General features: G+C 33.6%; 4 protein-coding genes and 1 long non-coding RNA gene across 7 annotated transcripts; 3 read left to right on the top strand and 2 right to left on the bottom strand.

Moving 5' to 3' along the window:
• Positions 1 to 29,021: 29,021 nt before the first annotated feature.
• On the top strand, positions 29,022 to 32,171 carry LOC142641486 (pirin-like protein). Its single transcript, XM_075815927.1, has 6 exons — positions 29,022 to 29,216; positions 29,328 to 29,377; positions 29,478 to 29,516; positions 29,632 to 29,660; positions 30,845 to 31,011; positions 31,596 to 32,171. The coding sequence occupies exons 1-6, from the start codon at positions 29,098 to 29,100 to the stop codon at positions 32,098 to 32,100; spliced, it is 909 nt and encodes a 302-aa protein (XP_075672042.1). The 5' UTR covers positions 29,022 to 29,097; the 3' UTR covers positions 32,101 to 32,171.
• Positions 32,172 to 41,674: 9,503 nt separating this feature from the next.
• On the top strand, positions 41,675 to 46,050 carry LOC142641388 (beta-1,2-xylosyltransferase). Of its 2 annotated transcripts, XM_075815809.1 has the most exons (3): positions 41,678 to 42,482; positions 43,906 to 44,055; positions 44,780 to 46,050. In XM_075815809.1, exons 1-3 carry the CDS (start codon positions 41,832 to 41,834, stop codon positions 45,500 to 45,502), a joined length of 1,524 nt encoding a protein of 507 aa, XP_075671924.1. In that variant the 5' UTR covers positions 41,678 to 41,831; the 3' UTR covers positions 45,503 to 46,050. The 2 variants fall into 2 exon arrangements, with proteins under 2 accessions (XP_075671925.1, XP_075671924.1); XM_075815810.1 differs by lacking the exon at positions 43,906 to 44,055 and having other exon boundaries at positions 41,675 to 42,482.
• A 1,369-nt stretch (positions 46,051 to 47,419) lies between these two features.
• LOC142639359 (putative F-box protein At5g55150) lies at positions 47,420 to 48,100 on the bottom strand. Its single transcript, XM_075813552.1, has one exon. The coding sequence runs from the start codon at positions 48,098 to 48,100 to the stop codon at positions 47,420 to 47,422; it is 681 nt and encodes a 226-aa protein (XP_075669667.1).
• A 2,867-nt stretch (positions 48,101 to 50,967) lies between these two features.
• LOC142641485 (small ribosomal subunit protein eS8-like) lies at positions 50,968 to 53,633 on the bottom strand. The gene is made up of 5 exons (XM_075815926.1): positions 53,492 to 53,633; positions 53,317 to 53,389; positions 52,101 to 52,434; positions 51,590 to 51,774; positions 50,968 to 51,319 (listed from the first exon to the last, which is right to left on the bottom strand). The coding sequence occupies exons 1-5, from the start codon at positions 53,493 to 53,495 to the stop codon at positions 51,241 to 51,243; spliced, it is 675 nt and encodes a 224-aa protein (XP_075672041.1). The 5' UTR covers positions 53,496 to 53,633; the 3' UTR covers positions 50,968 to 51,240.
• A 4,096-nt stretch (positions 53,634 to 57,729) lies between these two features.
• On the top strand, positions 57,730 to 66,450 carry LOC142641782 (uncharacterized). 2 transcript variants are annotated; one of them, XR_012845469.1, is made up of 5 exons: positions 57,730 to 58,014; positions 59,285 to 59,346; positions 60,603 to 61,886; positions 63,941 to 64,083; positions 65,655 to 66,450. It is a non-coding gene; the product is annotated as an uncharacterized LOC142641782 (long non-coding RNA). The 2 variants fall into 2 exon arrangements; XR_012845470.1 differs by lacking the exon at positions 60,603 to 61,886 and having other exon boundaries at positions 57,740 to 58,014.
• Positions 66,451 to 72,089: the final 5,639 nt, after the last annotated feature.

Below are 72,089 nucleotides of genomic sequence, written 5' to 3'. Positions count from 1 at the left end.
TCGTCCTTGTTCAGGTCGTCCTGACTGGGGGTGAACTCTGCAATGAAATCTACCAACGCCTGCGCCTTTATCGTGCTCCTCGAGAGGTACCTGACATCAAACTCGCTGAGCTCAACGGCCCACTGTACTAGCCGTCCAGCAGCTTCCAACTTGCTCATCGCCTTTTTTATGGGATGGTCTGTCAGGACGTTGATGACGTGTGCCTGAAAATAATGTCTTAGCTTCCTGGAAACCGTGATTAATGCGAAGGCTAGTTTCTCCATCATCGGGTGTCGTCCTTCTGCCCCTCTCATCGCGTGGCTTGTGTAATAGACCGGCTTCTGGACTCTCCCCTCTTCTCTGACTAACGTTGAGCTAACTGTGTGTGGGGACACTGCCAAGTACAAGTACAACTCTTCCCCAGGTACAGACGGACTCAACAGTGGTGCCGTCATTAGATACGTCTTCAAGTCTTGGAAGGCCTTCTGACACTCGCCCATCCATTCAAAAGCCTTCCTAAGGACTTTAAAGAATGGTAAACATTTGTCAGTAGCTTTCGATACAAACCTGTTGAGGGCGGCGACTCGTCCAGTAAGAGACTGGACTTCCTTGATATTTTTCGGTGGCTCCATGTTCAGTATCGCCTGGATTTTATCCGGATTCGCCTCAATTCCTCTGTGCGACACCATAAACCCCAAGAATTTACCCGATGAAACCCCGAAAGCACACTTGCTCGGATTTAATTTCATGTGGTACCGTCGCAATGTATCAAAAGTCTCTTGAAGGTCGTCAAGATGTTTATCCTCGTCCTGGCTCTTCACCAGCATGTCGTCCACATAAACCTCCACATTTCGCCCGATTTGAGGACGGAACATATGGTTAACCAGCCTTTGGTAGGTCGCCCCCGCGTTCTTCAAACCGAAGGGCATAACCTTGTAGCAATACAACCCTTGGCTCGTGACGAATGAGGTCTTCTCCTGATCCGCTTCATTCATCTGAATCTGGTTATACCCTGAGAAAGCGTCCATGAAGCTAAGTATCCTGTGACCTGCCGTCGAGTCCACTAACTGGTCAATGCGCGGCAATGGGTAGCTATCCTTGGGGCAAGCTTTGTTTAGATCAGTGAAGTCCACGCACATCCGCCACTTGCCATTGGCTTTCTTAACCAAGACTACGTTCGCCAACCAGTCTGGGTAATGAACTTCTCGGATAAACTTCGCGGCGACCAACTTCTGCACCTCTTCCTTAATGGCATTGTCTCGCTCGGGAGCAAAAACTCTTCTCTTCTGACGCACTGGTTTCGAATAGGGACACACGTTCAGGCTATGGGTAATGACGCTCGGATCGATGCCAGGCATGTCCTCATGACTCCATGCAAAGACATCGAGGTTTTTCTTCAGAAACCGAATCAAAGCGTGCTTTGCCCCCTCTTCCATGCTCACCCCAACTCTGGTAGACTTCTCGGGCTGGTTATCGTCCAAAGGGACGTCCTCTAATGCTTCAGTGGGCTCAGCCACAACCCTTCTTCCGTCTATACTCATCGCCTGCATGTGCTCATCCATGGCCAGCATAGCTAAGTAGCATTCTCTGGCAGCCAGCTGGTCTCCTTGTACCTAGCCTACTCCGTGCTCGGTCGGGAATTTGATGGACAGGTGGTAGGTAGAGGTTACCGCTTTCCAGCTGTTCAAAGTTGGCCTTCCAATAATCGCATTGTATGACGATGCACAATCAACAACAAGGAAATTCACCTCCTTGGTTATCTGCTGCGGATATGTTCCGACGACCACTGGCAACGTGATGGTGCCCACAGGTTGCACCTTCATTCCTCCGAATCCTACCAACGGCGAGTTCACTGGTCGAGGCTGATCTCGTCCTAGTCTCATTTGTTGGAATGCGGGGTAGTAGAGAATGTCTGCAGAGCTGCCATTGTCTATCAGTACCTTCCTGGTCGTGTAGTCAGAGATGAGTAGGGTGATGACTATCGCGTCATCGTGTGGGTGGTGAATTCGTCCTGCCTCCTCGTCCGTGAAAGTAACAGCCTGTTGGTCTACCTCCCTCGTCCTAGGAGGTCGTCCAGACTGTTGGATGTTCTGCACCACCTTCAGGTATGTCTTCCTTGACTTGGACGACTGCGCCGTCGAGCTTCCTCCTATAATTACCCTTATTTCTCCTAGTGGGGGGCGTGATGATTCTTCCACCTTGGCCTTCATTTTCTCATCTCTCTGGTCTCGTCCAAGGAAGTTCCTCAATTTTCCCTGTCTAATGAGATTTTCTATCTGCTGCTTCAAGTCAAAACACTCGTCCGTATCATGCCCATGGTCCCTGTGAAAACCACAGTACTTACTCCTATTACGCTTGTTGGGGTCTCCCTTCATTTTGTCCGGCCACTTCAAGGACGGATCATCCTTGATCTGCATAAGAACTTGCTCTAATGGCATAGTCAAGGGCGTGTATTGCTGATTCCTCGCGGAGGAACTGGCCTTCTTACCATCCTTATCTTTTCTCTCATCTACTCGAACTTTCTTTGGACGAGGTCCCTGGTCCCGATAGCGATGGTGGCCCACTTTCGAGCGCTCTGCCCTTTTTCTTTTCTTGGCTATGATAGCGTCTTCAGCATTCATAAAATTCTGGGCTGAATGGACAAGCTCGGCCATAGTCTGTGGTTCATGCTCGTAGAGCTTATGAATGAACAAGTCAGAATTGACCCCATTGTGGAAAGCGGTCAGCAATAGCTTGTCATCCATCTCGTCCACCGTTAAGGCTTCTCTGTTAAACCAGGTGATAAAAGACCGCAAACTTTCATTGTCCCCTTACTCTATAGCCAGCAGGCTAGAGGAGGAACGTTTGTGACGCTGTCCTCCAATGAAGTTGTTGACAAACAGCTTACTCAGTTCTTCAAATGATCCCACTGAGTTTGGGGGAATCTTACTGAACCACACTCGCGCTGGTCCCTTGAGTGTGGTGGGAAAAGCTCTGCACATGATCTCGTCTGGGACTCCCTGCAGGTGCATGGTCGTCTTGAAAGTTGCAATGTGATCGCAAGGGTCGCGATTTCCATCGTACGAGTCTAAAGAAGGCATTTTGAATTTCGGGGGTAAAGGGTGACTGTTGATGGAAGCTGTGAAAGGGGAGTCCGTTCGGTGGACCATATCATCTACTGGGTTTGCTCGCCTCATGTTTTCCCTCATTTCATCCATGGCTTTTCTCATCTAGTCCATTTCTTTTTCCAAGTGCGGCACCCTTCTTGAAGCGGTACCCCTTGTTTGATCTTCGGACTCTACATTTTCCCCTCCTCCTTCCTGACTTGGGGCCCTTCCCTCCATATGTCCTTGACGCTGCCTCTTGAGGTTGATCTCCCTATTCAACTCCTGGTTCTGACGTGTCAGTTCTGCCATAGCGGCAGCCATGAATTGTATATGCTGAATAGAAGGCTTGCAGGTGCTGATCTGCGATCGCGAAGGGGATTGCTGGAGGCATCCCTACTCTCCTGATGGCCTGGGCTGGTAGCCCTTGATCTCGTTCGAACCATTCAGCCTTTTGTCTGGGATAGAATAACTCTTTCCCACAGACGGCGCCAACTGATGATGCCAAGAAGATCAGTAGGCTGGATGTTTCGGACTTCAAAGGACCACTGGTTCTCTCTGCGGCCTGAAAAAGAAAGAAAAGCAAATCAAAGGCGACCGGGGCTGCCGGCCAAAAATCCTCCGATGGCAAAGTTAGTTTTTCTCTCTACGTTATCTGAGTTCCAACTTTTTTGGAGTGGAAAATGAACATACCTTGGCCTTGTCTGAAACAGCCTTTATATAGTGTTCTTATAGGCGGTTATCAAAATTGGAACTTCTCCTGGATCCAAGGAGAGGTAGAAATCAAACGTAACTTGCATAACCGTTTGGGAGTTATGCTCTTGTTTCACAACGGATACCTGGCGGTTATGCGTGGGATAAGGGATTATCACATCTTATTCGGAGATTTTCCTAAGTACGATACCCTCGTCCTGGAGTTCCTTAGTTGGGTGTGCTTTGGTACGCGCGCAGAGGCTGCCTTGTCTAACAGTCACTCCTTCAGGACGAGGCTGTCAGCACTCTAGACGAGTGCATCACTCTGGTGGTGCTTACCTCGTCCAGAACTCTTCTTCCTTGGATGAGGTAATTGTAGGCAAGTTTCTGAGGGTGTTTACAGTGGTAGGTGGGTCATGGACGACCTGTATGGACGAGACAAAGATAGGCTAAATCAGTTCCCTATCATGTTCCATCAACACTAAATGTGTCTGTCCAACATACTAAGGTTTTGATCGTAACTTTAGATCTTACTCCTGATATATCAAAGCAACCTACATTTCATGATCAAGTCTATTATCCTCTCAGAATTAAGAGTTCATATAAATAGAAGTCGTGAGATTTATTATTCATTTGACAGTCGTTAGGAGAATAATAAATCTCACAGTGGTCTAGTTTAATATGTCTTAACTTTAAAACATATCAACACATCAACTAGAAGTCTCCACTTCCATGATCAAGACAAATCATCTTAATCAATATGTTATAGTCTTCGAAAATGAAATGTCCAATTTCATCATCGACTACGAACTAAAATTTTGAATTTACAAAGAACTTGTGATTTATATCTTATGTGACTAAGTCACATAAATCAAATACTATGCATCTCATGGACTATATGATAATGTCTCAATATTCATGTTACCATTATTTTTAGATAATAATAAAACAATTTTATTAATCACAACATAAAGTCATACATAATGTCATACATAGCATCATACAATAGGATTTAAGGGCACACATCCTAACACCAATCCATCTCTGTTTTGTGTTTGTTAAGTTAAAAAAAATAATTAAAAAAGATGCATAGAAATTGGAAAGGCCTAAAATTACTCCATTTAAATTTATCCTTGGAGGAGAAGATAAACCGGAGCGTGAGTTGTATTTGTTTTTATATCTGCTTCAGTTCCATGGCTTTTGAGTGAACTTGTGTTGTGCCTTTGTGTTAGAACCATTTTTCCTCTCCTTTGTGTGTGTTTGTTTCTCAAAAAACAAAATATCTGCTTCAATTCCTTCATTCTCTTATTCACAAAACTCTCTTCCAACCTTATTGAGAACCCTCAGGTTCATGTTCATATATACAACTTTTGTTCCATATTATATTCTTTTTCTATTAGTAATCTCTTGCACCTCTCTTATTCATCTTTTAGCTTTCTAAAACTAACCCATCTTTTGCTTATATATCTCAATATTGGTAACACGCGTGAATCCACACAACAAGAAGAAAATATGAAATCTCATAAAAACTAGGGGACCATCAACAATATTAGATCTTCCAGATGAGATAATCTTGGACATTCTCTCCAAGTTTCCCATCAAAACCCTCTCTCAATGTAGGTATGTCTGTAAAACTTGGCGAACAAGGATTCATTTGCCCTGTTTCGCTAAGTTAGATCTTGAAAAACACTGTAGTAGAACTAGTATGTACTTAATAATGGTTGAATCTGGCAAACTTAGTTTGTTTGAACAAGAAAACCCTGTTTCTCCCCATGTTTTTCGTTACAATGAGAAGGACCTCATGGTTTTGAAAACACCATTTGATGGGTGTAAAAAGAAACTTCAACTTGTGGGGTCATGTAATGGCTTGCTTTGTTTGTCTCGGTCCAAGTATGGTGGCCATTTCTACATTTGTAACCCTGTTCTTGGAAGAGTACACAACTCTTCCTCCAGTTTTGAAGATTACTTAGTATTATGCTCCTTTTGGATTTGGATTTGGATATGACCCTTCTATTGGGAAATTTAGACCCCGGTTGATATAATTAACAAGTTTTAAACCCAAATCTTTAATTAGATTTATTATGAATAAACCTTGTTAAAACAAATAAATATCAATATCATGTCAATATCATGCACAAAGGAAAAGTAAATAAGACAAGATATGATGACCTAGAAAAACTAATAAAACAAACTAGTTTCACAGTAAAAAACCTGGGGGAGAAACCTTCCCGAAAAGCAATTCATTATAGTAAAGAGAAGTTTCAGATCTAGTACAAAACATTTATCCCCAGACTCTACAATCCCCGTAGATAAACTAACAGCAGAAACCTTCTACTGCTTCAAAACCTATGAACTCTCTAGTATATGAATGTCACCCTTTTGCATGAATCTCAGAACGTGACTAACCCATGATGCACAAATCTCAGTACATGACTAACCCCAACAACTTGAAGAAGATGTTGTTGGCTGCAAAGTTCTTCACTTCATCAATAATGAAGATCAAGAAGTACTTGGTTACAAAACCCTAAGGAGCAAAAGATGTAGTAACTTCTTACAGAGAGAATAAGGCACTCGATCACTTTTTCATATATTCTCTATGTGCATACCCACTATGACAGGCTCTAAAATAAGTCTTATATATGTTTAGGGTTGTGAAAAAAAAAACCCCCTACACATACATGTTAGCATGGGCCGAGAATCAGATCTGAAAATTCTGATTTTGTAGATCTCAATAGATAATTTGTCGAGCTTCGATAGAGAATCTTTCCAGCTTCTGTCGAGCTTTAATAAACAGTTTTTCTTCCCTTGCTTCTTGGTCCAATCTTCATGACTTTAATACTTGGCTTGAATAACATGTTTCTTGAAGTACTAAACCCATCCTAGATCTACCCAATTACAAGTAAAGTGTATATTGTCAAAGGATTAGCCAATATACATAACATATGTTCTAACAAGTTCCACATATGTCCTAATACCTTCGAATGATGAGTATAAGGTTGTGGTGTTGCATGGATCGGATATGGATATCAAATTTGAGCTGGTGGGTGAGATATACACACTTAGGTGTGAGTCTAAGGGGTGGAAGAGCATTGGGAATGTGCCACATCCAATTGATGCAGATCATCCTGCAGTTTTTTCTCAATGGAGTTCTTCAATAGATGACCAATCCTGCAATTCGACTTGAATCCACTAAAACTATTGTTTGTTTTCATGTGGGTAGTGAGCAATTTCAAGTTCTACCTAGTCCACCTGGTTATGTGCATTCTTTAAGTTGTTTTGTGCAATTAGCAGTATTGGGAGGGTGCTTATGTATACTAGATAGTTTTTCAAGTGGGCTTGGGACTAAATTTGACATATGGGTAATGAAAGACTATGGAGTTAGAGAATCTTGGACGAAAGAATATGTTGTGATGGATGGAAAGTATAGTTGTCGGATAGGGAAGGTACCTCTATTTCTTAAGGAAGGAATATATGGGCAACAAATAGGGAGGGTTCCTCTATTTCTCCATGTAATGAAGAAGGGAGAAATATTTCTTCTTGGTTGTTTCACTAATTGTTACGACTCATAAACAAATTAAATTGTGTTGGAGTATTGAGGTCAAAGGTTTTCCAAGCAAAGTTGATGCCATTAACCATGTGCCAAGCCTTGTTTCACTCAGAAATGCTGGAGTAATGACAAGCTACGCAGCAAAAAAAAAAAAGTGTTATTTAAGTTAACATAGTTGTATTACTCCAGGGAAAAAGGACTTGTATGTAGGCAATTTACTTTAGTGATCTTTAGCATTTCTATTCATCAAGTGATCTTCAATTAGTTTCAAGTAAATCTGAGGGACTAGTTCCTATGAGGATTCCCCTTTGTATAATTCCACGTCTTATGATGAAGGGGAAAGGGGGTTGGCGTCTCACAAAGTGAAGATTGAGGAAAGTAGAGCAAAATTCCCTTCTAGGGTATTCCAGAGGTGTAACCTGGGCAAGGAAAAAGGTGTCTGAAACCCAATACTTCAACTATAGGAGCAACCAATTGGTTCACCAAACCAACCTAGCGTCACGCGTCCTCCCGCTTTCATCAAGTTGTGCTCTTTAATTTAGTTCCACAAGAAGATTTAACCAAGCCTTAGTTGCTAATCATACAAGAAGATTTAACCAAGTCTTAGTTGCTACTCATACTTCGTTAGTTTTCACACTACAAAAAACGCGCTTTGGGGCCGCGTTTTTTAGCCGTGTTTTTGTAAAACGCAGCTACAGACAGGGGTTTTGAACCGCGTTTATGAAAAACGCAGCTCCAAGAAACACGTATAGCCGCGTTTAATAAACGCGGCTATAGACCCACTCTGAAGCCGCGTTCTTGGGGGGTTAGGCTGCGTTTAGCTGGTAGGTCTTAAGCTGCGTTTTTAGAAATGCGGCTCCAAGGATTTTTTTCATTATTTCTGGAGTTGCGTTTAAAAAACGTAGCTCCAGACATGTTGAAGCTGCGTTTCATTAAACGCAGCTCATACATGTCTGGAGCTGCGGTTAATTAAACGCGGCCTAACACTTAGTATAAATAACAAAAAAAAAAAATCCCTAAATCAGATCGCTAGCTCTCAACCCTAAATCATCTCCACCCGTTCCTCCATCGACTCCTTCCTGCTCGATCTCTCTCACTCACCTGACCAAACCCAAACTCTCTCTCATTTCAAAGCTCTTCTTCAGCCTCACCGACTCCTCCTCTTCCAAACCTAACCCATCCAACGGCCTCCCTCATCTTTCAATCTCCACCGTCGATCGGCTCTCCCTCGTCAAATACGTCTTCGTCTTCTCTCCGATTCCATTTCCATCAAAAGAGCGACGAAATTCAGGCTAGAGAATTGGATGGTTGTTCTCTGTGTCTCAAGCCCTTCATCGACCCCTTGTGTTGCCAAAAGGGCCATGTCTTCTGCAAAGAATTCATCCTCGAATGCCTCCTCTCTCAAAAGAAAGACATCCGAAGGTCCCCTCTCTCTCTCTCTCTCTCAATATTCTACTTTAATTTTAGTCCAACACGGAATTTTTTTTTTGCTTAATTTTTGTGCAATTCATAGTTTGTATGATTATATTATTATATTAGTTGAATCAATGGTGAACTGTTAAACTTGCTTGCATGAAATGCTAGTTTTCGTAGCGGTTTAATGTTCTGAATTTTGATTGGTTCTTTGGGCATTAGCTGATGAGTTATATTCAGTGAAAATTGATGTTTGGGTTATATTAGCTGAATTAAGCTCGTTTTGGTTGTGTACATATTGTGTGTGTTTGTGTGTGTGGTTCTTTTAATACTGAAAAGTGTGGTTTTTAATTGGTGAATTTGTTAAACTCGCGTGCCTTAAAGTTAGTCAATGAAATTCCTTTGTGTCAAATGTATGTCAATTGCATCATAGTAGTTCCCCTGCTTGGGGAAAAAAAAAGAAGCTAATTTTCTTTGCGGTTTAATGTTCTATATTTTGATGGATTCTTTGGGCATTAGTTGATTAGTTATACTAAACCTTAATTTCCACTGGGTATTGGTTGGCTAATTGGTTGTTGAGGGAAATGCATTAGCTGTAACAAGCTAATAAATTTATAAATTGAAAACTAAATTATGAATTGATATATAATTAATTTCTTATGCATACAGCATATTGTCCAAATTCTTATATAGAGAGAGAGAGAGATTGTGGTTTGCAATGTGATTGTGAACCTCAATCAGACAAGAATCAGTAAATTGTTTCCACAATGTGGACAAAAAGCAAGAAAAAATCTTCCTTCCTAGCTGAGACACCACATCCTTGGGTGGGAATTTGAAGGTTAGGTAGGAATTTAAGGATACTTGTACTTCACAGTTCACAGTATAAGGCAAGTGTAGGTAAACTAGCAAAGGGGCTTTTAACATTAGATAATGAATCTCTTGTGGTAGGAAGACAATGTAGCCCAGCTTATAGAGACATTTGTAAACAAGCTAGTACACTGCACCGACATTGAGATCTACATGGATCATCATTTCTGTGAGGGATTTCCTGTTTTAGTATTTTTAATTTTACACTGATGTTTTCCACTTTCTATAAAGATAAACAATTCTTTTAGGATCACACCGTTTACTACAATTTTTGTTACAAATTAATGATGTGGTTGATCATAAGAAGTAAATAATCACTGTCACGTAGATCTACCACTGAAAGTCAACCACCTTAAAATTGTAATAAAAGTTGTCCCTAAACTTTATTTTGAGACAAATGTACTCCATTTCTAGGTATCAAAATTCTTACCAGCCTTTCTTTCTTGGAATTCCATTGTCAATTCCATTATAAATCTCGTACTTAGTACACAAACCTCTCACTTTTGCGGAGTCCGCCTTTCCCCTATTTTGTGGGAGAGGGAGAGTCCGATATGTGTTACTAATAAAGTGAATTTTTTTCTGATATTTGTGTTATTGGTTTTATATGAGGTATGTTATAGAGATTGATCTCTCTACGGGTCATCCCAGTGAGCAATCGATCCACAGGGTGTTTGTTGATCCAGGAGGGAGTCATTGCATTGCCACTGTAGTTGGAAGTGGAGGTGTTGATACTTTTTATACTCATGCCAAGTGGATTAAGCCTTGAGTTTTAACCAAATTGAAAGGTCTTGTTGTCAATGTTGTTGCCTGGAATAGACAACTCATTACTGAAGGTAAGGTTTTATCCATGCCTTGTTTATTTGATTCATACATGTGGATATAGATAGCCAAGCGTATATGCAATTTGATTTTGTTGTTTTAAAATGCAGCTTCGACAAAGGAAGTTATTCTTGGTACGGATAATGGCCAACTTCATGAGATTTACAGGTCTCTCTTTTTCTGTGTTTTTCTTCCGAAAAAAAAAAAAAAAGGATTTTTGTTTGCTAGGTACTTTATATTTCTGACTAACTTGTGTGATCCGTTACACAAGAAGCAACTAAGAAAGTTTTTCTTTGGATAGTAACAATTTTAATGCTTTGGTGTGTCGAGTTGCATGCATTTGCTATGTATCCAGTTGATTTGGGTTGTTGGCCATGAATTTTCTGTCAGACAATGCCTAATCAACTACTTTGGATTTTCTCAAGCACTTCAAACCTTGTATGTCTTGAAGATTAAAGGATTCGTTTGCTTGTTCTGATAGATGAACTTGTGAAGTACCTGTAGGGGGTCAAAACACTGGAATGCCATCTATTTTTTTTTGGGAGGGAGGGGGGTAATTGGGTGGGGGCAATTGGGTTACTAGGTATTGGAATGGGAGCTAGATAGATTAAATCAAAGCTGTCTTGATTTTCAGAAATTGACACTACAACTTATTTGCAAAAGGAATTTATCTGTGTACAAGTCTAAGGCATTCTGTTTTGGTTTCTTTCTTTTTGATTACAGATGGAAACAGCTAGCATAATGAATGGAACTAGATACTATGTAATGGTTGTTACTCCTACACGACTTTACTCTTTTACTGGGATTGGATCCTTGGAGGTAAGATTAACTAACACCCATTTTTTACAATGAACATGTCTGATTCTATGGTGGGACAATTTGTTATCTACTTATAGCTTCTGTCTTCTTATTGTATAATTTGAATTTTATGCTTATTGATCATTTTAAATATTTAGACTGTTTTTGCAAGTTATTTAGATCGTGCTGTGCATTTCATGGAACTTCCTGGTGAAATACCGAACAGGTAAATGCATTTTTTAGAATAACTTATTTACAAAATCAGACACTAAAACTGTAGAGGCTGGAATATTCTTTTATACTTACATTGGAAGTTTGCTTCTCTTCTATAAAATCGATTATTTATGGTACTTGGCTGAAATTTTATTTCCTGCCAATTCTTTTTTAGCTTTTTGAATATGAGGTTTCCTTGTGATTTTGGTTTACTATCAGTGAACTGCGTTTCCTGCCAATTCTAGGGAATATTTTTGTTACTCCTGGTACAATTAAAAAACCAAAAGAACAACCAAACAAAACCCTTTCTAGAGTCGAATATTCCTTGGCTATTCTTTTTCTTCCTTTTTTTTCTTTTTTTTTTTTTAAAATTAATTGATTGGTAGACATGTGGATATGTTGCCCTCACCATCAAATATGTCCCAATAAACCTTATGATATGCTACGCCGTAATAATTAGGAAGCTTGAGAAAACAAAGCCATTATGAAGCTATTACATTTGGCATTTGGATTAGTAGAGGACTGACTTTCTACCCCTTCATTTCTCTCACAAACAACAAAAAGAAGAATCATTACAAAATAATCGAAATTGGGAATTTTTAAATAAGTGAGAACAAATTGAGATTAATGTAGTTGAGACAAAGACAATTTTCACTAATTTACTAAATACGTTTTGATAATGTGGTGTGGTTTTATTCTTTAAAATGATAGAGTGACAAGATTATTGTAGTGGAGAAATCTCGTAACTCCAAAATAGATTGGCACTGGGATAGGGTCAAAGGGCCTAAGCCAAGCCCAACTAGGTTTGGCTATTTGTGATGTTGTTGGCTGTGGCTGTGGCTTTTTGTGATGTTGGGAACTGGTTTATTTTGGCAATTTTTGTGTTGGGAACTTGTTTATGGAACTTGTGTTGGGAAGTTGTGATAGCAGGGAACTTGTTTATTTTGATAAGTTGTGTTGTGTTGGAAACTTGTGGTAGCAGTGAAAAATTCTTTAGTTGTGATAACAGGGAAAAGAAAGAAAAAAAAAAAGAGGGAAGGAAAAAAAAAAAAAAAAAAAGAAGCTATAGCCGCGTTTTTAAAACGCGGCTATAGTTTCTAGGCTTTGGTTGGCAAACGAAGCTAAAAGAGGGCTATAGCCGCGTTAAAAAACGCGGCTCAAGCGGGTCTGTAGCCGCGTTTTTCAAAAACGCGGCTATAGACCTGAAGCCTATAGCCGTGGTTCAAAAACGCGGCTACAGACCTGCAGGGTCTGTTGCTGTGCCGCTTAGGCCGTGGTTGTAAACGCGGCCATAGAAAACACGGCTATAGCCTATAGCCGCGTTTTCGGTGTCTATAGCCGCGTTTTTGAAACGCGGCTATAGACCCCGTTTTTTGTAGTGTCAATCCAATTTACTTTATGCTTGTTATTACTTTCATGTTTATTGCAACCTCTCTATAATAAAAAGCCTCTTAATTGTCAGTAAAAAAAAAAGTCTCTTAATTGAGGCATTGTACCAAAACCCAATCAAAGTTAGATACTTGCAAGAATAAATTTATCACACAAGAATTTATTTTTGTCAAACAAATGCAATTAGATTTATGATTTTTCCTTTCACATTTTGGGCATGCAAGCCCGTCATTTTCCATCATGTTAATTAAACAAATCAAATTATACTATATATTGTAGCCTTGTCATCCATTCAAATCTTGCTTCAATGGTAAAGTATTTATGTTTATGTGAAAAGGCTAGACAGAACTTCCCTTTCTATTTGAACATACTGAAAGTGTTTGTTTTATTTTATTTTATTGTGTTGTGTCTCACTTTAGTAGAGATTGAATTTTAAGTTTTCAGAAAATAGTTACTATATGTCTCTAATTTTGTTAATACTGAATATATGTTAGTTTTATTTTTTCATATATAAAATTAGTTTTAAATTTTAGTGTATTTTTTTATTCTTAAATGGAAAAAAAAAAAATTTATTTCATGTTTTGGCCCCAATATTATCATAGTTCTATCCATGAGTCATTAGGAATGTCACTTTAACGGTAAATTAACTGTATAGAGTTAGTTGTAGAAAATAAAATCTTTATTTTTCATCTAAATGAGATGTTTATCAATGTTCAAGACATTCTTGTAATTTAAAAAATTATCAATCATGATTAAATCATTATTTCTTTAGTTCCTAAATAACATAGTGCAATTTTTTTTTAATTACTATATATCTATATCTATCTATACTACTAATAAGAGAATTCTTTGCTTGGGTTTCAACATTGTGCATACTAAAATACCCTCACATAAATTCTTAAACTCTCTAATATACCCTTATCTTTTAGTTAAATAGTTTTAAATTAAAAAACACAAATTGGTTAAAAGAGTTGTAATTTATTGTTCCTAAGTTTCAGGTTTTTTCCTTTATCTTCTCCATTTAACATAAAACTTATAACACCATCTCAATCTCATAATTAAACACTATTTCATGTTAGTTTACCTATTTCTTAAAAAAAAAATATACACAGTTATTTATATATCACTTTAATCTTATTTTTAAACACTATTTCATGTTATCTACATCTTTCTTAAATATAAAATTCATACAGTTATTTATATATCACTTTTAAACATTATAACACTAAACCAAAAATAAATAAATAAAGAACATTATTGCACGCACAAACTATGAGTCTAGATTAGATATATTTGTGTCTAAAAGTAATAAAGATATATCTAAATTTTGAATATACTAAAAAATGTAAATGTTAACTCTAAAAAATTTCAATTCTTTGATTTTTGAATTCTTAAAAATATATAATTCTCAAAATTTGAAGTTCTAAAAACCCAAATAGACCTCAATAGCTTCTTAAAAAAAATGCCTTAATATACATTAACCGAGACAAATTTTAATTCCTTAACCAAATTGGATCGTATAAACTTCCGGGGATGTGACACTTGTCCTATAGTACATCATGTATAATCTATCTCTCATGTGTTGAATGAAACAGAATCACTTCGTTTATATGCTTTACTTATAACTAACCGAGTCACAAAATATATATGCTTTTGGACTTTCGTGTGAGTAACACTATAAACAAGTTTATGTGTGAAATGAAATCTATGAGTTTATGTTCATTTTGTTGTTTATATTGATCTCAGATCATGAATGAAGATATATTGCTTAAAAATTTAGCAGTGTGGATTTTGGAGGAAACCAAAAAATCGTAATTCTAAGGTGGCTAAATATTCCAAGTCTATTGTTGTGGCTTATATTATCATGCATTATATCGAACTCCATTTTTGTATTAGTAACGTTTATGTTTATGTTTATGTGTTTGTGGAATTTTACCTTTCTACTACTTGTAGAATTGGGTAATCTTAGCTGACTTATAAGTCATTGTATTCCTATATATATAGTGTTCTACAGATTGAGTAATTTTAGCCAATTTAAGTAATTGTGTGTCCATATATAATCTACTACGAATTGGGTCATCTTAGCCGATTTAAGTGATTACGTTCCTATATATGGTGTCCTACTGATTGGATCCAATTGTGTGTGAGAAAGAGTGGCTACATGGTGTAAGAAAGGGTACACAAGTATTAGTTCAAATATAATATGTTGTACTATAGAGAGAATTAAGTATGTAAGAATATATTCAAGTTTTGGGTGAGTTGCTTTGTACTACAATGTTCTTAGTGAAACTTTCCTTTGTCACTATTTGTGAACATAGATGTATTGTCAAATCACGCAAATTCCCACGTACTGTCGCATTCTTCTCTTCTTTGATCTTATGTAAACAAATTATTTTTTGTAGTAAAACTTCTCTAAAACTAGCAAAACAAATATTTGAGTTGCTTATTGTTAGGACATATGTGATTGGCTGTTAGGAATATATGTCAACATTTTATGTAATTGGTTAATCCTTTGACAAAATGCACTTTACTTGTAATTGGGTAGATCTAGGATGTGTTTAATACTTCAAGGAATAAGAGTTCAAGTCCAAGTATTGAAGCCATGCAAGTTTGTCCAAGATTCAAGTGTGAAAACTGCTGTTCATTAAAGCTCGACAGTTGGCATCTATCGAGATTTAAAGAGCTGTTCTAGCTCGTGGCTCGACAACTAGGGTATCTGTCGAGGTTTATGAAACTCAGTTTTTCTGGACTGTTTTTCATCCAATCCATGATCATGTGTTTGGATTTTCTTTTCTCACAACCCTAAACATATATAAGGATTATTTTAAGGGTCATATTAGGTTACACAGCTGAGGGCACAGCTGCACAAGAGTATAATTCCACAAGTGTAACCAAAAACCTAGTTTGTCCTAGTTCTTGAAGAAGCTGTTGTGTTTGTAACCATACGGTTTTGTGACCAAACAACTTCACAATCTTCATTTGTTGAAGATCAGAAGAAATTTGCAGCCAACATTCACGTACTGGGAGCCGTGCAATACAAGGGATCCGCGCAATTGGTTAGTCACGTACTGGGAGCTGTGCAATACAAGGGAGAGATTGTCACTACAAAACAAGTCCAATTGGGTATTGGGGGAAGGATTCAACTGTAAGTTGGTATAAGATACTAGGATTCCTTTACTTGCAACCGCTTATTTTGATAATAGTGGTTTCTCGGAAGTGGTACCTTAAAATCACCCGGTGGGGTTTTTGCCTCTGAAGTTTTCCCCATTTGTAAACAAATCACCGTGTCAAATTTAATTTCCGCTGCATTTAGTTATTTGGTGATTTTTTTGTGCTACCACGCTCATTGCATGTAATTCAACCTAATTAATTCACTTGGATAATTAATTGGTTAACTCATCACAAGGGGTCAATACATTTTTGGTCTATCACTTATTCTAAATATACAAACTCAAGTGTTAAGCATATGTTGGATTTTCCTATAAACATTCAAAAGCTACTTCTCTCTTAGTGATAACGAAGCTGGAATTTATATTGTTGAATCCAGTTTCCCATGAGTGAACTGGGCACATAGTTCTAGATTGCCATTTTGTTAGGGAAAAGATTCAAAGTTGAGTAATTAAAACTTTTCACATCCTTACAAGACACCAACTTGCAGACATCTTTACAAAGCCTCTTTGTTATGTTCAATTCCTCAATCTCCTTTCCAAGATGGCCATTATCAACATAAATGTTCTATCTTAAGGAGGAATATCAAGAGATTCCAGAAATTGAAAATTTAGTTGAAGTCCTATGGAATGACAAGTAGTTAGCATTTACAAATAATAGTCGTAATTGTAAAGGGATGTTTTTTTGAATAATCAAATAGTTTTCTACAAAAGGCAATACTTTCATGTCTAGATTAAGAAGTCATACTTTTAGTGTTGGCTTAATTCAGTGACAAAAGTTATTTGTATTGTTTTTTATTATTGATGTATTGTTTCCTAGGTTTATATGTAAATTGGGGTAGAGTACTTGAGCCTCTCTTTGAAAATTGGAAGTAGCATCAGATAGAGATTTCATGGCCTAAAGGCAACCATCTCACGACCTAGCCTGCCCATGAAATCCATGTGGCAGGGTTTTGGCTGAGAGTGCAATTGTGCACCTCGCAACCATCTTGCAACCTTATGGAGCGACTAGGTCGCGAGTTGCACTCTGTACTGAACCTATCCACTATTCATCTATCAACACACACACATACAGCTATGAGGCGTGGCAAGGGGTTTCAAATAATGGGTTGAACAAACCCTAGAAAGCAGATGTGAGAAAAGATTTTGAAGCCAAGCCTTTGCATGAAAAGATAGAGCTTTTTCCTAGCCTTAAGAAAAACCATAACTTCCATTCTCTCCTTTCCATCTCTTTCAAAGCTTTGATAGAGATTCTAGCCTTGGAAACATGAGAAGACATATCAAAATCCAAATCCTTTGGTGGCTTTCTGTTGGCGGCTCAACAGTGGTGACTCCGAGAAGCTAGGTGAAGAAAAGACTTGTGAAGTTCGTTGCTAGCTGGAGCTTGTAGGGCTCAAGTACACATGGAGATATAGGCTTGGAAGGTTTATAGTCATCCATGTACTGCAACTATTCATTCTATTGGAGTTTTCCGACTGGTGGTCGGGGGAGAGGTTTTTACACCTAGGGCTCAAGTTTTCCTCTTCCATAACACTTTGTGGTATTATGTGTGGTTTGCTTTCTTTCCTCTATATTTCCTTTACTTTTCTATATTTCCATGTTTGTGTAGTGTAGTTAGTTTGCTTGGAAATTTGTTGTCATTTACACTTGGACTATAATGATTAGTTTAGTATTAAAATCAACTTAGCCATAAAACTTTGTGTTAAGAGTTCTAAATATTGTGCTAGGGATTTTATAGCATATTTCAAGAACAAAAAACGCAGAAAAAAAAAAAAGATAAAGATAAAGATAATAGTCGATTCATTTTATTCAAATTACATAAATAACAAAACTTTCTAACACCTTAAATTAATACCACAAAACAAATGACTTGTGAATATGGACGGTAAAAAGACAACTGCATTGCTGGAAACTTCAACTTGCTAATTTTCATGTTCAACTTAAATCAAGTAATGCCAAGCTTCCTTAAATGGATAATTATTGAGTACTCTCGGATGTATATTTCCTCACACTCACAGCTAATGGGACCCACCAGATATGGGACCCACACAGCTATGAGTGGGAGGAAGTATACACCCGTAACAGGATGTACTTCCTCATCTTAAGGACTCCACAGATGTTACAACAGTTTTCCATGAATTGGAACTTAATGTGTAAACCTCGGCCTTAGCTGGCATTACTTCTTGTCTAGGAAACTCTTTATAAATTAGTCTTAGAATGTTGTTGTCATTAGCTACAAGTTTCTTAATTTTTCTAATGCTTAGGTTGCACATATATATTACACCTTCCGTCCCAAATTGTTTGGTCTAGTTAAAAAAACCTAATTATTTAGGGAAACATCATTAACTACCTTATCTTTTTGAAAAAAGTTAGAAATTTCCTAAATTACCCTTAAACAAATTTGTTTTTCTTTGTTGAAGGTTTTTTTTTTAATTTTAAAATTTAAATAAAGATGGCATGTATAGTGGATTTCAAAATTTAGGTTTTTAATTTTTTTTTAATTAAAAAAATATTCCCACAAATAAATTAAGGACATAAAGAAAATATTAATAAATTAATGATGTTTGATTTTTCATACAAGACATAATTTTTAGACATCCCAAAATGAAATATAAGCCAAACAATTTGGGACGGAGAGAATATTTTACTATATTCATCTTCAACATTAGCAAGGCAGAATATGCCGTTACAGAAGCCAGCTACCTGGACATCAAAAATGGAGATTTGAAACTTAGAAATCTCGGTCATTGTGCAGTTACTGTTGCCAACAATGTACACAAGATTTGGAAACGCACTTAAATTGAATTAAGGATTTTACTGGCAGCCAAGTCATGATGTCAAATACAACCTCGTTGGGGAGACGCTGGTACAACAAGATTTGATTTTCCGTAGGTCAAGACATCCATTGATATTCAACCAGATTCGGGATTTTATTACGTCGAGTTTGTATCCGCCGTGAAGAATAGAACGACAAACCGGGCTTTATATGGGTTTTTCAAAAACACAAGGCTTAGATTGCAGACGTTACCATTGATCCAAGTTCAAGTTTCGGCCCAATTATAAATGGGTCTTTTTTACGATTTGTATTTTTCAAAGTTATAAGTCCAGAAGAGTCCAAATCTATATAATTTAAATAATAATCTATAGTCTTCGTTGGAGGTTTTCCTTAGTCCAATTTGAGTGATTTTGGTGTCATTTTAGAGTTCTTGAACTATTCTGTGAGTTTCAGTTAGCTCAATTGGTAAAGTCTCTGATGGTTGAATAAAATATTTGGGAGTTCAATCTCCGTCTACACCAAAAAACTGATTGTTGTCTTAATTTGATGATAAAGAGCGCTCATCAAGAGCGGACGCTATAGGTTGAAACTCTAAAAAAAATAAAAATAAAAATAAAAATAAAAACTATTCTTTCAAATGCCATCAGACGTGCATCATTTCAACCATTGGTTAGAAAGTTACGCGTTCAGGAAGTTGGCTATGGTTCACATGAAAGTTGATTAGTTTCCTATTTTCCCTATGTGATTACCGTCAATCTAGACCTCCTATGGACAAATTAAGTCAACAGTGTCATAGAAAATTCCTTTTATTTTAAGAGGTAAGAAAACCTCGGCTTTTTTGGATCCATTTTTTCGCTGTATAAACCACATTTGTGCACAAATATTGTCCCAAAATCAGCTTCTGTGCCTTTAAGTCCAAGTGGCAAAATATTCTAAGTTTTTTGGTCATTTTTGTACTGACCCTGCAACATCTTGCTTGTTCGTGCTTTGATTTCTGTCCATGGACAGTTTATTCAAAGATTTTTCCGTGCTCTTTAAAATGGCGACAAGTTTGTTTCTACCAAACGGTCGAATTTTAGTGGTAAATCTTGGTTAAACTTAGCCAAACTTGATTAAATTTTGCCAATTCTAGGATCTAGCCATAAAATAATAGATTTTGTCTTTTCAAGTGTTCTTCATAAAAATGGATGTGTTTCCACCTTTTGGATTGACCGTAATTTTAAGTTATGGCTTAGTCTTCAATTAAATCAACACAAATTAGTCTTTGATAAATTCTAAGATTCAAATTTTGACAAGTGCATTTTTGGGCTACTATATCTTAATATAAAAACTAGTTACAAACAGGCAAGTTGTGCATGATAATTTTTGTAGGATGACATCATCATTATTATTATTATTATTATTATTATTATTATTATTATTATTATTATTATTATTATTATTATGTAGTTTGGTTTACTTTAATGAAGAATAATGCATTTTATAATTATATTTATTACAGCATAATTTTTTATTATTATAGAATTGTTTTATTTAATTTTTGAAACCTTAATTCTATCGCAGTCAGTTGATTAATTTCTATATCTCTAAGTCAATCAAACAAATTTTGCATGTTACATGTAATTCTTCATTCCCATAAAGGTAAGAGCGTTTACAATCCCAATAACCACCCCAATATTTTTGAATGCTTGGCTTCTTGGGATGCAAAATGTGTTTATTTCAAAAGTTGTACATCAAAGAATTTGTCAACAGTTTTGGAGCAGCTGTTTTCTATCTGACTGATTTAGTACTGATAATAGTAGTTGCTTTTCTTCATTATTCAATTCACACAACAAAACAATCACCACTCCATATTTAGCATTTTTGCCACCTTCCGTGTTGGCTTGAAGGAGGATTTGTTTTCCTTTGATAGTTTGGTCTCCTACAAAATACTTGAGAGCTCCAATAAAAAGTTTTTGCTTGTTTGTTTCGAACCCTAAAGCAACGAAGAATGACTTAATTTCATCATTTAGAAGGAACATAGGATGTTGCAGCAATCCGGACAAATTGATGTGTTGAAGAATCTTTTATTTTTTCTTTGTTAACTGATTAAATTTCTTGATGAAGCAAAGAAACTAAATGTAGTTTGTAAGATGTAAGTAAAATTCTAAATCATCTAAATGTATGATAATAAAATGCTTCCCTTTGAATGATATTGCAAGTACATTTTAGCAAAAAGTCATATTCTATGAAATGTATTTAGTTAGTTACAACTTATAAGTATTGCCAGTTGTCATTCTTTCATTGGTTATTCTGTTAAAATTTGGTTAGTGTTCCCTTTTTATTGATAATTGTATTGTAATGTTTAAGAAACTGTTATTTTGTAACTTTTCATTTGTTGATAGTTTGTTAATTATTAAATGGCTGCTACTTTGGATTTTAATAAAATTTTATTTCTATACCTCAACCCTTCACTCGAAATCCTAGCTTCCTCCTGCTAAAACTGATATTCTTTAACCCAAAGATTTGAGTTGCTTATTAAAACGTTTGGAAAAAAAAATGGAGTATTTGCATTTCTGTTTTGATTTCAGCATAAGATTTCAAATAAAATAATTTTATGTCAATTTTGTGCTTCGTTTTTTTTTCTTTTTCTTTAAATCATCACTTTTGTCATGAAAAATCTGTTTGAGGCGTTTTCTTCCAGAGATATTGTCATAGGAGGACTTCTTAAATACATAGGCCTGTTAGTTATATAGTTGATGAATTGAAGGAGGTGAACTTGATTAACTAACACCTATTTGGCCAGCAATATTGTTCATTTCTCTTCTTTTTTAGGGTTACCGAGTATTTTAAGGGAACACATTTAAATTTAATAAATGTTCATTTACAAGTTATAATGCACACTTTTCAAAAAATAAAATACACATGTTAATAATTTATAAAAAAGTTAACAGATGTCCTAAGGTCATTTGTTAGTGAACCATTTTAAGAAAAAATTAATGGGAAAAGAAAAAAAAAAAACAATCAATTTTTTTTGATAGAATTTTCTATTTCTCATAAAAGTTGTATCAAAATTTTTCTAAAATGGTTCATTAACAAATATCTAAAGACGCCTATTAACCGGACCCATAATGCATTGACTTACACCAATGGCAGCTCTAGGATTTTATTTTTTAAAGGAGGCCAATAAGAAGATGAATCTTGAGTAGGAGATGAATTTTGTAATCTACATGGTTTTATTACAAATTTGTCCATAGTACTAAAAAGATAAACTATTAGTTCATTTGTTGTATTGTTTCTTCATACAATGAACATACTAATTATGATTACTAAGATTAACTATTGGAAATGCATTTACTCTATACAATTCTTTTATTTAACAATTCAACTTAACTTTGATAACTATTAGTTTTTGTAATTCTATTAAATTATTATTACTTAATATTTTTATCAATTAGTTTATGCATTTACTCTATACAATTCTTTTATTTAACAATTCAACTCAACTTTGACAACTATTGGTTTTTGTGATTCTATTAAGAAAATTTTTGTTATGTTAACATTGATTTTTGTCTTCACTCAATCACTCCCCTGTCCCACACCCCTTGTCTAATTTTTTTTTTTTTTTAAATTTTTAGAATCATCCATTGTCTAATTGTTTAATTGTCTTTTAGTGTTCACATTTACTAACTATCGATTGACTGGCTGGCCCATGCCCCAATTCTTATTTAACAAATAGAAAATTAAAAACACATTCAATTTCAACTACTCCTCTCATAAATTTGATAAAAAGTTTTAATTAATTGTAACTTTATTTGCAATAATAGATTAGTAAGGGGATCATATTCAAGTAGACTTTGACTTAAGATTTAGAACCATGGACTCAAGATGTTCAAAAATTTTGTTTTAGGAGGTCAAAACAATATATATATATATATATATATATATATATATATATATATATATATAATTACACGCACAAATTCATTGTAATTGTGTATACTTTTTTAGATATATGTCAATGTGTAAATCTTGACTTCATTTTTTTTGAAAAGTATATAAAAATATTAATTAATAAAGTATTAAATACATCTTAACTGCCTTTAGACATTTGTTAACAATATCTTTTTTCTTTTTTCGTTTTTCGTTTGACTAGCAATATTCATTTCATTAACTATCTAAACTTGCGTTACTTAAGATATGTTTGATGAGGAAATTTATGGGTTATGTTGGACAATGAATCTTTACCAAGTTACTTTAGCACTCATAATTAATTTCTCAAAAATTCTCTAACAAAATGCAGGCCGGCTATATATCTATCTTTTTTGGATGTGACTTTCATGTTTATCGTTTTAAAAGTTTTATACTTTGGATTATACATACTAGAAAAGCTAAAAAGTGATGTCATTTAATTGACGGTGTTGATGTCAATCTTAAAAATTACGTATGAGACATTCAGCAAAAAAAAAAAAAAAAAAAATTACGTATGAGACAACACTTAGCAACGTAGTCATGAAGTCTGTGTTGCGTTCCTCTTAGTGGCAATGTGAAACCTTGCCTTGACTCACAATGTGTTGTCTTTTTTGTTTTTTTGTTTTTGTTTTTGTTTTTTTGATTTTGTTCTATGACTTGAGGTTGAGGGAAATAGCAAACATTGAGTTTCCTCCCGGGAAAATTTCTATTTTCCTATGTTTTTGCTAATGAAATCAATTCCCAACCCTAGAGGGAAATCAAAAAACAGAGGAGGAAGAAGAAAGAATGGATATACAATAAATTGATTAAATTCTTGAATCCTTGTTTACAATGTAATACTCACAAACATTTATGAAGCTTCTTACATGATTCTTGACAATAATTGGTTATTTTATCATGTCTAACAATTTATTAATTCATTTTCCTTTTACAGGGTTATGACTTATGGTGCTGAAAATGTTAAATTCTGGTTGTGCTCTTTTGTTTCGTCTCAATTTTTTTTTTTTTCCTTGGATTTCATTTGAGTGAGGATGAAAAGGATGGCAAAAATTAGGAAGGAAAAGTTGGGGAACATGATCTGAAGAAATTAAAATTAATTAGAAACACATGATGTTTGAACGTTGAATTTGAATTGTTCTAAATTACTAATGGGTGATTGGTTTTATTTTTGTCAGACCTGAGAATTCAAATAGTAATAGAGTTTTTAAAATTTATCTGAAATTTGATTTCGTAATGATTCTTTGTACGGTGCAATATTTTTTGCATATAATTGCATTATTGGTATCATTTTTATTGCCCACTAATCACAACATGTCATTTCAAAAAATTGTAATTAGTTGTGAATTAAGTAAAGATTCTTGTGATTGATTAATTGAATATATATAGAAGTCATTTATTTATTTATGAAAAATGCTAACAAATGCCCTTAAGGTATTGGTTAATAATCTATTTAAAAAAAATTTATTGGAAAATTAAAAAAAAAATTAATGTTTTGAAAGCTTTTTTCATTTCCCATAAAAGTGATATCAAAACTTTCCTAAAACGGATTTTTAATCAATGTCCTAAAAGCATTCGTTAGCATGACCATTTATTTATTAATATTTTTGTAATCAATTAATTAATTGTTTGAATGATATGTAATACCTTATGTCCCTGAAGTTACTCTTGTACGGATATAATTCTTTTTTTATTATATAGGAAAAGCATGGTCTAGTTGTTGTGCACATACGTGAGTGAGACTATATGACAAGTCAACAACAATGATCTTGAAACCAATATCTTATTGGGGGAAAAAATTGAGGCAAAGCAATGTTTTGAATCCAGAAAAACTGCAATAAATTTTTTTTAATAAATACAATATAATTTTATTCATGTGTTTTCTTTAATAAAATATTCATTGAAAAGCCCTAGTAAAGATCTCTTGCAATTTTTAACTTTACAAATCACGCTCACAAGCACCTAATTATTAAAGTAAATATTATCCATTTTTTATATTCTGAAAAGAAAATATAAAAATTAAAAAAATGGGTTGGGGTTTTATCCATTCTCATAATTAGCAATTACTAAATGGGAATAAAGTGTGCAAGCATCATCATTCGTAATCAATAAATCATCATGGAAGCAAGGAAGGAACATAAATTATCCAACTGTCTAAAATAATAATGCTTAGCCCAAAATAATTAAAAAGGAAAAAGAATTAAGTATCTGTCTGACTGGTTTCAAAAAGTCTACACGTTATTGCATTACAGTTAAATACAGTGCTTAAAATGTTCGACTCATCTATGGTTTGACTCATGCACTTTGTTTTTTTCTAAATGACCCGAACTCACTTTTTTTATTTATTATCCAAGGCCTGTTCTACCGTCATGCTTTTGTATCCATGATGTCATTAATGGAATATGGTTACCAGACCCACCAAAGATTCACTGGGCTCGGATCTCAGACTAATGAAAATAAAATTTGGATGGAGACAAAATTCCAAAATTCTCCCATCATGCTTTTTTTTTTTTTTAATTGGAAATATGCTCTTGTTCTTTATTATCAAACTGAGATACTAATTAATTTTTGGGAGTAAGTGAGAATCAAATCTTAAATCTTTTATTTGAGAACAAAAATTTTTACCAATTAAACTAATTGAAACCTATAAATTTGATCTACTTGATTATGATAATTGGCATGCTTAAAGTTGCACACCTGTGCATGTAATGCAAACACCACTCATTAATAATGATTTTGTAGTCTTAGTGTGGCTATTTGTTAAAGATAAAATAGACTTGTTGTACTTTGAAAAGGATATTGAAACTTTAAGAAGTTATTTGTATATAAAAAAAAAGTTTAGGTACAGTATTTTAAATTAATGCAATATATTAGGTTTTCTTAATTAAATTCTAATAACTTTCTCAAAAAAAAAATTCTAATAAATGACCGTATTGAGTAATGAAATACAAAAATATTTTCTTTTTCAAAGAAAATTATTTTCAATACAAAATGTATATATGAGTTTTTTTTTTTTTAAGAAGGATATATATGAGAATTTAATTTAGGAACTTAATATAATGTACTTAAATTTTGTCCATAAATTAAATAAATTATAAATAAAAAACCTAAACCAAACACACTTGTAACTCACCTTATATTACCTTTTTCCCCTTAAAAAAAAAAAGAGAAACCTTACATTATATTGATTATTGATGCATTTTTTTATGGTGCCTATATAAGTTTCTTCAAATGAGTGTATATCGTTTGTAAAATATAATAAATAAATAAATAAAAGAAGCGTACATCTTAAAAAAGAGAGACTCAATTTCATTAATTTGCTAGGTCATGATATAAGTTGTCATTAATTTTAACAATTGGTTTTTGATCATTAAAATTAAATAAATTTCAAAGTTTTATCCAAAACAAAATTTCAAAGCATGTAGTTGCCGAAGCAAGTTCCATGTAACTTCTTGGATGCCACGTAAAATTAAAGGAATTGCAGTCAAAACTCAAAAGTGATCATGTGAACAAGAAGAAACCAGAAAACCCCAACAAGAAAAAGTAAAAGCATTTTGTTACGTTTTAGTTAGTTGTTAGTAGGCAAGAAATCAAGGCTTGTTTCATTTTCTAAGCCTAGGAATATATATGGTCTTAATCAAAGTACGTTGTAGCATTTTCATTCATGGAACATTTTTCAAATTTCAACTTTGAATTTGTTCAATATGAATGATGTGATATTAGATATTTGTGGCTGTGTTTTTGTTAATAATACAGTCATCACGTTGTCAAGAGAGGACTTTCTTCCAAAATCTATACTAGATAAATACATAAGAAAATGAATAAATATAATTTTTTCCTATTAATTAAAATTCTTAACAAAAATTTTGGAAATCATTAAAATTTGGAGCACAAAGGGAAATACTATCCTTGGATTTATTTCATTTATTAATGAAAAATCTTTACCAAGTTATTTTTGTTTGTTTATTTAGAATGTAAAATAGTGTTCTAATTTTGAGCTTGGAAATAGAATATGAAAATGTTTTCTTTCTTAGGTTTAGACTAATGGGTGCTTGGTTATTAGTTACAAGGAAAATGCTTGTAGTTGACATAATAGAAAAGAAGGACCAAATTCATACGTGTAATTGGGAAACTTGAATGAACCATACCTTTGAAATAAAATAGAGAAGAATATCCAATGTGTCCAACTTTCATACTTGTGGGCCAACATATGTATCATCAGATTTTAGCCCACCACCATATCAGCGTGACGCATGTGTCCCTTCCGTGTTACGGTGGATCTACATTCTTCACTGCCATGACTCAAAATTCAAAATGAATAGATTCTCAAAAAAAAAAAAAAAAACAAAAAAAACAAAATGAACAAAACCCATCCGCGGTGAAAAATTCTTATACGTTTTATAACATATTTCTTCCGCAATTTAAGTGGAGTATATTTTTTATTTTTTTAGTTGGTACATTTTTTGAGAAAATTATTAGTTGGTACTTTTTTTTTTTTTTTTTGGAGAAGGATTTTTTTAGTTGGTACTTGGTAGAGGGGGACTAAATCTAGAACATCTTTGCAGGAAACAACAAAAATATATTAGTTGATGTAGGCTTTTGGATTAAAGTATAGTATTATAAAGACACTATATATGTGTGTCTATATAATAATAATAATAATAATAATTGGCAAAATAGTCAACACTCTTGATATTTGAGATAATGTTAACTAGGTTTGAGATATTATAAAACTGACTAACTAGTCTCTAAACTGTTACTCATTTTTCTCTTATATTATAGTGATAAAAGATCAAATTAGTCAATTTTGAAATGTCTTGAACATGGTTGGTATTAGCCTAATCTCCTAAGTTGTTGACTTTATTTTACCCTAATTATTAATCATTCATTAACTCAATTGCCAAAAAAAAAAAAAAGGACATTTTTTATGACATTTAGGGTTGGAATCATAACTTAAAATTGGGAGCAGTAAAATAATGGGCATCATCGCCATCATTTTTTTTTCCCAAATTCCAACAAGCACAATTTGTTGAGGCACTGTGACTCAATTAAAGGGGGTGGGGAATCACAATTAGCCAAGTTAAGAGAATTTTTTTGAAGGGCACAAATAACATTTGTTGTTACTATCATCTGTTTATAAGTTTATATATTAAAATTTATAAAATCTCTAACATTTTCTTAATTTTTTTACAATTTATTGACCTAGCATGTTGTGATTGGTAAGAAAATAAAACAATGTCATCATTGCCTTTTCCTTTGCCAATAATATTGTATGACTTCAATAAATTGTGAAAATGTGTGTTAAATAGATTGTGTTGAGTTAAGCTAAAGACAATTACTTTTCCCAAATTGTTTTGCTTAAGATGGTAAGTTGTAATTGAAATATCATAATTCTCGCATAGACTTATCACTAATATCACTTTTATTATGCACCTATTATAATATTTTACTTCAATTGTTGAAAATTTTTGTGTCTATGACTATATATATACATAGGGAAAAACTTGGATTTAGTGTCTAGTTACACTAAAACCATACGATGGTAACACATGTCATCATCTTAATAGGTTTAATACATTGGATACGCTAAACCCAAGCCAAACCCATATATGAATGACCTAAGGATGGCGATTAAGATACATTTAATATTTTATTAAATAGTTTTTTAATATATTTTTTTAAAAATAAAGTAAAACCATACACATCTATATATATTAAAAACCAACATTAAGAGAAAATTCAATTAGATTTCAATTGTGGGCTAATTTTGTGTCATGCATCTAGTAAAGTTTTTTAATAATTGTGCCAAGTGAGTTAATGACTATTATATACTAAGAGTCCAATATTAATGAAATATACAAATAAAAAATCAATCATATATCTACTTAGCAAAAATAACCGAGCTTTCTACCTTATTAAAAATTAGAATAGAAATGATTATAAGTAGTATTTATTTTTAAGCAGGAATTTTAATAAGTCAATCAATTATGTATATTTATTATAAATTTACAAGTCATATCTGAACATTTGTTAATCTTTAACGTATGGCTCATCACTCATGGCACTTGTTAACAATACCACCCCAAAAAAAAAAAAAAAGTTTTATGAGCTGACACGTGCCATCGAGTAACGGCTACGATACACGGTTCACAGGCTACCTCAACACAACGCTATGCTGACGTTATGCACAGGAATATATTCAAAAAGTCCCTAGAGCACAAGCAATTACCTTTGCTTTGGCCGCCAACGTATTTCCCTTTGACCTTCCAAAGCCAAAATGAATCTCTCTCTCTCTCTCTCTCTCCCTCTCTTCCTATATATATAGCATCAAATGCCTTACTTTGATACACACATTTGGAGAAAACTTACATTTTTTTGAAAGTTGACACATAAGAGAAAAAAAAAATGCACGACCAGAAAGAAAGTTGTAATCTTCTCAAAGAACCTCGTCTTGTGGTGAGGAAATTCTTAGCCAGACCACAACATGAGGGACTTGGGGCCATTGTTAGAAGGAGCATAGGAAGGTAAGAGAGTGATAATTAAATGGTGTTCTTCTTTACACTTAAAGGAATATGAACTTTTGGAAGAATTTGAAGCTTTGGATTAATGGGTGTTTTGGTTTTTTTTTTTTGCAGGTTCGAGCTGAAATACTTTGATCCTTTTCTTGTACTTGATGAATTCTCAGGTGGGCTGTCTCTGCTTTCCTCTGTTTCTTCATGAAAACGTGTTGGGTCTCTATACAAGTGGTTTCATTTTTCTTACGAGTTTGTTGTTGAATTTTGCAGTAACTGCTCCAGCTGGATTTCCTGACCATCCACATAGAGGTTTGATTATTGACCTTTAGTCTCATTGGAAATATTTAAAATCTAACTGTAGAGAATTGGGAAAAACATAAGATGATTCTAATTTTATTATTTTTTTCTTTTTTCCTCTTTGCAGGGTTTGAGACAGTGACCTACATGTTGCAGGTATTTTCAATTGGCCATTCCAGCTCATGGCCTTTCTTTTCCTGTTTGTCTGCAAACTTTTTGGTCAAGCAAACTAAAAATAACCACTACTTCATTTTACATATATGGTCAATAAAAAAGAAATAAATAAACACCCACAGCATGCTTGATATTTGTCTATTATGGTTATAATTAACATGAAAATGTCATATTCCACGTTTAAAATGATTGGGGGACACACAGTAGTCATTTTAATAATGAGATAGAGAAAGACATGATATGCGTGTTTCTAACTACCATAGATGTCGATTTATTAATAATTCTGTTATTTATTAACCACAATTTATCCAAGATATTTTCTCAACTAAAAATATTATATATAGTTGATTAATCAAAAGCTTGAGTTTATAAGCTAAATAGATTTCATCACTCGCAATTCGTCACATGTTGAGTTGTGACAAAAATTGTGTAAATTTTTGCCGTCTTAGTATTTTTCAAATAGAAATGACATTTTAAGTCAATGACCCTTGGATCTAGTGATATCAACTTTCAAGTTTCGAGTAATTATTAAGTACTCTAAAGTGCAAAAAATTGTGCTCTCTCATCTTATATTCATGATAAGTCCAATAATTAAATCCATAATAAGGTCCACTATAAAAGTGAGAAAAGAAAATACTATTTTTTCGTGTTCTGAAAATACCTAAAAATTTTCTTTAAGGTTCAACTATCAACTCATTGTTAATAATGGAATTTCCAAGGTAACGTTTAGATTTACATTGTTGGCATTTGTCAGCTGTCTGGCAACATATTTCTGTTGGGTCAGCCAGTCGGACCCAAAGCATTCAGTTCACTTGCTACAACTGTCCAAGGTTGACCTGACCTTTCAGGCAGCAGGTGGTTGCCAGGAAAGGTCTTGAAGACAAAATAACCTTACACTTTGGCTTAAATGGTCAATAATCTAATCACAGAAAATTTCAAGACATTTTTCACATTTATTAATACACTTTGATTGAGGTACAGTAAAAATAGAGTTATTAACGGTTTCAGTGAAATTGATGTTGCATGTGAAAAAACAGTTGCAAAATTTTTTGTTGAAATATAACCCATTGTACTTGCTTTCATTGATTGGGTCTCTCTTTGAACTTTTTAGAGGTGAGTTGCAATTTCCTTAAGTTGAAGGCAATTTCAATTGTTTGTGTCATCAGGGATCATTCACACATGAAGATTGTGAAGGGCACAAAGGGACAATAGGAGCCGGTGACTTGCAATGGATGACTGCAGGAAGAGGTATTGTTCACTCAGAAATGCCTGCCGCCCAGGGAACCCAAAAGGGCCTACAGTTGTGGATCAACCTATCCTCCAAGCATAAAATGTAAGTACACCACTCACTAAAGGTTAGCCTAACCATAGAGATAGATATGAGTATGACATACATTTTATGTCACTATATAGTTATTTTTTAACCCAGGATATGATAGGACATAGTCCCCCCCACCCCCCTCCCAAAAAAACAAAACAGAATATTATGGCAGGTCTATCCACTAAATGAAATAGTCAAATAAGTTTCAAACTTTTCTAATGAGAATATGCAACTTTCCTATCCTACTACTACAATGATTTGTCATCATTGAACCTTTTCCAAAGGTGCTTTTGAAATGCACCATAGGGTGTGTATGAATACCAGCCAGAAATGGTCAGCCTATACAACTTCCTTTATAGTCATATCCCATGGTGGAGAAGTTAATTTCTGTCATGATTCTAGCACTTGCTAGCTTTGAACTTTTAGAAAAATTTGAATAACTCTTGTGGCTTAGTGACAGTGATCAAATAGTATAATTTTGAAAATATTTTTATGCCTTTCAAAGGCAAGACTCTGGCATGATTTTCTTGGCCATGTAGAGCTGCCTAAAAACCCAAAACTTCATCTAATTGAGTTGTAATTTTGTTTGATCACAGGATTGAACCAAGGTATCAAGAAATACTGAGCAAGGATGTTGCTGAAGCCATCAAAGATGGGATTAAGGTTAGAGTTATAGCCGGCGAGGCCTTGGGAACTAAATCACCAATCTACACTAGGACCCCAACTATGTACTTGGACTTCACTCTCAAACCAGGAGCTCACCTTCAACAACCAATACCAATATCATGGAATGCCTTTATCTATGTCTTGGAAGGTGAAGGTATTTTTGGCAATACAAAATCTTCACCCACCGCAGCTCACCACCTTCTTCTGCTAGGAACTGGGGATGGCTTGGAGGTATGGAACAAGTCCTCCAAACCTCTCAGATTCATTCTAGTAGGGGGTGAACCATTAGGTGAGCCACTAGTGCAGTTTGGACCCTTTGTGATGAACACCCAAGAAGAGATTGACCAAACCATTGATGATTTTGAGAATTACGTTAATGGATTTGAGAAAGCCAGGCATTGGAGATCAGAGAGTAACCTTGGTCTTGATTATTAGGCTATTGTTTTATTTGGAATTTAATTGTTGATGTCAAAAGTAGAAAATTAATAAAATTTTATTTCTCAAAATTATTTTGTTCATCAAAATTTATGATTTATGAACCACCATTAATTTGAGGTACTCATTTCCTTAACATCAACTCAATTTGATCCTGCAGTGTGTCTTATTTTTAGCTCTTGTTTTACTTATAATTGACTTGTTGATTACAAAAGTGATAAATTAATAATTTTGTTTCTCAAAATTTGTACATCAAAATTTAAGTTTTAGAAAATGAACCAACATTAATTTGATGAACTCATATTCTTAACATCAACTCAATTAGATCATACACCATGCTTTTTTTACCTTTTTTGGTGTTCTTTGCAAATCTGGAATTACAATTGAAAGCTGACCATAATAATTTGATCCTGAATATTGAAGGAGATCTGGTTAGCCATCAAGTTAATGGTATCACTACCGTACATGTCCTCTTTGAATAGCTTTCTTTCTAAAACTTATATACCCTTGAGAAGTAATGGATAACCGGTCACTTTATAATTCTCTAAAGTTGGATTATCCAAAAATATTAAATAAATATATCCATTTCTACATAGGAATTCAGCCAACTTCTAGTTACATATTAAACACAATAACAGGAGGGTCACCTTTTTTTTTTTCGGTAATAAGGTAAGGATGGGGGTCAAAATTGTCAACATAGGCACCCTATTTCTAGAGTAGTTCTAGTACCATATAAAATAACACAATTTTTGCCACAACTATCTTATGTGTCAAACTATGACCGATTGTATATCACTTTCATATAAACCTACCGTTTTTTTTTCCACTACTTATAATTTACCATGTGAATAGTTATGACACAATTTGTCATGAATAGTTATTATAAACGTAACTCAGCCACAAGGGTCTTACCAAAATTTTTTAAAAAAATTAAATAATTTATAAAAAAATGATACAAGGGTGCTCAGAGCCAATTTTAACAACCCAAAGCAAATAGGCCCAGCAATAAAAAAAGCCTGCATCTTTGGTCCACATACAATTAAAGGCCTAATCTTCAACACTAGATGAAATAAGCTTTACTAAATTTCTAGCCCATCCCAAAAATGAACCCCAACTGGGGCTACTCCTTGAATAGGTTTTGAACCTGCGATATTACTCCTCATCTTTTCCCTATGTGATCCAAGTCCAAATGGTAAACCCATGAGAAAATTTGGGAATTTTGGTTTGTTTTATGAGAGGATGTCTTTTTTTTTTTTTTATAATCTATTTTTACACTTGATGAGCAATTTTTGAAATTATGCTCCGAGCATTTACAAGAACTAAATATATCAGCACATGAATATTGTGCATTACCTAAACACTGGCATCGCTTGGATTTACTGTTTCATCATTTGTGCACTGAGCCAGATACGATATGGTTACGTGTTCATTTATTTGTCACGTATCCATTTCCTATTAGATCCAATGCACAAATCACATTAAACTCAAGCCTTACTAGCCAAATAGAAGCAAACAACTGGACAAAATCATGCAATTGGAAAAATTATTAAATACTCTAGAGTACCATAAATGTGTACTCTTCCTCTCATATAAATGGTGGGTTCTACGATAAATTTAATTAGTTGGACCTATAGTTATATGAAATGAGTGAGTACGCATTTATGGTACTCCGAGAATACTCAATAATTATCCATGCCATTGACAATTGAGACCATAATAAATGTTCGCCCACTCACCATTAGTATTGATTGTCATGAAATTTTAATAGCTTTGAGAGAAACTCTACAAACTTTTTATATTTTTTAGAGAAATGATATGTCCACAACATTTTTACAACGTTTTTACAACAAATCTTAAGTGGCAGGTTGTTACTGGTTGTTATTGTTGGGGCAAAAAAGTAATCTTAGTGTTAAGTTCAAATTTGAACCAATAATAACTAACCACCTATGATTTGTTGTGAAAATGTTATAAAAATGTTGTGGACGTAGCACCTCTCATATTTTTATATTGAGAGTAAATTTTGAAAATCTAACTTTTTTTTTTGAAACATTTTTTTTATACAAGATAAAATTTCTACTCTAACCTAATCTAAGTGTATGTGTGTGTGAAACTCCCTCCTAGAGACTTGAACCCCAGCCCTTGCCCCCCACATTTCACAAGCATTTATATTGTTTGTTCTTATTATATTTTTCATACTTATAAAATTTTAAGAAGGTCAAAAATCAATTGCTACGTCATTAAACAAAATGTTACATTTTTTTGGTGTTGTTTGCAAATCTGGAATTACAATTGAAAGCTGACCATAATAATTTGATACTGAATATTGAAGCAGATCTGGTTAGGCATCAAGTTAATGGTATCACTACCGTACGTGTCCTCTTTGAGTAGCTTTCTATCTAGAACTTATATATATACCCTTGAAGTAATGGATAACCGGTCACGTTATTATTCTCTAAAGTTGGACTATCCAAAAATATTAAATAAATATATTCATTTCTACATAGGAACTCAGCCAACTTCTGGAATACATATTAAAAACAAGAACAGGAGGGTCACTTTTTTTCTTTCTTTCTTTTGGAAATAAGGTAAGGAGGAGGGTCAAACTTGTCAACATGGGCAACTAGTTTCTGGGGTAGTTCTAGTACCATATAAAATAATATAATTTTTGCCACAACTACCTTATATGTCAAACTATAATTGATTACATGTCACTTTCATATGAATCTACCACTTTTTCTTTACTATTCATAACCTATCACTTAGATAGTTATGACACAATTTGTCACATAAATAATTATGATAAATGTAACTCAGCCATTCATGTTTGAAATTGATAAAATACAAGGGTCTTACCAAAATATAAAAATTTTAAAAAAAAATTAAAAATTAAAAAAAAAAATGATACAAGGGTGTTTAGGGCCAATTTTTTAACTACCCAAAGCAAATGAGCCCAGAAATAAACAAAGCACACGTCTTTGGTCTACATACAATTAAAGGCCTAATCTTCAACACTAGATGAAATAAGCTTTACTAAATTTCTAGCCCATCCCAAAAGGAACCCCGATTGGGGCTACTCCTTGAATAGGTTCTGAACTTGTGATATCACTCCCCATCTTTTCCCAACGTGGTCCAAGTCCAAATGGTAAACTCGGGAGAGAATTTGGGAATTTTGGTTTGTTTTATGAGAGGATTTCTTTATTTTTTTAAATCTATTTTTACACTATGACAATTTTGAAAATATGCTCGGAGCATTTACAATAACTCTATATATCAGCACATGAATAGTGCACTATGTATTAGCTAGACACGGGCATCGCTTGGGTTTACTATTTCACCATTCGTGCACTGAACCAAATATGATATGGCTATGTGTTCATTTATTTGTCATGTATCCCTTTCGTATAGGGTCCAATGCACAAATTACATTAAACTCAAGCCTTACTAGCCAAATAGAAGCAAACAACTAGACAAAATCATGCAATTCACGACTGCCACCATGATAAATTTTTTCCCACTCACCATTAATATTGGTTGTCATGAACTTTTAAAAGACATTAATCCCTTTGAACAAAGTTTCTCTCCAAACTAGTTTTGAGAGAAACTCTACAAACTGCTCATATTTTTATATTAAGAGTGAATTTTGAAAATCTAATCGTTGGATTGCATATTCTTATTATATTTTTCATACTTGAAAATTTTCAAGAAGATCAAAGATCAATTGCTAAGTCATCAAACCAATTTCAAGTTTTTGTGATCTAAAATTATATATAAAAAATAAGTTTATTAATCGAATAGTAAATAACATCCGATTTGAATGAAATTTGATATGCATAATAAGAAATATGAAATTTAACAGCTAAATTTTCAAAATTCACAAAAAAAATATATGAGAAATTTGAAGAGTTTCTCTACGAATTAATTTGGAAAGAAACTTCATTCAATCCCTTTATAGCAACAAATTGAATGGAATTAAGCCAATTGAATTGCCTTGATGAAAACCCAATCAACCACCCTCACACATCGTAAAACTAATATCCATTGACCAAAATCAATCTCCATTTTCAACTGTAGGGTTTTTTGAATAATTTTTTGTTGGAGGCTAATCACCCTTTAAAATAATTCTTTGGAATCCCGACCCCGACAAAGAAGCCAATCTTTCACTATTTCTATTTTTCTATTATTTTAGCCCCCATAGGAAGAAGTATCAAGATCTTTGATAAGGTAGGGGAATTGGAAAGCAAAGTAGTTTGTGCTCCAATACTTTCCTGTTACTTTTTCTTGTTTTATTCCATTTCCAATCTACATAGGAACTCAGCCAACTTCTAGTATACATATTAAAAACAAGAACAGGAGGGTCACTTTTTTTTTTTTTTTTTTGGGTAATAAGGTAAGGAGGAGGGCCAAACTTATCAACATGAGCACCCCATTTCTGGAATAATTCTAGTACCATATTAAATAGCACAATTTTTACCGCAACTATTTTACGTGTCAAACTATGACTAGTTGCATGTCACTTTCATATGAACCTATCACTTTTTCTCCACTACTCATAATCTGACACGTAGATAATTATGACACAATTTGTCACATAGATAGCTATGATAAACGTAACTCAGCCATTCATGTTTGAAATTGATAAAATACAAGGGTCTTACCAATATATAAAAAATTTTAATTTTTTTTAAAAAAATTTAAATGATACAAGGGTGTTCAGGGTCAATTTTTTAACAACCCAAAGCAAATTGGCCCAGCAATAAACAAAGCACACGTCTTTGGTCCACATACAATTTTTTTTTTTTTTTTAAGAAGCAGGTCCACATACAATTAAAGGCCAAATCTTCAACACTAGATGAAATAAGCTTTACTAAATTTCTAGTCCATCCCAAAAATGAACCCCGATTGGGGCCACTCCTTGAATAGGTTCCAAACCGGTGATATTACTCCTCATCTTTTCCCTATGTGGTCTAGCCCATGAGATAATTTGGGAATTTTGGTTTGTTTTATGAGAGGATTTCTTTCTTTTCTTTTTAATCTATTTTTACTCTCGATGAGCAATTTTGAAAATATGCTTGGAGCATTTACAAGAACTATATATATCAGTACATGAATGGTGCATTGTGCATTAGCTAAACACGGCATCACTTGGGTTTACTGTTTCTTCATCCATGCACTGAATCAGATACGATATGTCTACGTGTTCATTTATTTGTCACATATCCATTTAGTAAGGGTTCAGTGCACAAATCACATTAAACTCAAGCCTTACCAGCCAAATAGAAGCAAACAACTGGATAAAATCATGCAATTGGGAAAATTATTGAATACTCCGAGAGTATAATAAATCCGTACTCTCCCCTCTCACTTAAATCGAGTCCCACCATATATTTTATTATTTAGACCCACAGTTATGTGAAATGAGGGAATACGCATTTATAGTACTTCAAAAGTACTCAATAATTACCCATGCAATTGACAACTACCATCACAATAAATGTTAGCCCACTCACCAATAATATTGATTGTCATGAATTTTTAAAAGACATCAATCCCTTTAAGGAAAGTTTCTCTCCAAAACTAGTTTGGAGAAAAACTCTACAAACTCTTTATATATTTTTATATTGAGAGTAAAATTGAAAATCTAATTGTTGAACTGTGTGTTCTTATTATATTTTTCATACTTGCAAAATTTCAATAAAATCAAAGATCAATTGTTATGTCATTAAACATGTTAAAATTTCAAGTTTTTGTGATCTAAAATTATCTATGAAAAATAAGTTTATTGATCAAATACTAAATAACATATGATTTGAACGAAATTTGATATGCATGATAAGAAATATGAAATTTAACAGCTAAATTTTCAAAATTCACAAAAAAATATATGAGAAATTTGAAGAGTTTCTCTCCGAATTAATTTGGAAAGAAACTTCATTCAATCCATTTATAGCAACAAATTGAATGGAATTAAGCCAATTGAATTGCCTTGATGAAAACCCAATCAATTACCCTCACACATCGTTAAACTAATATCCATTGACCAAAATCAATTTCCATTTTCAACTATAGGTTTTTTTGAATAATTTTTTGTTGGAGGCTAATCACCCTTTAAAATAATTCTTTGGAATCCCGACCCCGTCAAAGAAGCCAATCTTTCACTATTTCTATTTTTCTATTATTTTAGCCCCCATAGGAAGAAGTATCAAGATCTTTGATAAGGCAGGGGGAACTGGGAAGCAAAGTAGTTTGTGCTCTAATACTTTCCTATTACTTTTTCCCTGTTTTATTCCATTACCAGTCTACATAGGAACTCAACCAAATTCTAGTATACATATTAAAAACAAGAACAGAAGGGTCACTTTTTTTTTTTTTTTTTTTTTGGTAATAAGGTAAGGAGGAGGGTTAAACTTATCAAGATGGGTACCTTGTTTCTGGAATAGTTCTAGTACCATATAAAATAGCATAACTTTTACCTCAACTATTTTATGTGTCAAATTATGACTGGTTGCATGTCACTTTCATGTGAATTTACCAATTTTTCTCCACTACTCATAATCTGACACATAGATAATTATGACACAATCTGCCATGTAGATAGCTAATAAACGTAACTTAACCATTCATGTGTTGAAATTGATAAAATACAAGGGTCTTACCAAAATATAAAAATTAAAAATTAAAAAAAAATTAAATGATACAAGGGTGTTCGGGACCAATTTTTTAACAAACCAAAGCAAATAGGCCCAGCAATAAACACAGCACACCTCTTTGGTCCACATACAATTAAAGGCCAAATCTTCAACACCACATGAAATAAGCTGTACTAAATTTCTAGTCCATCCCAAAAATGAACCCCAGTTGGGGCTACTCCTTGAATAGGTTCCAAATGAGCAAAGTTTCTCTCCAAATTAGTTTGGAGAGAAACTCTATAAACTTCGCATGTATCTCTACATTGAGTATGAATTTTGAAAATCTTACCGTTAGATTGCATATTCTTATTATATTCTTCATGCCTGTAAAATTTCAAGAAAATCAAAGATTAATTGCTATCTCATCAAACAAATGTTAAAATTTCAAGTTTTTATGATCTAAAATTGTATATAAAAAATAATTTTAATGATCAAATAGTAAATAATATGTAATTTGAAATAAATTTGATATGCATGTTAAGAACATAAGGAACATGAAATTCAACGGTTAGATTTTCAAAATTCACAAAAAAAAAGATATATGAGAAATTTGAAAAGGTTCTCTCCAAACTAGTTTGGAGAGAAACTGTGTTCATTTCAAACCTGTGATATTACTCCTCATCTTTTCCCTATGTGGTCCAACCCATGAGAAATTTTGGGAAATTTGGTTTGTTTTATGAGAGAATTTCTTTCTCTTCTTTTTAATCTATTTTTACACTCGATGAGCAATTTTGAAAATATGCTTGGAGCGTTTACAAGAACTATATATATATACTAGTTCAGCCTTTTGCACTGGGGTATTAATTTTCACTGCGGGTAAAGCATTTAGTTGAAAATCCCTGTTAACATTGTTAACAACTGCCTGTGTGTGTGGAAACTATGTCACCATTTAACATACCAGCATCGCACAAGAACATCTGCTTCCTTATCATATTGCCATTTCAGGATCCAAGGAACCTTGTATCTCTTAATGAAATGGAGCAAAGGAGGGAATTTAGCACCATGAGTATTAACTTTGAACACACTTTTAAAATATTGAAAAGAATTTATCGGTGGTTCTGGGAGTATTTCAATAGTAGAGCCAAACTGGGTCCACTAGCGGATGAACCAAAGAGGCAAATCAGATTATATATATATATATATATATATATATATATATATATATATATATATATATATTAGCACATGAATGGTGCATTGTCACGCATTAGCTAAACACGGCATCGCTTGAGATTATTGTTTTGTCACTCATGCACTGAATCAGATATGATATGGCTACGTGTTTATTTATTTGTCACGTATCCATTTAGTAAGGGTCTAGTGCACAAATCACATTAAACTCAAGCCTTACTAATTGAATACTCCGAGAGTATTATAAATCCGTACTCTCTCATCTCATGTGAATTGTGGGTCCCATCATATATTTTATTAATTGGATCCTTAGTTATGTAAAAGAAGGAAGTACGCATTTATGGTATTTTGGAAGTACTCAATAATTACCCATGCAATTGACAATTACCACCATAATAAATGTTAGCCCACTCACCATTAATATTGATTGTCATGAACTTTTAAAAGATATCAATCCCCTTGAGCAAAGTTTCTTTCCAAATGCAATTGACAACTACCACCATAATAAATGTTAGCCCACTCACCATTAATATTGATTGTACTTTTAAAAGACATCAATCCCCTTGAGCAAAGTATCTCTCCAAAACTAGTTTGGAGAGAAACTCTACAAACTCTTCATATATTTTTATATTGAGAGTAAATTTTGAAAATCTAACTGTTGAACTGCATGTTCTTATTATATACTTTCATGCTTGCAAAATTTCAAGAAAATCAAAAATCAATTGCTATATCATCAAACAAATGTTAAAATTTCAAGTTTTTGTAATCTTAAATTATGTATAAAAAATAAGTTTATTGATCAAATATTAAATAACATCCGATTTAAACGAAATTTGATATGCATGATAAGAATATAAAAAACATGAAATTTAACGGTTAAATTTTCAAAATTCACAAAAAAATATGATAAATTTGAAGAGTTTCTCTTCAAATTAATTTGGAAAGAAACTAAATTTAATCCCTTTATAGCAGCAAATTGAATGGAATTAAGCCAATTGAATTGCCTTGATGAAAACCCAATCAACCACCCTCACACATCGTAAAGCTAATATCCATTGACCATAATCAATTTCCATGTTCAACTGTAGGTTTTTTTGAATAATTTTTTGTTGGAGGCTAATCACCCTTTAAAATAATTCTTTGGAATCACGACCCCATCAAAGAAGCCTCTCTTTCACTATTTCTATATTTCTATTATTTTAGCCCCCATAAGAAGGAGTATCAAGATCTTTGATAAGGTAGGAGGAACTGGGAAGCAAAGTAGTTTGTGCTCTAATACTTTCCTGTTACTTTTTTCCTGTCTTATTCCATTGCCAGTCTTCAATACTTTTCTGTTTGCTAATTGCTACTCGTCATTCTCAATCCAATAAGATTCGTGGTTTTTTCCTTTTCTTCTTTCGTAAGCTCTCCCCACTTTTGTTATTTCTCTTTGCCCATTTGGTTTTTTATTCACTTTCTAAATTTCCATTCTATAACAGGGTTATGCCATTATGTTCCGGTGTAAATGAAAGATATTCTTCCATACTTCAATACTATTGTAATCTAGATTTATATAATTTTTTTTTTAAATGTAATTTGAGCATTCTTCTCTAAAAAAAATCCAAATAAAAATTGTCCAAAATTTAGACCCAACTTTTTACCACACTCCACAAATATATTGCGTTTGTGAGCTGTAAGGTAAGAGTTGATATTCAAACTTCACAAGAAAAGTTTGCACACATTAAAAAACACTCGTGTTTCACACGAGACCAATCAAAGTCTCCTTTTCATCTCCCATTCACAAAAAAATAAGTCAATAACTTTACCATTTTCTCTCATAATTTGTACCTTCCCCACCGCTCCAAACCTGCCAAAGAGTCCAAAAACACAAAGCACACATAAAACCCCCCCAAAAACAATCCAAAAAAAAAAAAAATGTTGAGCAAGAGAAACGTATTGCTTCTGAAGATCGTCCTATTCCTCTTCGCCTTAAATTTCGTCACTCTCTTCCTCTACTTCACTTCCCACTCCAAACAATCGCCTCTTCCCTCTTCCCAAACGCTCCCCAATTCCCTCTCTAACCACCTTTTCAACGGTCACAACGACCGTTTTCTCAAACCCTGGCCAATCCTCCCTTCCTACCTCCCCTGGTCCCACGGCTCCCCTCCGCCGTCGAGCTCCTGCGAGGCCTATTTCGGCAACGGCTTTTCCGACCGCCAGGATCTCCTCGCCCCCGGGAACCACGGCGCCGATGGGTGGTTCAGGTGCTTCCACAGCGACACGCTTCGGAGCTCCATCTGCGAGGGTGGGCGGATCCGGATGGATCCGGGTCGGGTCAGGATGTCGAGAGGGGGCGAGAGGTTGGAGGACGTGATCGGGAGGAAGGAGGAGGAGGAATTGCCGAATTTCGAAGGCGGCGCGTTTGAGGTCGACGGTGGGCCCGGGTTGCGAGGCGTGCCGCGGAGGCTCGCCGGCGATGAGTTCCTCGATCGGTACGTGCCTGGTAATGGGATTGCAATGCACACCATGAGAGGTCTACTCCAGTCCGCCCAGGTCGTCGGGTCGACCCATTTCGACTGCCCACAGGTTCGTTATTTAAATTATTTATTTTTAAATTAATGATGGATCATTTGCATTAGAGTTTAATTTAATTAGCAAATTGTAGTTGCTTAATCTGTTTAATTAATCTTGTGTTCTAGTTGTGGATTTTTAATTTTTTTTTAAACATAGTAATAGCAAGAGCAACTTGATTGTTAAAAAATTATGAATTTAATCACTTAACTATAATTTGAATGCTAATGTGGGCCTAAACTCTCCATTAATAAGCCGAGCCCAACAGGTGGGATTTAACAATTTAAATGGAGGTGAAGTGGAGACGGAGATCGAATTCAGAAACTCTTGCTTTGAAACTATGATAAATTACTGGTCGTCGTTTAAGCTGTTGGAAAATGGTGAATTTAATCGCTTAACTATAATTTTAACAAATATCCATATGGAGTGCTGATGCTGGGAATAGGAACTAACGAGAGAGCTCAAGGCCTATGTACCCATAAAGAACAAGATTGTGGGAACGTTCTTCTTTGCTTTAAATAAAGGAGATCTCTAACAATCCGAAGGTTGTTCCCAAGCACATGGACAGTCTAACAAATAAAGATAACATTATAATCAACAACCGGGGTGGGGGGGGGGGGGGTAAGAAAAGAAGTATTTAGTGACAGAAGTATGCAGCGGTAAACAAAGTAAGCAGTTTAACATGAAGACGAAGGCGGTTACAAAAGCAGTTATGAAGACAAGATACAGTTATGACTACAGGGATGTGTCATGAGAAGAACATGATACAATCACATCAAGGTTATTAAGATCCTTTAGAGTTATTAGGTTAACTTCACTGTAAAATTCCTAAAATCCTATTCTCTTATTTTGGAATGAATGGATAAGAAAGTATATGGACACGACTTTTGTGCCACGACTCTTGCCACAGCCATGAGATGTGTCATGTGTGACTATGAATGATGGAGAAAAAGTGCTAGGTCTATGTGAAAGTGATGGTTCATCAATCATAGTACATAGCATCAAGTTTTGGCAAACATTGTGGCAAAGTATGTGGTTGTAGAAGAACTGTTAGATCTTACCATATCACCAAAATTTGTTGGGGTCTGGTGTTGAAACCTGAAACTGTTGGATTCAATGCCGCTATTCTTTAAAGAAAATTAATGATTTATTTTTTCCCCCTGATTAATTGTGGTTGATTTAATGCATTATAGAATGAAGTACCAGTCTTACAAAAACATGGAAGTTAATAGACTCGGATTAACTATGCCATAAAAACTAGGGATGATACAATGCATATAACATAAATGAAACTAATTCAGCTGGACTAGAATTATGGTATTTTTTGGTGTTGTTATCATTATCATTATCATCACGTATCCAAAAAAAAAAAAAATCATCATCGCTATCACTATCTCAATTTTTCTGTGTGTTTCTAAATGGAAGGCTTTACTTGCAGTGGGTTGACGAGCCGACACTGCTGGTGACACGCTTTGAGTATGCAAACCTTTTCCACACTATTACCGATTGGTACAGTGCATATGTATCTTCAAGAGTTACTGGATTGCCTAATCGGCCTAATGTGGTTTTTGTGGATGGCCATTGTATGGTATGTAGGCTCTGCATTTTGTTTATAGGAGACTGGTTTCATGCTTGTTGTTTAAGTGCATGTGATAATATTAATATGATTACTTGGTTCTGCTGTCATTTTGTGACTTGTTTAGATAGTGATGGGGTGGATAATAATGAGAAGCAAAAACCGGAGCTTAAGTTTTAGTGTTGTGAAAATAGGACTAGGGGAACTTTAGGAGAAGCAATGATAAGGGTTCTGGACCAATAAGAGGGGTATATAGAGTTTACCTCATTGATTTTTTTTTTTTCTTTTTTTTATGTAGAAACCTTTTATGGGATGGTAGTTTTTTAAGATATTAACCTTGTATGAAAATCCTCTAATCCTATGAAGACATATAGGGTTCAAATCCCCCCTCCTCCAACTATTTAATTATAAAAATACTAAACAATAGGAACCAATCCTATCCGAAAACATAGGAATCAATCTGAATACAAGCAAATAACAATACTAATCTGAATTAATCACATAAAGATCTATCACTAAGCCTAAATTTAAATACTTCTAATTCAAATAACAATATATTCACCACGTCATTCCGGGTCATAACATTTGAATCTCATTTTGCATGTGCTCTTCTATCTGTTTCTGTGTATTTGTTCCCGAGTTTCTTCTGCTTATCTTTCTGCTAATGAAATAGACTTCTAGCTTATGTTTAGTTATCTTAGTTACACTTTCTATTCCTTTGGTGGAAATTTTTCAGGCACCCATGGAAGAAACATGGAAGGCATTGTTTTCTAGCATTCGATATGCTAAAAACTTCAGTGGTCCAGTTTGTTTTCGTCATGCTATTCTCTCACCTTTGGGTTATGAGACTGCACTATTTAAGGGACTTTCTGAAGAAATAAATTGTAATGGAGCATCTGCACAGGATCTGTGGCAAAACCCTGATGACCAGAAAACTGCTCGATTATCTGAATTTGGGGAAATGATTAGAGCTTCTTTTGGGTTTCCTTTAAATAGACACCGTGTTGAAAAGCCAGTTTCAGGCTATAATGTCCTCTTTGTTCGGCGTGAAGATTATTTAGCTCATCCTCGTCATGGTGGTAAAGTTGAATCAAGGCTTAGCAATGAACAAGAAGTGTTTGATTCGTTAAATAACTGGGCATCTAATCATCATGTGTGCAAAGTAAACCTTGTCAATGGATTGTTTGCACACATGTCCATGAAGGAGCAAGTACGAGCTATTCAAGATGCTTCAGTTATTATTGGCGCTCATGGTGCAGGTCTAACTCACATAGTATCTGCATTGCCAAAAACTGTCATCCTGGAGATTATTAGTAGTTACTACAGACGGCCGCATTTTGCCTTGATAGCCCGGTGGAAAGGGTTGGAATATCATGCAATTAATCTTGATGGATCACATGCCAATCCAAAAATTGTTATTGACAATCTTAGCAGCATAATGAAGAGCCTGGGATGCTGAAATGTTTGGTTTTGGCTGAATTTGATTCATCTTGTTGCCTGGAAGTAGAAGTGATAAGGAATATTGTCTGCATCCAGTGTCAGTTCATATACCATCATTTGCCTTTTCCACAGAATGAGCATGACTTGCTTCTACTACTGTGAGAAGATTATGGTAGGAATCTTATAGTGATGAGATGGATACTGGCAGTAACCTTTGAATGTTAATGTTAGATGCGGTTTGTAGTTGATGCAAAAGGGGCTGCTTCAGAGATCTTTTGAGAAGATGAGATGGTTTGTCCTTAATTTGTAAGGCCTATGGGTGGTTTTTTTTCCCCCCTGCAGTTTAGTGGACCATTATCATTGAGAGGTAAATGGATTATACACTGCAGGTCTTGTATGTTATTGACATATTTTGACACCCATAATTCTTGTTTGGTCAATTTAACCAGACCTTTCGGAAAGTGGCTGATTGGAGTCATAACTTTTTACTTGTATTCTGATTCATTGTTACTGACAAGAATGTCGTTTTCTGCGATAAATTAATGCAGTGCCCAATTTTATTTGGAATTCTTTGAAACATAAATAATGATTTCTTGCTGTGATGTCTTTAGCATGATGTATCCTTGTGTACTTATAATATATATGATACCGTGAACAGTCTTTTTCTTTTAATTTTTTAGCAGAATATACTGAACTAGTCAATATATATAATACTCACAACTCTCCAATTTTTTTTTTTTTTTTTTTGCCTTTGGTCCAGTAATGGATTGGCTCACAGTTGGGTCTAATTTTATAAGATTTGTGGGCTCAAGTCTGTCAACTCCATCTCTTTCTTGAGCTCTTAGTAGATGTTGATGGAGTGTTGCTCTAAGTCACCCATTCTGTTCAATAAAATTTTTTCCCCTATTTACCAAAATAAATCAATTTTCTATTCATAACAAGTCAAAGAAACCATCCTTCATGTCAATTGAGTTTCCTGTACAAATCATGTTGTCTTGTTTGTGTGTTTGTGTGTGTGTGTGTGTGTGGTAATAACGTGATTAACTTCTCTCATGTTAATTACACTGTTATCACATGCGTAAATGAAAATACTGGTGGGCTATTGTGATTGAGGCAACATCTATATATTTATTTTTGCTGAATCGATGGAATCGACACCTAGTATTCTCTAGCTAAATATCACAAATTTCATTTCATTGTCTTCTTCGCTTACAAGTAGCACCAAAATAATTGCATAAACTGGTTCAGGCATGCTGATCTATTAATATCAAGAATCATGATTGAAAGGTTAATGCAGACATGTTGATAATCCATATATTCATTTGGGATTGATTTGAAACTCAAATGCCCAAAAATAAAAATAAAAAAAGACAATTAAAAGATGTACCTCGAACTTTTTTCTCAAAAAAAAAATAATAAATAGTTAATAAAACAATTGAAATTGGTTTTGTCATTTGCACAGTTCGAGGTACATAAAATTAAAATGCTATTGCCTCTGCGCAGTAGCAAAGAATATGCATTATAATCATTATACTATATGTCTAGCTTGAACCATCTGTAGCATGGTTTATCATGATTCAGAAAAGGGGGATGATTCATAGTCTCATCCCAGCTCGTACATCCCAAATTCCTTTGAAGGGCTGCGTCCATTGCATAAATCATCAGTGAAATAGATGCAGTTCTTTTTGTATACTGTAGATTCATCAGCATGTCCGCACACAGACTCATTACAAGCCAAGAAAATTGTTTGATCACCCAAGCTTTTAATCTTCTCCCATTTCATCATCTTCCAATGCAATTTATAAACCTGAAACTTCAAAGTAAAAGTGCCCAAATATCCCAACACTCTACAAACCATTCACAAATTCCCGCATAATGATTCCACTAGATAGTTAAATGCAAAATAAAATGACCTATTCGCCTTATTAGGAACGCTTTAGACATGGCATTTAGGACTGAATTTAACTTGTAACAAGTATGGAACTTCAGGGTAAGGGGGGTTTCCCTTCATTTGAAGAACATGGAATTCATCTTTGTAGCATATTATATCATTAATCCAATCCTCAACATTCTTCAAAAATGTCCACTTCTTATCTCCGAATCTCCAAAACACCAACTTTTTCTCATGAAGAACTAAAACAATGCAACTTGGATTTGCTGGTTTAGATGATAAAATGAACTTGGGGTTTTCCGAATTAAGTAGCAGAGGAGGGAGCCAAATCTCTTCCCTTGACAATGGATTATAGAGACAGATATAATTAAGGTGACCGTCGACTTTCCTACTCTTGGATGTGTTGTAATTGATTACTAGCCAACCATGTGAGGACTCGACAATCATGGGCATGTATCGAACACCATCACGAGTGTTGAACTCTGGAATTTTGCACACACTGGAGCTACTCGTGAACATACTAATCATCTGTATCTTTTCTATAACATTGTTTTGAATTCTGAGGACAAGCAACTCTGGAGGTAACAAAGTTGATTGTTTCCTAGCAATGGACCGCCATGAATGACAAACGTTGCTACACTGGTAAAGATCAACAATGTCCGTTACGCGCTGTAAGATTAATTCCAGCAACTCTTTTGGGAGGCTAGGACAAGAAATTGGAGCCATTGACGTGCAAGAAATATGAAAATTTGTGTGATGGATAGCAAATTGTAATCCTGGTCAGACAAGAAATATTATATTATTTAAACACTTCAAGGAAAAATTAATTTATAGTTCTTGAGCACAAGTTTCATTAATTCAGATACTCAAACATAAAACATAATATGTTCTACAACCCCTTATCGATATTAAAAAACTGAGTTTTTTTTTTTTTTTTCATTAGCAAAGTTAGCAACAAAAGATATACATTGCAAAACTTAAAAAAAAAAAAACAAAAAAGGAAACTTACATCATGGAATTAAAATGCTTAAAAAAGAAAGAAGTCCCAACATACCTCTTGCTATTTTGCTGATGTGATTAAACTGTTACTTGGAATCTTTTTGGGTTTGTTTTTGTCTTCTGTGGCACCTCTCTCTCTCTCTCTCTCTCTCTCTCTCTCTCTATATATATATATATATATATATATATATATATATATATAAATGGGAATATAAGAAGGCTAGGATTCCGTTTTTACGTAAGAAGGAACTTAAACCTAATCGGTTGTTTTCGCATAAGACCTATTTTAACACAAACTCGTATTGCCATCAAATTGGGCTAGACCATTGATCTAAATAATCTTGGGCTTAGTTAATACAACAACTTAATGTTTTTCTCTTTCTTTTTCTTTTTTTATTTATTAAAAATACTAAAAGTTGTCAATTGAGTTACAAATTTTTTTATGATATAACAATACTGATTCGTAACTCATGCCGGAAAATTTAACATAATATGATTTTTTTTTTTAATTTATTGTATTATTTTTGTGCCCATGATAGTAAATTTTTTTTTATATATAAAATTAATCTTGATTTTATTAGTATTAGTTTATCGAATTCTATAGTGAATTTTTCTTCATTTTAACAAATTAAGATTGATAGGTGGTTCTGTTATTAAATGAAGTTGTAATGGTGACTTTGATAAATTAGATTATAAAAATTAATAGATAATATTTAAATAAAAAAATGTCCCATTTAAAATTGTTGCATTAGGTCTCACTGTCTCAAGTATAAATATTGAAAGAATTGAACATGAAGATAGAACAATAATAAAAAAATAAGGAAAAAAAAATTAGAGAATTAATAATTGTGCTCAATTACAATCATTAAAGAGGAATCAAGAAGGTCTCACTACGATAAGATGTAACAAAAACAAATAAACAAATACTATCATTTTAACTAAATATTGTGAGACCACTGCGCACCCTTAGTGCGGTAGTCACTCCACAAGTATAAAAACTTGTGAGGTGTGGAGGATAAGAGCCGGGGTTTAAGTTTTGAAGGGAGTTTCACACACATATACACTTAGATTAAGTTATAGTATAATTCTATCATGTATAAATAAATAAATTTTAAAAAAAAAAATATTGTGAGACCCTAAAAAAAAGCAAACAATTGCAATAAAAAATTTAACAGTAGCCAATACACCTCATCACTCGTTAAATACAATGATGAAGATCTACGGATATAGTAAACTCCCAAAATAAATTATGGGTTCTAGGCAATACCGAGTTCTCATCTTTTGTGGGACTGCTTAAATACTTAAATTGTACCATCCTATTAGTAATTGTCTAGACATACCCTTTTTGGTTTTTGGAAAATAAATTCTTCTTTTCAAATCTACACAGGTTCTACATAGGATTGATTTGTATTCGTTTTAGTTGTGTTAATCTAATTCCTCTTCACCAAAAAAAAAAAAAAAAAAACTGCATAGGATTGATTTGAATTCTCTTTATTTCAAAAATGGAGTGTCCATTTAATGGTTATGATTCAAAATGTAATAAATCTATGGTCTAGATTTTATCAACACATTAACTCTATTTAGTTTAACCACAATCAAATTTTTACCACATTTAAATTTTAAATGAGTTAGCAACATCTAGGCACTTTAGATCATAACCTTAAATAGACACTTTCTTCATCTCACTTTGAAATGCACAAGATTCCTAGGCTTTTGAAACCAATTAAACAGAATTATCTCCATTTCAAGACTAATTTATTTCATGGTTCATATTTTATTTTACCAACCTAGAGGTGTACAGACTGTCGCACCAAAAAATAAATTTGAACCATGACAAAATGAACAGAATTTAGAATCTATTGGATCTTGTTCTAAATTAAACTTCCAAAATTGTCGGTAAATAATTTGTTTTTTGGGGGAAAAAATTCAAGTCATGGGCTCTCTCTACCACACTAGTATGCGTCCAAAACTATCAGCCAATAAAGATTCTAGTCCAAAACTGTCAGCCAATAAAGATTCATCTAATCGAACCCATAAAATTCTTATTCTTATGAAAGAATTATTAGACTAATGTTTGCCAAACTCTATTTACTCCCCTACCCTCTTCCTCAATTCAAACAGACTAATTTACTTCCCTACCTTCTTCCCCAATTCAAACAGACCATTAGAGTAACATTCGATCAGAGCGACATTCAGAGAATTTGATTTGCTATGCTAAAATTGTACCTTTTCTAAAAACTACTGCATATCCCATATCGATAAGCGACTATAGTTATGATATGATGGTGCAAGGCAGCCTCTTTTATAGGAGTGGGTGAATTGTATCATCCCTATAAGCTGTCTAGCCAATACCTGAGTTATATTATTAGTGCAACAAGGAACATTCCCACACTAATTTTTGGCTACAAGGAATTCTGATCCCAACAGATTTTGAATCGTTATCTCACAACATGACCAATTTGACCTAGAGGCATGCTACCTTGGTAGTTAAGAATACCAGCAACAGGTAAAATCCCAACTAGACCTAGAGTCATGATGCTTGATCAATATTTCAGTCACAAAATAAAATCATCTTCTGCCCATTCCAATCCAACTTCAGATGAAAAGCTCCCAGAAAACACAATCTGGGACATCCATTTAAAGGTGGTTGAAGTATTAATCACAACAGTAATAGTTTTAAGTTTTTAACACGTTCATATCACAGAAGGAAAACTAATAATATCCCAATTAAGTCAAACTTAACACAAGCAAAAGGCTTTCTGGCAAAATAGAGCATCTCAACTTAAGTTCAATGTCTAGGGGAGAAATAAAATAAAGTAAACAAAAAAGACATTCTGCTATGAAGGATGTAGTTCAAGTAACAAAATTTAAGCTGCACCAGCCTTGCCCTTCTTCCTCTGGATCTTCTTCATGTAGAACTCAAGCTCTTTGCCTTCTAGAATATATCTGTTGCAAATCCATTTAAGATTACTTTAAGTTCTTGCAATTTTAACAAAAATAAAATACGACATAACCTACCAAGAATAAATGCATAGGAAACTACATATATCTGAGGGATAAAATATTGTAAGGATAGGTGTGGTCCATGAACCATTGTAAATTATAGAGCCATCTCCTTCTCTATGCCAGGGGGATGCATAGAAACCACTAAAAATTTGTAATACAATTTGACATTTTGCAGACAGAAAAGAAAGGAAGCCTAGAGAAGTCACATACCCATCAGCACGGCCACACTGACCAGGTCGTGATGAGATACAAGCTAACAAACGTCCACCACCAAATTGCTCTTCAATATGTGAGTCAAGCTTGCGATTCTGCTGACGCTTCTCCAGCTTTCTCTGCACATGGTTGCTCTTCTTCACCTCCTCTGTGGTGGCAGTGGCAGCAGCAGCTTCACCCTCCTATTAAACAATGAAGTGTAACAGTGTAAAGAGAAAGACAGATGTCCAATGTCACTTGTAGACAATTTCAAATTTTCATTCACTAAAGAAGAAGACAACAATAATATACAGTATCAATGAAGTACAGCATTACACAAAATTGCTCTCTCCATAACTTCAACCATCCCACAATATCTAACACCAACAACAGAAAATGGTGCAACCTCCACCATCGATAAAAAGAATCCAACAAATAATAAGAAAAAAGTAAAAAATAAACTGTGAATATTTGTACTGGAATACAGTAGCACAACATATAATTAAGAGTTTAAGACATATCGCCTTACCTCCCCTTCTTTCTTGGTGGAAGCTGTAGTTTTCTTCTTGCGACCAATTTCAACTCCATAGTGCTGGAGATACCACTGCTTGAATGGTGCAGCATCAACCTGAACAATAGCACTCTTCACCAAAGTCTGAGTACGAACCAACTCATTGTTTGATGCATTGTAGACCACATCAAGAAGACGTGTCTTCCGGGTCACAGCCTCACTCCCCCACGAGAAGTTACCAGTATCAAGTCTCAGAGCACGCCACTTCACGTTTCCTCCTCGAACCCTAATTCTTCTAACTGTCTTGTTGCTTGACAGCTTTGTGTTTGCAGGTTGCCTTCCGAGCTCGTACCTTAAAAGAACAAGGCAAACCCATTAAATACATACAGGAAATGACTTGATTAAAGATTACATTTACTAATTTACATTAACCTCATAATACTACAATTATGGAGCTATTTCCCTTCAAAATGTAAACACAAGATCCTAAACATATGTGGACTACTTACAACTCAGAAACGTGAGGTTTTTACATTCTACTATAAACGCAATCAAAATCATTCGTTATACATCAAAAACATTCATAAGAGCATGAGAGCAACGCAGTATAGATTAAGGCTATGGTATCATGGTAAAATACTTATATTCCAACTAATACAAGACAAAGTGACAAACAGAGATAAAGCGAAATCAAGCATGAAGTGGAAGTTGGAGAGATTTAAAGTACCTTAGAGAAAAAAACAAACATAAACATAAACAATACAGAGTAACAAATTACAATTTCAAGCAAATCTGGCATACTAGGAGATGGGACTCATTTTCCATAAAATATATAAAACAAATCTACAAACCAAATCAAAAACCAACATAAAATGATAATAGACTTTGACATTTATGGGGGCACAGTGTTACTTTCTATCTGAATCAAACTGAGCCCATAAATCATATATAAAGCAAGTATATAAACTAATGACCTTTGTGAAAAAAAGGCCTTTTTAGTTTAAAATCACGAGTATATAAAAGAAATCTATAAAACCCATCTTACCCAGCAATAAAACAATTAAATCATTTTCATTTTCAGACAAATAGAACATAAAGCAAAGAAATTTACAAGCCCCATTCCATTATTCCTCTCCACTTTCTTAGAAACCAAACAGCACCATAATGGTACCAGAAAAAAAAAATCAAAATAAAATATAAAATTCAGGAAACTAAATTGGGTTTTCAGATTTACTTTCGCTTCTTCCTCCAAGCCTTCTTCTTTCCTCCAGTGGCACGCCTCTTGTGCATGGAATCACGAGAGATACCTACAAATCCACACAAAATCCATAAATTAGCATCAAAAAATTGAAACCCTGAATCCAAAATTGAAGCGAGAAATCGAAAAATTAGAGTAAATTGAGAGATACCCATTTTTGCTGAGTGGGGATTCTAGGGTTTCTCTGTCCTAGAAGTCACAATCTCTCAGCCGAGAAAGATGGGTTATGTGAAAGAAAGAGAAATGTAAAGAGAGGCGAGCTAGGTTTAACACTCAAAACCCTAATTTGGTGCAATTACTATTGTATCCTCGATATGTTAAAGAAGTTTGAGGGTAAATGAGGCAAGATGATTTTGTTTGAGTTAGTAAAATATAGCCGTTGGATTCCATTGTGGTTCGACACTTTTACGGTTATGATTTACAGGCAACTGTTGACTTGTTGTGGAATAAGATGATTGTTTTGGGCCTTGGGTTTTGGAAATTAGGCCCATAGGAATAGAATGGGCTGAGGCTTTTTTAAGGCTTATAAATTTTTTTACGATGCTCATGTTTGGTTAGGCATTATTTATTTATTTCAGTTACAAGTTCCATGTAAATAATCCCATTTTTTACATGAAAATGATTTTTTTGTAAAACAGGTATGGTGTTTGTCATAAAAATTTCTGGGTTGGGATGTGGCAGTGTCTGTAGAACATCTTCAAATAAATTCATTAGAATACGTTTAGTTGGAATAATGAAAAAGTAGGAGAACATAAATTGTTAATGTGGCAAATAGTCTAAATAAAAAATTATTTTTTCCCACATCATCGGACATCTGTATTGCCAAGTCAGACTTAAAATAAAAATAAAAATAAAACAAATTAAAATATACACATGTGAGATCGCATTAAACTAAAGAAGAGCATAAACTATTTTCTTAGCCCCACCCATCAACTATTTTCTAGGTAACCAAACAGAAAACAAGTAACCCATCACAATAAACGAAAGTAAAAGCAATTTTGAAATTGATTTTTGCAACCCATTTGTTCCCTCTCTTTGTCGATTGTGAGTTTGGAGAGCAATAGAGCAGTTTGGGGCGCACTTCCCAGAACTTGTAGAGTCTTTGCTCAGTCATTGAATCTATATCTCAAATTTGTAATTTCCACTTGTCACACGCACACCCTTCTCTTTTATTTCTCCAAGTTCTTGTTCCCTTCTGCTTCTGGACACATGTAGGTATATTCATTTCAACTTTTCAAGAATAGATCACTCCTTTGCAAACCTTATATTAAATCCTTTTTTTTTCCTTGTTTCTTTTTGCGGTCTAACTCTTGTTTTAATTGTATTTCTCAATATGAATAACTTTTTTGTCGGTTCAAGATTGGGAAAAGGGCATCATAGTAGCTTTGCTAGGAACCCGATGGCTCTTGTAGTTAGGGAATCACCTTTCCGTTTGGAGACAAAGAGAGAAAACAAATGGGTTTGAAAAAATAAATCTCAAAATTGCTTCTATGTTTATTGTGATGGGTTCTTTTTTATTTACTTATTTTTTTTGTTTGTTAACCTAGAAAATAGTTGTTGCGAAGGGCTAAGAAAATAGTTTAAGCTCTTCTTTAGTTTTTTTTTTTTTTTTGTAATTTTTTATTCCACATGTAGTACATGTGATGTGGCATAATAATTTTTTTTTTTTTTAAATTTGCCACATAAACATTTTCTATCCATTACTTAACTACAAATACTATTTTGACACAATGCCAAAAGGTTAGAGACCAAATTGAAATAATTGAAACGTTAGGGACCAAATTGACATATAGTATAAAGGTTAGGGACTAAATACGTAATTTACCCAATTCTTTATCAAATCAATTTATAAGACTTTTGTAAGGTTGAATTTATTCAACCATGTATTGGTTTTATTCCATGCCAAATTTGCTTGTAATTTAGCATTTAGAAATCCTTATTTAGGTGGATATAATATAAGGGTTGTGGGTGAGAGAGTGTGAAGAATTAATTAAGTGTGTGTAACAATGAGCAAACTAGTGATTGGAACTCGCGAGTGGCGACCCGCCAAAAGGTGGCACACGTGTGAAGCATACAGGAAGTTGAAGGGTCACGACAGCTGGATTACTACAGGACAAAAATTATAGTCTAGCCTTTTGGTTAACTGGCGATTGGAACTTGCGACTTATCCTAGTCACGAGTGACTTGCCAGTGCACCCTGTTCTGCTGAAAACTGACTTTTCACATTCCATCTCATACCCTACTATAAATACCCTTATACCCACAAAATGTAGAAAACTTCCGGAGAGAATTGTAAGAGAAAAACCCTATAGACAAACAAGATTGATTCATCCACAATCTTATATATTTGATTCTCCAAATTCCTTTACTCTCATCCTCTCCATTGTCATACCCTTGAGAGGATCATAAAACCAAATCCTTATCTCACCTAATTCAGAGCAGTGAGAAGGTTGTTGGTGTTTGGGAAGCAGTTCAAGAGAGAACCAATTCATATTGGTTGATGCAATGGGCTAATTGTGGGATCCAGTAAGCTAGAGAAGACAAGGTTCAGCGTAAACCTATTGGAGCAAGAAGCTTGGAGGGCTTAGGTGCATTGGGTAGATTAGGCTTGGAGGGTCTATTGCTATTCATGTATCCCAACTGATTTTCTAGTGGATCATTTACCGCTTGGAAGGCGACGAATAGGTTTTTCGCAAAGTTCTTCGATTTCCTCTTTGATAACACGTGCCAGTGCTATCTGCGTTTGCATCTCTCTTTCCCTTACTCTTTACTTTTAATTATTGCTGACGATTGTTAGGGTTGTAAATGAACCAAGCCGATCATGAACAACTTGGACTCGGCTCGATAAAAAGCTTGTTCATGTTTGTTTGTTTATAAATAAGTCAAGTTTAAGTCTTAGTTTTAGGCTCGTTTAATAAACAAGCCGAGCCCAAGCAAAAAAATGTGTTCAAGAACAAACTCGTAAACTATTAGGCTTGATACACAACAATTCAAGCATAGACTTATTTATAAGTTTATGTGTGTTAATTAAATATACCCATTACACATATCTTAATATTGACATGGCCAATATGTGACCACTACTTATTACCTTAATTTTTTCCTTCCCTCTAAATTGATTAAGAACCACTTTAAACTATAGTTACATTTAAAAATAAATAAATTAATTTAGTAGGTCACATGTAATCCTTCCCTATCAATCATCTAAAGTAAAGTTATAAAAACATGTTAGTATTTTCTCATTCATAATTGTTACAAACACATATTTTTCTAGTTCTTCACCATCTAACATAAATGTAAAAATTGTATTTTGAACAAGCTGTAGATAAGGAATGATGAATGAATGAATTTAATTATGTAAATTTTTAATTTGAATAATGGCTAATCATAAGTAAAGCTAGATGCATAATAAAATGAATATATGATTTTTTTCATAATTTTAGAGATTTAAATGTAATTTTTTTATAACTCAAGCTCAAAAGCTTGACCTAAGCTTGAGTTTGAGTTTGATATTAAGTTTGAGCTTGACTTGACTAATTAATCAAGCCAAGCCAAGTTTTTTGCCTTTTCCACGAACTCAAGCTCAAACACTATTTTTAGGCTTGTCACGAGCTCAAGCCAAGTTTAAGTTTTTTATTTTTCTTGACGAGCTAAGCTTGAATATGCACTACTCGACAAAGCTCGGCTCGATTACAGCCCTAATTGTTGTGTTGTGATTAAAATATGGCTTAGAGTAATTTGATTATTTGGGTATTGCTTATAGTTCATTTTCCGCACATATATTGTTTGAATATAAGCTTACTTTGTAAATTTGTAATTGGGGGTCTAAACAGTCACAAGTATTTTATACACTAGGTGAGCTTTCAATTTTCTTAATAAATTGATAATAATTATAGCATTTTTTTAGTGTGTTTAAAAAGTTTGCGTAGGTTTATTGTAACACCCCGTCCCAACTTTATAGTTAAACTATATGTTTGAGTGGTTAATTATTATTTTAAGCCACTTTCTTTCTATAATTAATATAAGAGTATTTTATAAATATGTTATTTTATAATGCTTTTGAATAAGAATTGTAAAGATTATAAATAATTGAATAGCTAATTGTATTAGGTATATATACTAAGTATGTACAAAACTATTTTAAGTGGTTTAAGTTATTACATACATAGTTGGTGTTTTAATTATGTGTGATGCATGAGTTGTTATGGTGGAAATTCCACCCACACATGCAACCAATAGAAATTCAACACACATAAAGCTAAAGTATCATGCATGTTGACAAACCCCAAAGACCAAGACTTGGCCTTCCATGCAATGAACAAGCTCCACCTAGTTTCTTTGACTTTTCTCAAGACACTAGAATTTCCAAGAAGCCATTTCTATTTCCCACGGATCCACACAAATCAGAAATTTCACCTCACTTTACTCTCTTTTCTCTTTAAGGAAAGAGCTAGAAGCTCGCTTGAGTCTTCTCTCTCAAACCCACGGTCAACACCTCAAAAAGAAGGATAAGTTCCATCTCATTTCTTCTTCATACTCTCTCAAAGAAACTAGAAGACTCATAAACTCTCTCAAGCTCTCTACCTCTCATACTTTCGGGTCCAGCCACTAGGAAAGGGAAACCATTTCATGCAAAAATGATTCTACTATTTCCCCTCAAGAACCAGAAAATTGGTAAGGGTCTAGCTACTCTCACCTTAGAATCCATAATTTCTTCATGGAATTTTTAGTAATGGCATTTGTGGTTTGTAAAATTAAGAAATCATGAATTTGTGAGTCTATATATATATATATAGTGTTTTAAGAAGCTTTGAAATTGTGTTGATGGTTTGTTGAAGATAAATTAGAGTTTTTACTAATTAATGATTGTATATGATTAAGGAAGTAAGAAAAAGTTGGGATGAGTACTTTTGATGTTACTGCTGGGATTTTTGTTGTATGTAATTTTGCTATAAATGGTTAAATGACTATATATAAGTGTTTTCTAACATGTCTAATGAGTTAAAAAAAATCCCCATGTGATAATAAGACTATTTGCAATCATTTTATAATTTTACAAGAAAACGTTTCAAAGCTGTCACTGAGACAGATTCTGTGTTTACACATGGTAAATTATGCAATAAATCATATACAATGAATTAGGATGCTAGGAGTAGTTCTTATGAATTCTAAGACACATATGGTTGTTATGGAAGTGGTCTAACAGAATTTGGATCAATATAAAAATAATGGTTTAATTTCTAAGTTGCATAAAATTCTGTCAGGACAGATTTGAGCATGTTGAATTGTATGATTTTTAGTAAATTATGGTTTTATGATTTGACTCCGAAATTGATATGATCTTTAGTAGACATATAGAGGAGTTTCTCTGTACAATTTCATGAGGATTGAATGTGTTTAGATAGCCCATTTGTATTTTACAAATGAGGCATATGGTGCTGGAATAAAATAGAGAACAGTAAGGGACATGCCTAACTTTAAGGATTTAATTCTAAAGTTAGGGTGAATGATTTGAACTATAATTTATTGTGCTCGTCATTTAGAATGTCTAGATCATAGATACATTTTTTTATATATACTTGGCTCAAGGTTTAGTACTCAAAGGAGGGGTTTTAAACCATTCGACTGTTGTTTCAATGAAGCTGTTTTGTTCAACATGTTGTATGTTGCCTTGTGTAAGTTTATGCATGCACCATTGCTTCTGATCTCAAACACATTCTGAATTGATTTTAAAGTTGTTTGACATGATATGAATATGAACATTAAAATGATGGTTTTTTTTTTAGTTTGGTACATCATTTGTTGATCTGTGCATTGTATGTTTGTGGGAACCTCGTTGAGGTGAGATTAGGATTTTCTTGATTTTAAGATATAAGTTTTGAGATGAATGCGTAAGTTTATGATAAGGAATAGTTGATAGTAATAAGTTTTGATCTTGGTTTAGGTGTTACCAGTACCCAAGTCTGAACTCCTTCGACTTTAGGTTCTTGGTTCCTCTGCTTTCAGGTAAGGAATAAGTTATATGAGCATTTGGTAAGTCATGAGGTTATTTTAAAGTATATTATGCATTAAAAGGTTTTTTATTAGAAATATGGTATATAATCATGTTTTAGACAAATATATGTTTGTGAGTTCTCAAAACCTTATGTATATGATTTAAGCATATTATTGCTATTACTAATTCCACGAACATGATGTTTAAAGAAAACAATGGAAATGCTTTTATTATGAAATGTCATGCAAACTATGAATTTTAGTATGATGTATAAGTATGAAATGTTTTCGGGTTATGTCCTTTGATGATCTGAACTCTACCAGTAGGGGTTTAATTACTGGCTTTCCATGGAATATGCTATCTGATTGGCCATTAAAAGTGGGACTGGCTCTACTGTACCCGCCCTTGTTGGTTACGGCCAACTTGTGGAGGATGCCAACCTACCCCCATGGTTGAAAGATATGTATTATGATGTGATCCCGAGAATACCTGACATTGTGGGGAATGCTGGATGCCTAGCACAGTGGTGTTGGAAGCCTCCCAAATAAGTACAGACTTATCATATATAGACTAACCAATATGTTATGAACAACTATATTATTTTAATAATCATGAGAGAATGAATTGTTTAAATGCATTATGAAAAGTTAAAAGCTCTCATGAAAGGAAGTTTATGATGAAAAGAAAAACTGTTCTTTAAAGATAAAAGATCTGAAGTTCTGTTGTGTTTTAAAGATAAAGCTTCTGATGAAAGTTCAGGTTTATGTTAAAAAGTCATCAGAAATCTGTTTTTTAAGAAACGTTAAGTTTTATGACTATGAAAGTTGTAACATTTATGAGAAGAAGTTTATAAACTATAAAGAAAAGTTTTCTTATTTTTTAAGATGTTTCTAATTTAAGATAAAGTTACCAAGTATCTGATTTAAGTCAAAATGATTATTTTGTAATAAGACTATATATATATCTATATATATATATAGGATTTTAAACAATTAATATTATATTTGGTGACTTTGTAAGAAATCAAAGAAATTCAGTCTGAAAGGTTTTGGTAATATTATTTTGATAAGAAAAAGGAGAACAATTATTTTCCTATGAAAAACGTATAAGTTATTATTATGAATAATATATATTACTGTGCATGAAATGATGTTCTCCTATCTGAATAATCATAAAATGAAATGATTTGATTTACATGCATTCTTATTAAATTCTTATGTATTTTACCCTTACTGAGCTGTGTAGCTCACTCCTTCCACTCTTTCAGTCAACAGGTTTTATTTTGGAGTAGAGGGAGCCTTAGTTGAGTTTTGGAAGAGCTGGATTTAGTTTTAAAAGTATAGATCCCAAATTAGTAATTTGATGTTTAGCTTTGTAGCATTGTGTACTTTAGGACCTAATGAAAGTTGTGTACCTTAAAACATTAAGAGATGTATTATGTGGAATTTAGAATTTAAGTAACTGGTGGATTATGTTATTCTTGGAGTACAGTATAGATACTCTGAATGTCAAGTGAAAGGTTATATCACTTAAGTAAAGAAACAAAAATGAAAAGAAAGAGGGAAGCTTTTGTAAAAGTTAAGTTGGTTCTTGTTAATATCAGGTTTAAACTTGGTATTAGCATGCCGGTCATGGTCACAAATCTGGATATCGGGTTTGGGTCGTGACATTTATGGAGTAGAGCATCATGCTTCCCTTGACATGTGCAATTCATGCCCCATTTTCTCCGTTTTTGGAACCTTGATTCTTTAGTGAGTCAAGTCTTTGTAATCATAACATGACCAATCAATCAATATATATATATATATATATATATATATATATATATATATATATATATAATAGCAGAAGCTGAGAGAAAGTTGGTTTCTACATTTAAGGAGGTGCTGACAAATAGGAATAGTGCCCACCTAAAATTCAGACACGTATACAATTTAATGTTTAAAAAATCGTACGGTGCACTGTTTGGAAAGGCTTCCCGTCACAGTGTCAAAACAGTTTAATGGTCTACAAATCAAACACGTATAAGTTAAAAAGCAACAGTTCATACTCTTTCACAATTTTGACCTCGTTTGATAGGAAAAATTCTTAGGTAGTCCCGGAGTATAGTGAAATAGTGCTCCCTCCTCTCACATTCATGGTGGACCCCACCATGAATTTAATGAGCGGACCCCACCATGAATGTGAGAAGAGCGAGCACCATTCTTCGTGCTCCGGGAGCACCTAAGAATTACTTGTTTGATAGTGCGTCAGTATATAAAACAAAAGAATAACCGGTTAAAATACAATTAGGCTTGTGATATAGACATTCTCAAAAAAAAAAAAAAAGTCTTGTGATATAGAGACAAAGAAGGAAAAAAAAAGAAAAAAGAAAAAAAGCTTGCGATACGGAGATGAGAAGGAGAAAGAGTTCGTATGGCTGGCAGGCTATCACCATCATTTTCCCACCACCGTCCGTCTCTTGCCAAACTTAGACCACCGGAACCGGCACCGATAACCTAAAGGTGCATGGAAGATTTGAGATACGGACATAGAGAGAGAACAACCATTGGTAAGGTTTTTTTTTTTTTTTTTCCCCATTCTTTCTTAGATCTGGGTATGAAATATGAATTAGTTTTAAGAAATTTGGTTGGATTGATTTGTGTTTAGGTATTTGGGTTACATTAGGTTTTGATTTGATTTAGTTTCTCAGTATACTAAAAACTTTTGGGACTATTTGGATACAATTAATTTTGTGTTTGATTTTGGTTTAGTTTTTGGGTATTTATAATTGGCTTTGGATAATCAAGGTTTAGAGGCCAGAAGTCCAAGAATGGTAGAGAGAGAGTCAGTTAGACATAGAGTGCTGAGAAATCGACCGATTGGAGTTTTTTTTTTGAAGAGGTTGAATAATCATTAGACTGTTAAGTTAATGTGCCATGGATTGAGAGAGGGGCACCACCACAAGTTATGTCATCACCGTAATCCTCCACCCACTATCAGACTACCAAAATCGCTATCGGTAAAATTCTGTTTTAAACTAAAAAATTAAGGGTTTTTGGTTTTTATTTGGAGAATCAATTGGGAGTTAATTATGATTTAGATTAGTATTTTGGATAAGGTTTGGTTTTGATTAAGGGATTTTGGTTAGAAGAAGTTTTGTTTTTAGGGTATTTGGCTTGGCTCAATGTTTTGGGTATTTAGAATCGATTTTGAATATTTGGGTTGCTTTGATTTTGAGTTCACATAAAATGAACATTTGCTTTGTTACTCAAAGCGCAAACCTTTGAGTAATCAAAACTAGACTAAAGTTTTATTTTAAATTTTAAAGTTTTTGCATTTATTGTTTTTGAATGGTCCCTTTTTTAAAGCCATTGGAACTACGCAAATTAATCTTGAACCATTGTGAGTATTGTTAAGAATGTATCTTCATTTAAAATTGAAATTGAAAAGAGAGAAATAAATTAGAGAAGAAGATAACTATTTGAAGTGGTAATTCTTGACCGATGTAAAATAAAGCAGAAGGGCTGCCTTGGCCATTAGTTTTCATGCTAATGCCATCCTTAGACAGCCAGAACCATAGGCGAACACACCGTTAGATCATTGAAACTTCCACCAGGAAAGGTTTTTATTTTTTATTTTTTTTACCCTTTTTAGATTTGGGTTAAAAGATGACTTAGTTTTGGACATTTTGATGGATTTGTATAGGTTTAGGTATTTGTGTTAGATTCAGTTTTGTTATGGATTTTGGTCTTCTTGGTTGGTACTGTTATGGTTCCATGGTGAGATTTAATAATTTGGGCAAATCTTAATTCTCAAATGATGGCCTTATTGGAACTAGGGCATCTTTCTATGATGTTAGATCTTACAATATGGCAGCCTTGAAATCTTTTTTTTTTTTTTTCTAATTTTCTGGGGTTTTGTTGTTGTTCTTTTATCTTCTCCTTTCTTTTTTTTTTCCTTATATTTTTGCTTATGGGATTTGATGATCTGCGTATGTAATTACATTTTTCGAAATTTATAGGCCTTGATGTTTGAATGAAAATGAGCTTAATAATCTCATATTGAATTTGTTATATCATTTTTTTTTAATAGGCTGAGCAGACAGCTATTCTTTGATGATAACTTGATATTATCCAACCAACTGATGTGAATGCTCTTAGGGTGTATATGTGTGTATGTATCTATATCTATCACACAAATTGAATCCCCATGTTTACTTGAAATTAAAAGTTACTATTTTGCTCATATGTGCAACACTATTCATTCTAAATAAAGAAATGGATTACTTTACTTTATCTTGGTTGATTCAAGCAAAATTTAAAAATTGATCATCCTTATGTTTATAAAATTTTTTGAACAGTTTAGATTTATAAAGAATATGATTATTATACATAAAAAGAGAATTTTATAAGGCACCGCTGCATCATTTTTTTGCCCTATATATATGAAGAACTATGCAGGGTGTTGCACTAATAAATAATAATCTTAGTTGGCCCTCACCATTCTTTTACTATATATACATATGTTCTTCTGTTTTTGTTTATTTTTTATTTTTTTTCCTAGTTGGTTGATGAGGAAGGGGATGAAATCTTGATTTTGATTTGAATTTGGTTTATTGTCCAGATGATGGCACTTACACTATGAAAAAAGTTCTGATTCAAAGTACTGAATAGTTGGAGTTGGTGAGGGAGGAGATTTGTGTTTCCTCACTGTTCAGTCATCCCAAACTGCTTCCACTTCTTGGTCATGCTATCATTTCTGTTAAGGTAATTAGTCAGAGTGGTTATTCCTATCTAATTTACAATTGTTATTCATTTATTTTTCTTAATATAAAACTTGACACTTATAGAATTGTTACATGACTGTTGCTTTGGTTGGACTACTTTAGTATAAAATTGATGGTATCAAACCATAGTTTTGGCTTTGACTTTGGTCACTAAGCCACAAGAAGTTGAAACATTTCATTGAAACACAAGGAAATGTGGTAAACACATTGGCAGTTATTATTGTTGGGGTTGCAATGTTGCGTACCTTGAAGTTCAAGAGCATGAGGTATTGCCATGTGTGCAACTTAGTTGTCGTTTCTCCTTCTTCTTGGTATTCTTCATAAAATGGTTGTTCTTGCTTCTTACGTTCCAATTTTCTTTACCATTTCTACCTCTCTCTCTCTCTCTCTCTCTCTCTCTCTCTCTCTCTCGCACGCGTGCGCCCCTCTTCTCTTCATCAAAGTTAAACCCCCTCAAATGAGACTATGAAAAAAAAGGGCAAATAATCACTACTCAGGAAGAAAGAAAACAAGAACTTGACGGGTAAAAGAGACTATCATAGATACAAAAGAAGCAATCTTCAAAGGCCAGGCCTGACTTGCTTTAAATTGAAGGTCAATCATTCTTCTTTCAAATTCGAACGTGTCACTATATTTATGCAATTGTTTTATCCCTTCATTTGCATATTTCATTTGGAAGATCAGCTTTATAAAAAGAAAAAATGGTTGCAGGTAACGTGTTTAATGGAATTCTCTTAGACATGTGATTTGTAATCTTTTGACTCATTTTTTTTTCTCATCTTAGATTCATTCCCTCTCCGTCTCTTACTATCTTTCTCCTTCCCAGATCTGATTTTTATTTATTCCCTTATCTCTCTCTCTCTCTCTCTCTCTCTCTCTTTGTTTTTTTTTAGATTAATGAAAATCTTGAAGCTTCACCAAGCCCATTGGTTTAAGCCCCCACTTGGGTCTCAAGCCCATGTACCTAAGCTCAACAAAATAGTAATGCATATTACTTGATAACGGTTATTGTGGTAGAGCACAGGTGGAGGCTTTGATTTTATCTTCTAATTCAAAATAAGTTGAATATCTGCAGTGTTCTATATTCATTCTTTTGGTATTTTGATTATATGTTATTGACACATTGTTGCATGCCATATGTTAATTGAAAATTTCTTTTTGATGTGATACATGAAATTTCATATTTTATATGAGCCATGTTCTTCCCATTTTGTGACATTGTTTTTAAGGTTGATTTCCTTGAAAATTATTTTTTGGTTGGAACAAAGATTATGGTGATTCAATTCAACTTATATCAAAGTCTTTTGACAAAATGGGTAAAAGGGATTTGGCTAATTAGTGAAAGGAATTTTCACACATTAAATTAGCCAAACAACTCAAATCTTTGGTATGCCTTTATCACTTTACATGTTTAAAATAGATTCAATGCAAAATTAATACAGAATTGTAAGGGTTAAATACAATGGATTGGTTGATTTGATATCTTTTCTCTACATATTTTTCCAATCAATATATTCTCTTCATCAAACTTTTTTGTCATTAAACTTGTAGGAAAATTTTAGAAGGGAAAGAAGAAGAGGTGGTGGAGGAACTTTTTGTGATAGCATGGATGTTGTGCAATTAAAGAAATTAATGGCTTCTCAAATAACAGTATAAATTGTCCAGTGTGATGGCCAAAGAGGCCATATGTTTTGCTTCAAGGGATGTCCTTCAAGATAAGCTTTGATGGAGCAATGTTTAAAGAATAAAGCACATTTGGAGTAGGAGTTTTTATATGAGATGATAATTGGTAGTTCATTGCCGCATTGAGTGGCAAAGGGAGAGCAATTATGGATCTAGAGGAGGCAGAACTAGCAGCAGTTGGCCAAGCTATTAATTTTGCAATTGGAATAGGTGAAAGAGATATCATCTTAGAGGGAGATTTAGCAAGTTTTTTTTTGACAAGCTGTGATTTGAGGAAGAAAATAATTCATGCTGGGAGCTGTGGCGGAGGAAGCAATATTAAGAATGAACCTGCTCAAACCATGGAAGGTAAAGCAGTTCTAAGTGAGAGGCAAATCAGCATACGTATTTATTGGCTTGACTTGCTTATTGATTGGCTAAACACGGATGTAATGAATATGAATAGTATTTAATGCAAGCTATCTTTGATTAGTTTAAGAAAAAAAAAAGAAGAAGACCAATACCCCAACATACTATCTCTCTCTAAAATGCTTCCAAAGAAGAAGAGTTTCAGTTGCTCCATATACTCCATGGTGGTTTTGATATATGATTCTATGTTTTCCACTTTGTATTTCATTTGTTTTGACTCTTTCTTTTTAAAAATATTATTATTGTTATCTTTTCATTGACTTGTTCTCTTTTATCCTCTATGGGCAAATGCACTTCCAGTGTGGACCCTTATGATCACTATTACATTTGTAGAAGTTTTTATGTCGATATCAATTTCCAATCATTAGATTCAATCCGTATGTTGAACCCTAAGCATGTAATAATTCTAATAACTTTATTGTGAAAATAGGTAGGAGGATGATTACTAATTTACTGTCAACACTTTGGTTCATTTACACTTCTAATACATGTTGCATTGAGTGATTTATTTTGAAAAATTACTGATTTTCTCAAAATTTGCTATAACCTCAGTGATTTTTCCCCTAGGGGATATTAAAAATAAGCAAATATGGGGTTTTTGGATGTCACCCTTGATGTACTCATAAAACATGATACTGATTAATAAGTTCTTTTTTACAAAGTTGTGATCAAAGTAAATTCTTAAATTACCTATTTGTGTCTTTCTTTTTGGTGTTTTGTCAAAGTTACATTGACACTTATGGTTTTTGTAAACTCCACGGAATGATTGGGATTCAAAGTTTTGAAGTCCTATCAACTATGACTTTTTTCGATATGCATATCAATATTTGATAGGCATAAGAACATTGATAGGCTTAATCGATGAAGCAAGAACCTATGTTGCAACTCAAAATTTGTGCCATGTATCTTTCTTTTTATATTTATATTTATATTTTTCTATAGAAGTATCTTTCTATCTTAAAAGAACATTTTCTTTATATTAGCCTTCACAGGTGCCATTTTAGTTTTAGTAAACTTAACAATTTAAAATATGATTATTAGGTTCATATTCTTTTGTATATTAATCTTAACAAATTATATTTACTCTATTTTCAATAACATGTAATATAATTGAAACTAATTCCTCAAGCATTAAATCACATACTGAGTATTATGCATGGTCATAAAGATAATTTATTATAAAATATTTTAATATAAATTTATATCGTACCCGTGCATTGCACGGGAACATCGGCTAGTATATATAAAAGCAGAAACCTCATGCAGGAGTGCATGAGGTCTTACCAAGTGGTACTCTAATTTTTCATTTAGCCTTTTCTTACCTCTTTCTTTAAATTTTTATTACTGTTACCAAAAAATTTACGTTAACTTATTTTACTATTATCTCATTAGTCTCTCATTAATTGCCTAAGCTTACACCACTCATTTCTCTCTTCTTCATATCTTTTAGCATACCCACCATTTTCATATTTTTAAAAAGCAAAAAAATAATAATTAAGGACCTAGAGAGAGATAGAGAGACACAAAAATATTGTGGATTGTTAAATAAAACGCATTGTTTCACTACATATTACTAAAATAAAAGAACTGAGACTGACATAACATTTGAAAGAGAGAGAAAGGGAAATCTGATGCCTCCGTCATATTGGTCTCCCACCACCATCAAGACGTCGAAACCCTTACGGGTATTTTTTTTTTCTTTTTAAATTAAGGGCTTAATATAATTTAGCTTTGGAAAATTTAGTTGGATAGTTTTTGTTTTTGGTATATAAGTAGAGAGAATATTTGGTACGTAATGTAAAACCATATTCTACCATGATTTTAAATAATTTATAAGACAAATGCATACATACTTGCCCACACCATGTCCTAATGTTGCACTATCGATGAGTGGAAGACAGTGAGAGAGTTGGACTTTCATTTCATAATATGCAATATGCAAACATAACACAAATTAGTTGATTTTTATGGTCCGGTTACTCTTTTGCATTAATTTTTGGTTTCATGATCTTAAAAAAGAATTAATCTTACCTTGAAAAGGCTATAAATATGCAGAGAAACTACAAAACTCATTTTTAATATCTCAAAATGTATATGTTTTTTTACTCTAATTTAGTATACTTTTTCTTTATAATATATGCACAACACTGAAAGTTCACTTAGTGTATAAAATACTTGTGAATGTTTAGACCCCAAATTCAAATTTTACTTCACAAGCTTATATTCAAACAATATATGTGGGGAAAGATAAATATAAGCTATACCCAAATATGCAAACTACTTTAAGGCATATTTTAATCACAACTCAGCAGTAATTAAAAGCAAAGAGTAAGGGATAAAGAGAAGCAAATACAAGATAACATCGGCATGTATTATTGAAGAGGAAACCGAAGTACTCCGCGAAAAACCTCTTTGCCGCCCTCCAAGCGGTAAAATGATCTACTAGAAAATCTGTTGGGATACATGAATAGCAATAGACCCTCCAAGCCTAAACTACCTGATGCACCTAAGCCCTCTAAGCTTCTTGCTCTAATAGGGTTACACCTAACTTTGTCTTCTCTAGCCTACCGGATCCCACAATTAGCCCATTACATCAACCAAATGAATTGGTTCTCTCTTGAACTGTTTCCCAAGCACCAATAACCTTCTCATAGCTATGAATGTGGTGAGGTAAAGGTTTGGCTAAAGATCCTCTCGAGGGTATGACAATGGAGAAGGTGAGAGTAGAGGGATTTGGAGAATCAAATGTTTAAGATTGTGGATGAGTCAATCTTGTTTTTCTCTAGAGTTTTTCTCTCAAAATTCTCTCTAGAAGCTCTTTTCATTTCGTGGGTATAAGGGTATTTATAGTAGGGTATGAGAAGGAATGTGAAAAGTCATTTTTACAAAACAGGGTGTTCTAGCGAGTCACTTGTGACTAGGATGAGTCGCGAGTTCTAGTCGTTAGAAAACAAAATGGCCAGACTGTACTTTTTGTCCTGTAGTGATCCAGCTGTCCTGACCCTTCAACTTCCTGCATGCTCCACATGTGTGCCTGATTCTGGCTGGTGGCCAATCGCAAGTCAGTCGTGAGCTATCCAGTCGCGAGCTTCAGCCTCTTTAATGCACACTCTTGATCAATTCTTCACACTCTCTCACACACAACTCTTACATAATTCCCAGCTAAATACAGAGTTTCTAAATACTGAATTACAAGCAAATTTGGCACAGAATAAAGCCAACACATGGTTGAATAAATTCAACCTTACAAACACTATCCAAAACTGTCTTATATAAAATATTACCAAATTATCTGTTCATCATTGATTATTACACTAGTAATAATCAATGATGAAGCTTTTTAGATTTATTGGTATATTAGTTTTTAATTTTCTATTCCAGAGTTCTCTACAACTTATAATGAAGATTTGAAATTCAAGATTTGCAGTAGTCCATGTGGTTTTAGTATCTCACACCATAACAACATGAACGGTGATCTTTGTATTTTGGGTAGCTTGAATCTCTGGAGATAATGAGAGTTTCTTACTTTCTAACTATCGACCGAGTTTTGACTATGCTCATCCCAAATACCTTGTTCAGTACTTTTGCAGCTTCAACTCTAGCTTGCGTTATCTAGATTTACAGTACAAATAATATCCAAAATATATGGAAATATGCCATGGAATCAGCAAACAGTAAACATTAAAAACATAACAATTTTAATAAGCATTCACAAGAAAGCTAAAATTGGAATCTCAAATTTATAGTTTTTTCCGTGGCATATGGATTCAAGCCATCTTAAGAAAGCAATTTCTTGATAAGTTCGTATCAGAAATTTTTTATTATTTTAGTACAAGTCTTAAAATACTAGGACATGGTTTCATTCAGCAAATTAACTAAGTTGTAATATATAATTTATGTGTCTAGCTTATTTTGATTAGTATTGGATAAATAATAATAGGAATTAATTCAACCAGCAATTTAATGTGTGGCCCTTCTAGCCTACAAAGTGGTATATTTCTTTGAATTACCTATGATTTTTGCGTTTGGAGAAAACCAAGAAAAAGATAAGGAAAAAGTTTTGAACTCTAAAAACTGTAGTTTGATATATTTTGAATTTTGGGATTTTGCTTATTATTTTTAATTTAACGTGATATTTATGCACTTAAATTTGATTCAATTTAGGGTAAAATACTATTTTAATTCCTAAACTTTATCAAAAATTTGTTTTTCATCCCTAAACTTTAAGAAGTTCATTTTTTGTCTCAAAATTATTGAAAAGTTCATATTTCATCCTTAAGCTATTGAAAATGTTTTATTTATGTCCTTAAACCTTACAAAAAGTTTGTTTTTCATCCCTAAACTATTGAAAAAATTTCTTTTTTCATCCCTATTTTTGTCTCTAAACTATTGAAAAAACTCTTAACAAAGTTTAGGGATGAAAATGAACTTTTTAAAGTTTAGTTACAAAAAACAAACTTTTGGTAAAGTTTAGGGACTAAAGTAGTATTTTACCCTTCAATTTAAATATTAGGCCCAATTTTGTAAATAGTGATCATTTATTAAATAATAAGTTACAAATAGTTGAATGAAAATCTAAACTTGAAAATTAATATTAATACCTTATTTGAAATCTCACTTGAAAATTAATATTAATACCTTATTTGGAATCTCCCTGAGGTGTTATCTACTAGACACATATTAGCAAAATAATATATTAATGTTTTGTGCTTGATAAGGATTATTTGTTGGAAAAATAATAGAAGAGTAGGCATTGCCTTTTAGTGTTCAATAAGTCTAAGGACACAATTTAATTTTTGCACAACCTTTGTCACAATTTGGTGAAGTGATCGATAATGAATAATGGACAAATCACTTTTTCATGGAGGCACTACTTCCCCCCCCCCCCCCCCTGCCCCACTATTCACAAACAACCACTTCAACAAATTGTGCAAAAGTCTCTTTTGTTGAATTTCAAATATAGATGCTATAGAATTTCAAATTTATGGTGTCTACTCTATAATGATTACTCTTAATCACTAGACTGAGATATCAATTGGTATTGTATGAGTGTATGCTATGTCTTACATCGGTGATCGGACATATACCGAGTTGATTAGTACTTTCTTAGCAACTATAAAGAGCCTTAATTGTGACTAAACTTTTTTTTTTATAGCGCTATTGTGGCTAGTGCTTTTAATAACAAAAATTATGGAATACTGAATGCTAAGTTTATTACTAGGGTCCACCAAAACGTATCATTCCAAATTAGAAGGAAAATGTGTTATGGTTTCGAAAATACATTATTATCCATATTATCCCTTTACTTCTAACTACAATAAGGGCATAACATGAATTTAATTTCCACCCTTCTACTTTTCTATTCCTCTTACCAAACAAGTTTTTTTTTTTTTTTTTTTTTTGAGAGAGTTTCAACCTATGGCGAACTAAGACACCAATCAGTTTTTGGTGTAGGTAGGGATTAAACCTCAAATCTCTTATTCAACCATCAGAGACTTTACCAGTTGAGCTAACTGGAACCCACCTCTTACCAAACAAGTATGATAAAAACTAAAATATTTTTTATCCTCTTAACAATATCCAATTCTCACTTTACCATCTTTCTAGCTAAACAGAGTCTAAAGAAAAAATATTCACACATTCGCACCACAACACATTTCCATACATAACACTAGTTTGTTACTTATTTTTTCCTAACAAGCATTTTACTTCAAATTTTAAGGTCGATCATTCAGACTTACTAGTTCTTTGGACAAAATGTGAAAGGACTCCTTCAATTTATGCAAAAAGAACTACTAAGCAAAACAACTTTTATGGAATGAGGCGGTGAGAATGTCAAATTTAGAACAAACTACCACTAGTTACCCATTTTGCAATGACTTCTTATTCCTACAA

The sequence above is a fragment of the Castanea sativa genome, chromosome 6 (genome assembly GCF_040712315.1).
Source record: "Castanea sativa cultivar Marrone di Chiusa Pesio chromosome 6, ASM4071231v1".
In the NCBI taxonomy this organism is placed as follows: Eukaryota; Viridiplantae; Streptophyta; class Magnoliopsida; order Fagales; family Fagaceae; genus Castanea; species Castanea sativa.
Note: the sequence above shows the minus strand (reverse complement) of the source record. Positions and strands in the feature narration are given on the sequence as shown.

Excerpts from the sequence above, each read along its gene's own strand:
- LOC142639359 (XM_075813552.1), bottom strand. The coding sequence starts at position 48,100 with ATGGCTCCAATTTCTTGTCCTAGCCTCCCAAAAGAGTTGCTGGAATTA.
- LOC142641388 (XM_075815809.1), top strand. The coding sequence starts at position 41,832 with ATGTTGAGCAAGAGAAACGTATTGCTTCTGAAGATCGTCCTATTCCTC. Across the intron at positions 42,483-43,905 it reads CCCATTTCGACTGCCCACAG|TGGGTTGACGAGCCGACACT; the intron begins GTTCGTTATTTA and ends CTTTACTTGCAG. Across the intron at positions 44,056-44,779 it reads TTGTGGATGGCCATTGTATG|GCACCCATGGAAGAAACATG; the intron begins GTATGTAGGCTC and ends GAAATTTTTCAG.
- LOC142641485 (XM_075815926.1), bottom strand. Across the intron at positions 52,435-53,316 it reads GCTTGGAGGAAGAAGCGAAA|GTACGAGCTCGGAAGGCAAC; the intron begins GTAAATCTGAAA and ends TGTTCTTTTAAG. Across the intron at positions 51,775-52,100 it reads CCACCAAGAAAGAAGGGGAG|GAGGGTGAAGCTGCTGCTGC; the intron begins GTAAGGCGATAT and ends ATTGTTTAATAG.
- LOC142641486 (XM_075815927.1), top strand. The coding sequence starts at position 29,098 with ATGCACGACCAGAAAGAAAGTTGTAATCTTCTCAAAGAACCTCGTCTT. Across the intron at positions 29,378-29,477 it reads TGTACTTGATGAATTCTCAG|TAACTGCTCCAGCTGGATTT; the intron begins GTGGGCTGTCTC and ends TGAATTTTGCAG. Across the intron at positions 31,012-31,595 it reads CTATCCTCCAAGCATAAAAT|GATTGAACCAAGGTATCAAG; the intron begins GTAAGTACACCA and ends GTTTGATCACAG.